The following is a 71,156-nucleotide window of genomic DNA, read 5'->3' as shown; positions in this document are numbered from 1 at the left end:
CTTAGGCAGAGGAATTTTTGTACGTGGTGCAAGAGGCAGGAAAGAAGTTGGGGGTCGAAAAGGGGGTGTGAAGGGAAGGCAGAGATCCTGGAACTCTCAGTGTGGAGACAGGGTAAGAGCTCACCCTTTCAAATGATCTGGTAGGTTACAATCCAATAAACGTTTATTAATATCAATGATAATAATTAGTATTTGCAAACTCTTTTTGCAATTTGGTTGTTATGACAATCCTGGGATAGGGGTGCTATTATTACCACCATTTTACAGATGAAGAAATAAAAAAACAGAACTTGATAATAAAAAAAACCATTTTTTTGAGTAAAGAAATAAACATTAAGTTTTAACTCTTCCATACTGCCAAGATCTGAGGTCACTTTCAGAGTCTCTTAAATAGCCCCTAATGACCCAAAGTAACTTCTTTCCTCAATAACTGCCCCCTCCTCCAACAACAACTGATAGGGAACAAATTGTCGAATAGGGATTATCATTAGAGTTGGAAAGAATCTTAGAGGTCATGGAGTCCAACCCTTTATTTTCTAGAAAAAAGTTGAGAAAGACTAAATGACTTTCAGGGTCACAAGTAAATGCTTAATGGAGGATTCTGACCCAATTCCCAGGGCTAAATTGTTCCCCAAGATGGCATCCTCTCCTGACACCAAGGGAGACGTGGCCAGAGGGGAGAAGATAAGGTGGCCATCGTGGGGTTACCTTTCTAGGCATCCTTTCAGGTTCATTAAGACTCAGAGACATAAGAGAAGAAGGAGACAAAGGGACCGGGCCATAGCTGTCCCAGGATGGTACAAAATGTCCTGAGTCTCTCCTCTCCACCCAGCCCTTCCACCGCCACATCTGTGGACCACAACTCACAATTTTCCAAATTCTTCTGACAATGTTCCAAGGGACATCTGTTTTCACTCTGGCTGCTTTTTAACACCCCACTCTAGGTAACTACAGCTCATTTTCATTCCAGCTCTTCCTCTCTAGTGGTAGGCTACATCCTTTTAACAAAGAGGAGAGTGTGGCAGCAGGATCCTTTGGTTACCATTTGTGTTTTTAGTCTCATTGATCTATTTTTAGACTATGATTGGTATTCCTGGAGATCCACACCCTTCAGCTTGCCCATTACAACCTCTCCGTGGCAAAAAGAGATTCACCAAAACCAGCAGGCTTTTTTTCCCCCTGCTACTTGGGATCCAGCTTTTGTGGTCCAAGGATAACAGGAAGACAATACTTGGGATAAGGGATGAGCTCTTAGGCTCTTGATATCTCAATGTCCCTTTAAGGTTGCCCTTAGGCAAAGAGGCAGAGACTCAGAAGGAGAAGAACCCCCTAAGAAGTCCAGACAAAGTCATCTCTGAAAGACCTCTGATTGGGGACCTGAACTTTATAGTGCCTATATTAAATGATCCTGAAATAACTCTAGAAAGATGCAATGAGCCAAAGAGAGATGAATAATCCTTTAAGGGAGGGTTGATCATGAAGATTGAACCCATTTCATGTGAACTGAAGAGTATTAGGAGGACCTTGATCACAGGTGACAAAGGGAAGGTGCATCACAGAAATCAGCCCAGGACACCAGATGCCTAGTTGGGAGTGGGGAGGGGACAAAGTAGAACCTGTAGACCCATCTCCTTTCACTGCCTCCTTTCTCACTGGCACACAGAAGAGGGCATGTAGGGACCCACCATCCTCAAGGCAAGTAGTCATTCAGAAAACATACTCCAAACAGCAGTATCCTTCCTCAGCTTCAGGGGCTCACCTGGGTCACAACCAAATTAAGAACAACCCAGACTGCTTAAAGATTTCTAAACTGGCCAGTCTACTCAAATTCACTAATCTAGTAACAAGTCCTTCTCCTCCTCCAATATTCATAGCAATATCCCTGCTAAGAGCTACAATAATGGCAGCACAATGTAGCCCAGGCACCTCAATAATTAGTCCATCAGCCACTGGCATCTTTGCCAAAGCTAGGTGGTATAGAGGAAAGAGCCAGGAAGATTGAAGTTCAAACACAGCCTCAAACACTCACAAACTGGACCTGTCCGCCTCAGTTTTCTTAGTAGTAAAATGAGGACAATACTAGCACCTACCTCTCTGAGTTGTTGTGAGGATCAAAAGAGATAATATTTAAAAGCTTAACCCAATGCCTGGCATGTAGTAAACACAATAAATATGTATTCTCTCCATCTCTCCACAATCTCTGGCAATGATGGCAACAGTTCCTCTTTAAAAAATTAAATTATTTTTAATTAAAAAAAAACAACAACCTCTTACCAATACTGTATATTGGTTCCAAGGTAGAAGAGTAGTACAGGCTAGGCAATGGGGTTTAAATGACTTGCCAAAGGTCACAGGAGTGACTGAGGTATGTCTGAGGCCAGATCTGAACCCCAAATCTCCCATCTCCAGGTGTGGCTCTCTCCACTGACCCCCCTCTACAGCTTCTCATAAATCAGTCTTATTGATATTCCTTTCCCCTCTTCCCATCATTTTTACTCCACTGGATGGGAGAGTACCACCTTCTCATATGTATTTGTGGAGAAACTTTCTCATATTGGGAAAGGTATGGACTTTCTTCTTCTGTTGGAGGTCCACTTGGTTCCCAATGTTTCTCCAGCAGGATGTGGTTGCTTGGCTAGCTTCCCACTCATTGGCTGTTCCACAAAACTAAAAGGCTTCCTTATATCTTAGTGTCCCCCTGCCCCATGTCTCTTCTCTCTATCCTTCCTTTTTGCCTCTCTCTCTTGAATGAGAGGTTGGTGCTAATGAGCACTCCAACTGGACCCTCTGTCCCTTTTGTACATTCAGGATTCTGCCAGAAGTGATTCACTCCTAGCACCCTCCTTTTGTAAACTATGACCATGGTCCTCCTAAGACTGAATTCACATGAAACGGGTTCAGTCCTAGTGATCAATTCTCCATTAAAGGATTATTCATCTCTTTGGCTCATTGAACTCACCTGGAGTTGCTTCAGGATCATTTAATTCAGGCACAATAAAGTTCGTGTCCAAATTTCCTCCAAGGATCCTCTAAAAGCACTCCAGGCAACAATATGAGCATCTCTTATTATTTTATTTTTTAAAATTTAGTCTCTCTTTCCCAACTTACCATTAAGAAAAACAAAATTCTTGCAACAAATATTCAGTCAAGAGAAACAAATTCCTATATTGTCCATGCCCATCTTATAATAGTTTCTGCTTGGAGAGAAGTACAGATGAACAGAATTCCTTCTGCTAATCAGAATTCTCTCTGACTTAATTAGTTTTCATTTAACAGTTTAGAGTAGTTGTGAAACAAAGACAAAATTCTATAGCAAAGTAAAACAAGTATATGCTTTAAGTTTGGGATTTTTGTTTTATTTAAATAGAACAATAGTAAAGTTAATTAAGAGTCTTGGAGAAAATATTCCTGAAATCAATTACCCTTAGTTAAATACGTGCCCTTTTCATATGAACAGGTAGTTTGCTAAAGCTATCAATAGCCATATTAAAAATGCTTCAAATTACTAATAATTAAAGAAATGCAAAATAAAAACAACTCTGAGGGGCAGCTAGGTAGCACTGTGGATAAAATGCCAGGTCTGGATTAGGGAGGAACTTGTTTCAAATCTGACCCCAGACTCTTCTTAAGAGTTATGTGACCTTGGGCAAGTCACTTAATCCTAAATGCCTAGCCCTTACTGCTCTCCTTCTTCTGCTTTGGAAGCGACATTTCATATTCATTCTAAGACAGAAGGGAAGTCTAAAAACAACCACCACCACCAACTCGGAGCTTCTGTTTTACATTCCTCAGATTGCAAAAAATGGTCAAAAAGAAAAATGACAAGTGTTTGATGGGCTGAGAGAAAATAGGCACATCAATGTAGTATTGGTGCAACTGTGAATTGGTCCAGACATTCTGGAAAATAATTTGAAATTATGTTCCAAAAGTCACTAAACTGTGTTTCCCCTTTGATCCAGCAATTCCATCACTACGTTATACTCCAAGAGATCAAAAAAAGAGGAAAAGGACCCACAAAGGACAAAAGCATTTTGAGAGCTCTTTCTGTGGTAGAAAGACTTGGTAGAAAGACTTGGAAATTAAGAGAGCTCATCAATTGGGGAAAAGGCTAAATAAATTATCCTATCTAGATGTGATGGACTACTATTGTGTTGTAAGAAATGAAGGAGATGGTTTCAGAGAAACCTGGGAAGATTTGAATAAACTGATACAGATTGAAGTGAGCAGAACCAGGGGAGCAATTTATACAATAACAACATTATAAAGAAAACCAATTTTAAAGACTTAAGAACTCTGATCAACACATTGACCAACCATGATTTAAGAGGAACAATGATGAAACCTGCTACCTACTTCTTTACAGAGAGGTAATGGAATCAGGAAGCAGAATGAGACATATTTTTTAGAAATGTAGGAATTTGTTTTGTTTGACTATGCACATTTGGTAGAAGGGTTTTCTTTTTCTTCTTGATGGGAAAGGGAGGTTTAAAGCAGCAAAAAACAATTTTTTATAATTAAAAAAATAAAAAATATAAACAATTTCCTTTTGAATCTGATGAAAGTTAAACAAACCTTTCCTAATTGGATTAAACAAAAGGTATTTCTACTCTTAGTTTGACTGAACTCTTTTAGGTTCAGGAAATCAAGATCCTTCCCCGGAGTTGATTCATTTTTCCATTCAAGTTAGACTGATTAGGTCTTTGATGCAAATGAGACTATGGACTTTAGACGAGGACCCTATAATATCATTTCTTAATATTTTAAACTATAACTGAAGCCTTAGTGTGCCACATGCTTCTGCAGAACCAGCTTCCTATCAGACTTATGCCATCCTAGCAATGTTTGGAAATGGTGAGTTTATTTTATTGAAAATTTTTAATAAATTAATTTAGAATATTTTTCCATGGTTACATGATTCATGTTCTTTTCCTCCCCTATGGTAAGGAGTTTAAAGATCCAAATCTTCTTCATTTCCCACCTCCCCATGGTATGACTCCAGTCTTTTAGTTGCATGAACCACAACACCATTCTTCTTCCCTTTCCAAAATACCATTGAAAAAATGCTCTCCTTTTGGAAGACTGGTCAGGAACTCATCTAGAACCTGGAGTTACTGATGGAGCAACTCCCAAGACCACGATTCCTTTCTTGGGCCAAGTGGACACACATATGTCCACCTGTACCATCTGTCTCTGAAGGGGATCCCTTAATGCTCCAGTTGCCACCCTCTCCTCAGCCAGAAAAAGTAAATTCCTTGCATCTCTCCTCCCAGATTGCACACAAGCATATGTAGCCCCCATGCATCTTTGCCCCAAAGAGTCACCTCTAGCACTGAAAGGAAGTGGGGCTGGGATATTATACAGTAACACAAGTTTCTACTAACCCAGAACACATGTCCATTCCACTTTGTGCCAGTATGTCACATGAATAGGTGACAAAATCTGATCAATTTTGTCTTAAAATGAAGACCTTGTCTTCCATGCTTATTCTTTGTTTCTTTTGAAAGAAAGTCCAAAAAGCCCAGCTAGACCTGTCAGCTTACTTTTATAGGCCACAGAGCAGGACAGCTTTTCTAAAAGTCCATCAACTTAAGACCCAGCTGGTCAATTATCTTGGAAGCAGCCCCAATCACTTAGAATTAATCATTAAGGTGCCAGTGGATATGGCAATGCTTTCCATGAAAAGGGGCCCCTCAGATGCCTCTACCCAAAGCTTCATGTTGTTCAGTCTCATAAATTTAGTTGGTGAGCTCCCATCAATCAGAGAAGGGCACACGGGATACAATAATAAGGCTGTCTAGATCTGGGTTCAATGTGGAGAACCCTCCCCAACCAGGGATCCAAGGCTCCAGAATGGGAGCTGGAATGCTGAATAGAGAGTGGAGGAAGTTGGAGCTAGGCCTTTGTGGATGCATATGCCCCCATTTACTGCATCAAAATCAGATGCCATAGCAGTCCTGAAAAAGCTACCTCTCAGGGCTGAGTCCCAACCTCTGAGCTGAGTGAGCTTAGAATTCTCTTGCTACCATAATGGCTCAAATTATTCACTCATCCTCCAACCCTTCCCTCATTCCTGCTTCTAAACTCTAAGTGTCAGAAGGGATGTCAGAAGCCCTCTAGTCTAACCTATACCTAGCCAATTAAACCCTCTACACTTCCCAGACAAATAATCATCTAGTCTTTACTTGAAGTTCTCAATAAAATGGAAATTCTCCACTTCCCTAGGCAGCCCATTGCACTTTTAGAGAATTCTATCTATGGGATATTTTCCATCATATCCCTTCTACCCACTGGCCTTTGTTCTGCCCTACAGGGACCAAAGAGGACATGTAAAAGACTGCCAAATTTCCAGGCATAGGATGCTGCCCTAAATCCTTGCTAATGCCATTCTAAAAGCATTTCATTAGTGTTGCTTCCTTCCAGGCCAGGATGGCTCTGAACAAGCAGATATTATTAACTGAAGCTAGCAATGGGTATCCTCCACCACAATCCCACAATGGCTATAGTTGCATCCTACTTGTGATGCAGTTGGCCCCCAAAAGGTAGGAGTGCTGCCTTGAATTGCTTATAATTCTCCAACCAGGGAATCCTCTCTCCCTCATGAGAACTGCCCTTTCCAGGGCATATCCTCCTCATTTTCTTATCAAAAAAACTATCCTCTCTTGATTTGCCACCTGTCCATAAAACTAGATCACAGTGACCAAGAAAGGCTTGTGCTTGTTCTCACCCTCTAGAAAGATGGACAATGATACTTGAGTCAGCCCTGGTGGAGGGTGGCTACTACTGCAACTTTGGACCCTTAAATGGCTGAGACATTTAGATCATAGCTTTAGATCTGAAAGTATAGTAGAGGTCATCGAGTCCAACCCCTTGATTTTACAGATGAGGAAGCTAAGGCGTGGCCAGAGAGGTTAAGTGGCTTTTTTTCAAGGTTACATGGGTGATAGAGATAAGATTTCAACCCAGGACTTAAACTCTATGCACTGTGCTCTTTCCACTATACTACCTTATTTGCATTCTCTGTCTGTTTTTCCTGAACTTGTTACATGGTTCCATGGTGACGAGTATGAGGGGCAATTGCTATGACATACCAGCAGAACTGGGTGGTAGGACTTTTTTAGGGAGGGGAGGGATTAAGGTTCTCAGAAAATGTGGGTGATGACATTTATTTTCAAATAATCTCCTTAGAAAATACCCTTTGGCCAGAGGATTTAATTTGAAAGAAGACAATCAAATATGAAGAACCAGAAATCCACCAGAAACTCACTCCACAGTCACCTTAACCTCTGACTATTGTGTCTTTCCCAAGCCTTTATGAAATCTAGAGACCCAATTATTGATCCCTCCCCCTTTTCAATAGACTAATCACCCTTTTTTGTAGTTCAGTGGAAGTCCCATACTACTGGTTCTATGTAGCTTCCCTGGTGATAATATATCTAACTCAATTAATAACCCTTATTATAACTACAATGGTAGTTCTGTATTTTTAGGTAGATAAAGGTAAGGGAGTGGAGTCTCATAATGAGTACTGTATCACAAATATGGCCAAAGCTGTCTCTGAAAGATCCTTCAGTATTTGATGATAGTGTCAAATACTGCTCCAGGAAATCAGAAATCCAGGGGAGAGACACCTAGAAATACAGTCTCTCCTACTAGCTTCCCTTCTGATTATTTAAGAGACACTGAGACTCATCCACATCAAAGAACTTCCTAAGGAAATACTGACAATGCTAGAGCACACTTCTCACATCTTATAGGCTCACCTGGTTATTAATACTCTTGTTCTGTGATCACTACACACAACCTAGAGGCACCAGTGTAGGTTGGTTTAGTTAATTCCACTGACAGCAGTCACTACCTTTCTTCCTCCAATTCTTACTACTATGAGACCTTGGGTAAACACAATCTCCTAAGCTTCTGTTTTCTAATTTATAAAATGAGTGAATTGGATTCTATTGCCTCTGAAGTCCTTTCCACTCCTATATCTATGATCCTAAACATCTTCAGGAATGTCACTACCACTAACCCCCCATTCTCCCTCCCCCTTACTAGGCAGTCACCTGTACTGTGGTGATATGTTGCCTTGGTGTGGAACCAACCAGCTAGTCTGTTTTGCCTCAAGAACTGGCCATGGTGCTGACTTCCAGTAAATAATAGTAATACTACAACGCATAATTACATGTCATTAAAACCAGCTACATGGTGAAGGGTCCCATGGAACTTATGTATTCTCCAATTCCCCATGGAAATGTTATTATCAATATTCCCATCCACTCCTCAGGTGATACTTACACTTATAAGAATGAAAAGTAGCTCCTCTTTCTAGGAAGTTTTGAACCTATATTTAAAAGGATTTTCCCTAGAAATATAACTCATGATTTGACTTCATTACATCTTACTTGGAGCCTCTTAAAAGATCTTTTGTTCTGAATTTAAATACCAAAGAAGAACATTTCTATACACACAACAGAATGCAAAAAGAAGCTTCTGCACAAAACCACAAATATCTATTTCACACTGCTTGATTTAAAAAAAAAGTATATTATTACTTGTATATATGACTTTAAAAACTATTTGTCTGTGCTTCTTTCTAAACTTCCTTCTGTTCTCTTCTGAACATTTAAAAATATTAGACAAGTCCTCTTTTTAAAAATTTCCATCAATAATCTCTGACCCCCTCCTGATGCTCCATACCCTATTAATGGAGAGAAAAAAAAGATGGGGGAACCTTATATTAAATAAACATATTCAAGCAGAAATTAATCCATATAGTGGACATGACCAAAATTGTATAACTCTAGACTTGTGTGTGTCCATTACTTCTCCTGGAAACATGATTGTTCTTTGTGTTAGTTAAATTTCTTGCATTATTTTTCATGTTTTTTCCTTTTTTTTTTGTTTGGATGAATTGTTCTCCTGGATCTATTTACTGAACTCTTTGTCAGTCAGTTAATTCTACCCGGGATTCCCTGAAATCATCTCTTTTATCATTGCAATAATATGTCATTCTATTAGTATATCATAATTTGTCCAGCTATTTCTATATTGTCTAAGAAGAGATCTAAGGTATCTCTTAAATTCCAGTTCTTTTCCCCCATCCTTTGAATCTCTGCTTCTAGAAATTTGTTTTGTTTGGGACTACTCCTTCTCTGGTATTATCCTTCCCCTTAACTGACTCCCCTGACTCCATTCAGACCCCCAACTTTTTTTGTGTTTAATACTTCATCTAATAGCTACAGGTCTTCTAGTTATTTAATATTTCAAGGATACAAATATAATGCAAGGGCTATTCATCTATTATCTTTCTCAGCATTATACCTCTTTTTTTTGATATACAAGTTTGATGTTATCATTTTTAGCACTTCTCAAATACAAGTTATTAATGGCAATATACTTTAGTTTGCTTATCTGTTTATGCCTAATCTGAATTATCCATAATTTTTATTCTTTTGAAATTGTGGCATTAAATGATTCCCAGTCTATACCTCTGGAAAGATGCTGATGCCAAAAGAATAGATTTGTGGTAGCAAAAATCATATGATTGTTGAAAGACTGTCTTTTGCCTCTATTTTTATTCCTAATCCTTAGCACAGAGCCTGGTACATAGTAGGTCCTTAACAAATGTTTATTGATTAACTGAAAGTACTGTACAGTTTACTAAATTCAATCTGGCCCAATCTCTTTCATCAACTTCAATCTGAGCTTAGCTTATTATTAACTTGTATTGCCCATCTAAGGTATAGATAGATACTAACTCAATGAGATACAAACCAGCTACCTGCCATAATTTGGGTAATATGTTTCATCCACTTAGAATTTTAAGTATGGATAGTTGAGTCAACCTCTTGAATTATTATGGAGTCAATTTAAGAGGTTTGATATGATCTGGGACTCAAGACAACTGACATAAGGTCATCCAGAGATACTAGCCTCTAGAGAATCTTGACATTTAAAAGGATGCTTTCATTTGTTTAGGCTGGGAAAGATATTTTCCATTTGACTAGTAATACGTCTTCCTCTTTTGTGCCTCTCTTCTTGACTATGATTGCTGAGTCATTAAACAAAATCAACTCCATTATATTATCTGTCATAAAATTTTATGTAATATTACCATATGCATGGGAGAGCCTTTAAGATTGTCTAAAAATTGTTCTCCTGATTCAAGTTCTTTCAAATAATCAGAATGGAATAGACACAAATTATAGACAAAACCCTGGACCATAGACTAAAAATAGTAGCCACACTGTAAGTTCTTTGATGGAAGGACTGTTTTTGTTTTAGTCTTCCCAGGATCTAGCAGTGTATCTTGTATAGAATAGATATTTTTCTTTTTTAAATTTAAATCCTTACCTTCTGCCTTAGAATTGATACTGTGTATTAGTTCCAAGTCAGAAGAGTAATAAGGGTTGGCAATTGGAATTAAGTGAGTTTCCCAGGTCAATTAGGAAGTATTTGAGATCAGATTTGAACCTAGGATCTCTCATCTCTAAGCCTGTCTCTGTATCCACTGAGTCACCTAGATACATAATAGACCCCTTGGCATAATAGACATTTAATAAATGTTTTTGGAATTGAATTAATGATATGTAGAACAGCAAATATAAATATCATCAAAAGACTGTCTTTTGCCTCTATTTTTCATCTTAACCCTTAATACAGAGCCTGGTACATAGTAAGTACTTAATAAAGGTTTAAATTTTTTTTTAATTTAAAAAACTTTTAAAATGTTAGTTTGACCCTTTAAAAGATAAAAGAGAAAATCAGGGGAACTCCTTTTTGATGTCTAATCCTTATTATCAAGATTGCTGAAAAAGAAATGATAACTTCCAAGAAAAATGACTCCAATGCCTTAGAATCTGAGATATTGAAAATGAAAAATCCAGGTATAGTTTGAAATGTGCTAGAGATTTGGGAAGGATAGATTTCAACGTGTTTGAGAAAAGGATAGGTATAATCTCATGGACTAGCCCCTTTTGAAGGGGCAGCTAGGTGGCTCAGTGGATTGAGAGCTAGACCTAGAGACTAGAGGTTGTAGGTTCAAATCTGGCCTCAGACACTTAGCTAAAGCTGTCTAACAGTGGATAAGACATTTAACCCCCATTGCCTAGCCCCTACCACTCTTCTGCCTTGGAATAAATATTCAGTATTGAATCTATGACAGAAGGTAAGGACTTTTAAAAGTAAACTTAAAATCCCATTGAAATTAGACTGAGAGAATGGAAGTGCCCAAGAATCAAGCTTGGAAGGCACAAAGAGAAATCCAATCAATTCAATTAGTATTTATTAAACACTTATTATGTGCAAGGAATCAAGGAAGTTCTTGCCCTCAGGTGTTTATATTCTACTGGAGAGGATACAAGATAAATATAATCAAATATGGTTGAAAGAAAATTTAGGAAGAAGAGAGCAGCAGCAATGTGAGGAGAGATTAAGAAGAACTTCATGTTCTCCACCTTCAGAGAAGGAACTGATGCAGATTGAAGCATACAAATTTTCACTTTGTTTTCTTTTGTTTTTTTTTTATGTCTTTCCTTCCACACCATGACCAATATGGAAATATGTACTGTATGATAGTACTTATAGAACCAATATGAAATTGTTTGCCATCTCAGGGAGTGGGGAGAGAAAAAAGGGGAGAATTTGCAACTCAGAATTTTAGAAAATGAATGTTAAAGATTGTTTTACATGTAACCAGGAAAAAATAAAAGATTTTTTATTTGGAAAATTTTATTTAATTAATTTGGAATATTTTTCCATGTTTCCATGATTCATGTTCTTTCCCTCCCCTCCCTTCACCCCTCTCCTATAGCCCATGCACAATTCCACTGAGTTTTACAGGTGTCATTGAGGAAAACCTATTTCCATATTATTGATAAAAAATAAAATATTTTGTTGAAAACATGTAGATTTTTTACATTAAAATTGAGTCACTAATAAAAATTTTATTAAAATAAATTTTTCCTATAAAAGAAGAACTTCATGGAGGAAATCACCTACATTTATACATATTCACTTGTATATCTCATATATTCCTCTTCACACATACATGCACATATAAGTATTCATATACGAATTGATTCAAGGTGATGGGGGGGGTAGAGAAATCACTAAAACTAAAATTTTGCATAGGTTTCATGTAGAAAATGACCTTTAAACTGAACTCTGAAGGAAATTAGGGGGTTGAGGAGGAAGAGGTAAGAAGAGAGTACATGGGGCACAGGTTGTGCAAAGGCATGAAAAGTGGAGATGAAAGATGAAGAGCTGTATTAGGACCACTAAGAAGGCCAGCTTGATTTAACAGCAATCTACGTGAAAGGGAATAACATGTAATAAGACCATACAACTCTACATACAACCAGGAAAAACTCTATAAGTGGTCCCTACAAATTCATGTCACAGTCTGTGCAATAGACATTTTTCATTCACTTGGTCTTGCCTACGTTGATGATTAGACCAAAGTCATTGCAGTGATTATGAATCTCTTTAGGAAGTTTGGCAGTATTCTGGAAAATTACAATGTTGTCCACATTCATTGAAATCCCCAAGGATCAAAGTATATGTTGATTTAATTAGGAAGGTTTTATCTAGCACTTCTTAAGAATTCTTTATCTCTTTCTCCTCTGTGACAGAGTGGTGTGTAAGCTGCAATTATTTTCAAAAAGACTGTTTTTCAAATATTTATCATGAGTACTACAATACGCGATGACCAAATATCCAAAGGAAAAAATGTTTCTTGTTGCCTTTGGGTATATACTAAAACCAAATCTACCAACTTTTTTCTTTGCCTTTCCAAGGGAGACCTGTAAATCCTTCTTTCTTTTAGCTACCACTTCTTTACTTCTCATTTCATTTAAAGCTCAAATATCAAGATGGATGTGATTCAGGTCCTCCAGCAGTTAAGTCCACTCATGGTTCACTGGGTATGTATTTCATCATAGCCAGGTCAAGTTTGTAGATAATCTAAAAAATAGATTCTTAGTATCTTCTGATCCATTTTCTTCCATTCTGCCACCATCATTACAGAAGCAGAAATGGGCTGTCTGGCGCAGAGGGCTATTTTATATTTTTCTTTGCTTCATGGGCTGCCATGGCCAAAAAATTTGTTGCCAATTGGCCAACCCACTTGTGTATATACATATATACACTCATATATTTTATGTATATATGCATGTCTATAAATGTAGATATGCATATATAAATACACATACATCTAGATTTTTGCCAAGAAATTTTATATCTAATAGATTCTATATTCTATGAGTTCAAAAAGGCAATGAGCTTACATTAGGTTATTAGAGTTTAATTATATATGAGGTCTTCTCACCTTCAAATCCACTCTTTCAAATACAATCATATTTATTTAATGAAGATATATTGCAGATACACCAATTTTATCACTCACTTTTCTTCTAAACCTTTTCTTGGGAAGACTATAGAGAAATACTTAAACCCTTAAAAAAACATCCTTACACATTCATCCAGCTGGGGACCCTTCAGGAGGCTTCTGAGAAGAATCTGGAAGTTCTCAGATTTTTTTTTTTTTGCTTGTGGTTCAATACAAAATTGGTCAAAGTTCTAAGTGAACAGCTGCTTCACTGGCAGGAAAGGGAAGAAATTTAATAGAGGCTATAGTCTTCAGAGAAAACTGGTCAGGCCCAGGACCCCATTTGGGGAGGGTCAGGGATGAGAGGTTAGTAACCATTTGGGAGCAGAGACCATGCTGACTTGGAGCCCCAAAACAACAGGTGAAAAGGAATCAGATAAAGAGGAAGAGTGATAACCAATTGATTGCCATAGCCCTTCCTCTGGGAGCAGCCTGCCTGGGACTGGACCCTGCATTCTCCTAAGAAAAGGTGATGTGGCGTGAGATTTATAAGACCAAGGTAGCGACTTTTCTTTAAAAATTGTTATTAATTTAATATTTCTATGAAATTCTAATAGGCAAAGCACCAGACCAAATACTGAGTTAATTTTAAAAAATAAAATAAAACCCTACCTCAAATATAAACCATTTATATTTTGATTAAGCAGGAACAATCACAGTCATGGATGTTTTAACAAAATACAAACAAATTGGAAAATTAAGAAGTACTTTCAATGATCACAAGCTGTTCCCTGCCATAAAAGACTATCTTATTAACACCAACAATCTCCCAGGGATGTTGTTTGATTGTAAATCAGGGAACATTATGATCTCAAAAGAATCCAAACAGTAGGTGATCCAAAGGACAATGTAAAGAAACATGGTGGATTGGAGAGCATATTAACCAGTGATGACTTGGGCATGTAAAATGGTGTAAAAGACATCATATGTATGAAGCTGCTCTTAGCAAGGGATACAATAGAATGAACATTGGACTGAGTTCAAATTCTACTTAATTGTGTGACCTAGGGCAAGTCGTCTCTTGGCTTTTCCCCTCATTTATAAAATGGAGATAATGAGAATATCTACCTCTCAGGGTTGTTCTAAGAGTCAAGTGAGATAATGTATGAACAGCACTTTGTAAACTTTCAAATGTTATATGAGTGCTGGTTATTATTATTATTATATCAGGAAAGGGGATAAACCAGACTTATAAACTAATGACAAATCCAAATCTTGTATTGATATCCATAGAACATTAAATGATCTAGAGGAAGCCCTCCCTCTAGTCCCCTGGTGAAATCTACAGAACATTTATAGACACATGGATGAGATTCACACAGGATTAGAAGGCAGAGATGGATTTCCATCCTCCCCAGTGAAGGAAGAGACCACACTAATAATATCACAGAACAGTTGAAATTTCAAAAATGAAAGCAACACTTCATTTGCTCTGTCCTCTTACTATACTTATAAAGAATTGTTGTCCTGCTTTTTTACATGTAATTATAGTTATATATGAATATATTGTTCTACTTAGTTTTACAAAAGATAGTTTTAAGAAAAAAATTTTAAGACAAATGAATGGAATATTTAAAGATTTTCTCTATTTTTATATATATATTTAAACTCTTACCTTCTGTTTTAGAATCAATACTGTATATTGGTTCCAAGGCAGAAGAATGCTAAGGGCTAGACAATAGGGATTAAGTGATTTACTTAGGGTCCCACAATTAGGAAATGTCTAAAAACATATTTGAACCCAGGACCTCCCATCTCTAGACCTGGCTCTCAATCCACTAAGCCACCATGTTGCTGCCTCCAAAATGATATTTAAATGTAGTTTTATTTTTTCTTTTTGATATGGTTTATCCTAGCCCAATGCCATTTATAAATAGATGTATAGGAAGGACCTCAGTAGCTACTTTGACTTGGGCTCTGCTCAGTGTCCTCCATCACAGAGGTGAGCATATATCTCCCTATTGTGTTTCATTTGATATGAATGAACAGAGGCTTATTGAATATGGTTATGTTATTATAACTTCCAAGGAATCTTGAATGATTTTGATGTATGGACAGGAGATACCTTCTTGTAAAATACTTGACATACTTCTATTTCAGTAACATCAAGGTCCTATATTTTGATGGTAAAGAAACTCCCTCTACTCATATAGATTATAATTTATAACTCTAGAAAGATGCCTGAGGCTCAGAAAAGGTAATTGACTTAATTATGGTCAAAAGGCAAGATTCGAACCCAGAATTTTTATTTCCAAGGGTATTTCTCCTTTCATTGCAACATATTGTTGTTATGCCTCTCACTTCTTTTAAATTCTCTAATTAAGGGGGGCAGTTAGGTGGCTCAGTGGATTGATAGTCAGGTCTAGAGACAGGAGGTCCTAGGTTCAAATCTGGCCTCAGACACTTCCCAGCTGTGTGACACTAGGCAAATTATTTAACCCCTATTGCCTAGCCCTTACCACTCTTCTGCCTTGGAACCAATACTGTATTGGCTCCAAGACGTAAGGTAAGGGTTTAAAAAAAATAAATGCTCTAATTAAGTTGCATAAACATTTATATGGTTGTCTCCATACTTTCCATGATCTCTTTTTATACTTATCACAATTTTCCCTTTTTTTGTTTCTCATTTTGATAGTCTGAGTTTTCTCTCTCATTTTGTATTCCATTGGGAAATTGTTTATCCAATTGGTAAATCTCTTGCCTTCAGTTAACACAGTTGTATAGATAGGTGACATAGTGGGTAGAATACTGGACTTGGAGTTAGGAAATTATGCCATCATATCCTGTCATAGACACTTCTTAGCTGTGTGACCCTCTCTCAGTCTCAGTTCCCTCATCTGCAAAGTGAAAATAAAAATAGAACCTGCCACAGAATTGTCTCAAACCTCAAATGAGATTACATTTGTAAAGGTCTTTGCAAATGTTAAAGGAACACATGAATGTTAGCTATTATTATTAGAAGAGTTTAGATCTGTGAGCCTTGCTTTTTAATTTTGCATATGGCATATTTTAATTTCTCCAGGAGTCGATGGTCTAACTGGGAGATTCTTCAATGATCCTAATTGATGTCACTGGCTATATCGTACTTGCCTTTCTTCTTTCAGTTCATAGGATTCCTTCCTTGTTATTGATTGGTCTAGGGGATTTTATATTATGTTTCTCAGAGGCTTGAATTTCAAGCTTTTCCTTGTTAGTAGCTGTGAATTTTTCCCATTTGTAATTTATAGCCACCTTTTTAATGATCTGGAAAGGTTTTCTTGACTGATTTCCTGAAGTATCTGCTCACATTATTTTCTTCTAAATTTCCAGGATGTCAGTACTGTGAAGGTGTCGTGACCTAACTTCTAAATTTGTCATTTGTATCTGCATGATTTCCAAGTTTATTAACAGCTGAGATATTTTCCGAGCTTGTTTTCCCACTTCTATTGTCAGCAGTTTTGTTTCAGCTGTAATAAGTCTATTTTTGGTTGCTTTTCTTGATGTCCTCAGGTTTTCTATTATATTCTCCATATTGGCCTTTTTTTTTCATTATTTCCTCCTGATCTTTTTGTGTGTGGCATCTTTTAGTTCTTGCCTGAGTTCCTCCCAGGGTCTTTTAACTGCTATAAGTTCCTCATTTATATCCTCCCCTGATTTTCTTTCCAGTGTTAATTCTTCCCATAAATTCTTTAAATGTGTCATTTATCCATTTAAAGACATCTCTAGGGATATCTTGCTTTGTCTCTTTTTCCATCAGCATTATTTCTACTGCTTCAGCCTTTGTTTCACTTGCTCATGGAATTTTAAAAATTATATTTGAACCTCTTCTTTACTTCATTCATGGTCTTTTTTTTTTGGTAAGTAATTTGATTATGTGGATTTTTAAGTTATTTGTTTTCTTTTCAGTGTTTCAGTTGCTATGGGGGATTTAAGGGAACCCAGATCCCCTGCAACCCCTCCTTCCATCCACCTTTCCAATAAGACCCTGTGTTCAGGCTTTCCATACTTTAAAAATAAGCATCCCAGATTCTCACACTTTGTAATTGTGTCCAAGGTTACAGAGATAATTGCAATGGCCTCAGGTCAGGTCCATCTTTTTCCTTACAGGGAATAAGGATGCTCAAGTTAAAGCATCAAATTATCAGAGGAGTCTGATGTCCCACCTGGGTTAGGGAAGGTTGGTTCCTCACCATAATCAGAAAATCTTAGAACTAGTGATGATGACGATAATGACGATAGAGGTAGTGTTGGGTAATGGATAGAGACATAGCCTCTGTCAAGAAGACCTGGCCTTCAAAGAGATCAAAGAAAGAGGAAAAAGACTCATATGTAAAAAATTTTTATAGTGACTCTTTTTCTTTCTTTCTTTTTAAACCCTTACCTTCCGTCTTGGAATCAATACTGTGTAAGGCAGAAGAGCGGTAAGGGCTAGGCAATGAGGGTTAAGTGACTTGCCCAGGGTCACACAGCTGGGAAGTATCTGAGGTCAGATTTGAACCCAGGACGTCCTGTCTCTAGGCCTGGCTCTCAATTCACTGAGCTACCCAGCTGTCCCCTTATAGCCACTCTTTTTCATTGAAACCCCAAATTGGAAACCAAGGGGGTTCCCACTGATTGGGGAATGGCTAAACAAATACAGCACATCTATGTAATGGAGTTGAGGCTCCTTTTGACATTTTTTAATGTCAACATAATATTCCATTATATTGTCCCGAGGACCCATAAATTACAATCCCCATGTCTTGTCAGAGGAGTGATAAATGTAACATCTAGAATGAGACATATACTTTTGGACATGGCCAATGTAGAAATTTGTTTTGCTGAACTAGGGGTGTTTGGTGTAAGGAATTAAAGAAAATCTTTGAAAAATCAATGAAGGGGACACAGTTAGGTGACTCAGTGGATAGAGAGCCAGCCCTGGAAATGGGAGGTCTTGGGTTCATATGTGGTCTCAAATACTTCCTAGCTAAGTGATCCTGGGCAAGTCACTTCATCACCATTGCCTCTAGCCCATACCACCCTTTTGCCTTAGAAGCAAGACATAGTATTGGTTCTAAGATGGAAAGTATTGCCTACCCCTTGCTGCTCTTCCGCTTTGGAACTGATGCTTAGGCAGAAGGTAAGGGTTTTAAAAAATCAGGGAAGGGGTGGCAGAAACAAAACTGGCTTCATTTGCCTTCTGCCCTGACCTTTTCTGGCGAAGTACTGATAATAACTAAAAATGACACAGACAGACACAGCACTTTCAAGTTTGTCCAGTGCTCTCAGGGAGCTGACTCATTTGATCCCCACAATAATTCTGTATTATATTATCTCCATTAGCCTGAGGCTCAGAGAAATTAAATGAGTTGCTGCCTGTGGCCAGGGAGCTAATGAGAGTCAAAGCGGGCACTTGAACTCCAAGTCTAGGGTTCTTTCCATTACACTGAACCATCTCTCTGAATGCAGCTGCTGTTTCAATGGAACTGGTCCAAAAGGAGGGTCAGAGCTAAAGTATCTGTCAAAGTGTGAACTGGCTAATGTTCGCCAGTGGTCAGTCAGCAAAGTACTAGACTGGGACTGTGCTAGCACTTCGGTTCTAAGCCTCACCACAGTGGACCCATTTCCCTGATGGCTGCTCTCCTCATCAGGGACTCGGCTTTTCCAGAGTGTATTGGGAGGAAGAATCAACCCAAACCCTCCTGATCCCTTTCAGCACACCCAATCAACGTCTTTTGGATATCCTAATAGCCTGCCCTCCTTTGAAACTGGAGGAAGGAGAATTAACTTAGTTAGTTAGGTATTTGTATAATTAATAAAAAGTAACCATTAGTTAGTCAAATGAACCATTTGGTTCTGGGGTCCGAAGATGTGTCGCAGCTGCATGTTGGCCATTCTTGGACATTATCTGGCTTATGGAGTTCAGCTGATCCGAGCACGCCAAGACCAGGGCAGAGCTAGCCCCAAAGATCACTTTGGATCACGCTGGACAATAACTCATCCTTGTGGGGAGAGGGCAGAGGCGCCCGGTCTAAGGAGAGGAGGCACAGGCCAACCCCCTTGATCCAAATATCTCTGGGGGTTGAAATAAAGTCCTGAGCAGCAATTTTTGACAGGAGAGAGATAGCAGGTGCTCCAATTGTTTTGACAGCCGGGGAGATAAACAGAGATATCTATTTCACTGTAACATCCAAAGCACTCAAGATTTCACTCCAAATACTTTGTCATCACATCGATCAGACATTCCCACAGCCTCCACTCTTTTGTTACCTATTATAAAAACATCTACTGAAGCATACAATAAATGTGCCAGAGTGCTCTCCACCCCCTCTGCCTTTTTGTGGAATCCAGGTCCCTGGGAATGGTATGTGGGAGCTAAATGACCAGTCTCTCCCCATATCCAGAGGAAGAGAGGGAATGGACCAGATGAAAGAGGAGCCAGAATACAGCCACGCACAAGGACCTGGCCACTGCCTCATTCTACCTACCAGGCTTAAAAATAAAAACTTTTTTAAACCCTTACCTTCTGTCTTGGAGTCAATACTGTGTATTGACTCCAAGGCAGAAGAATGGTAAGGGCTAGGCAATGGGGGTCAAGTGACTTGCCCAGGGTCACACAGCTGGGAAGTGTCTGAGGTCAGATTTAAACCCAGGACCTCCCATCTCTAGGCCTGACTCTCAATCCACTGAGCCACCCAGCTGCCCCCCCAAATTTTTTTAAAAAAGAATTTCTCCTATTTTATGAGACAATTCCCATTCTGCTTTCTAACTCATGGCTCTTCCAATCCACCATATTATTTCACAGAGGCAGTGGCTATTGAGTCGGTCCTGGGCTAGCAGCTTGGGTGCTTTATACCTGGACACATCCCATCTTTTTTGGAAATTTGGTGTATCCTGTCCAAAGACATGGGGTCAGGAAGGGGGGAAAGAGGGGCAGAAATTTGAAAATGAAGATGATTCTCTTGGAATGGATATCTGCTTTGGCCAGCTTCCTGCTGGGGCCTGAACCTCCACAACTACCCAGGCCTTCTTTGGTGCAAGTGAGAGACTCAGAATAAATAAAGCAGCCAAGTGGCAAAGAGCCACTTGCCTAGTTTAGATGAGTTATGGTCCAGACCAGGTGAGAAGAGAGGAATGCTGGCCTTTACTCATAGGCACTAGGGAAAGTTGAGACAAAGAATAGCAAATGTCCCTACTTAAAAATAGAGATAGATCATTAGAAAGATAGATAGTTGCATGTATTTTTTTTACATCAGCTATTTACAGATACTCCTTTCCCTACCTCAGAGACTTCCTTGTAAGGTTAAGCAATAAGCATTTTTAAGTCCTTACCAGGAGCCAGGCACATGTTAGTGATTATTAGTAAATTTAGTGATTATTAGTTAATGTTAATGATGATTATAGATAGAGACAAGAAGTGACTTATCCAAAGTCTTACAGATGGGAAGTAGAAAAACCATAATTTTTATTATATGTTCTTATAAGGAAAAGGAGAGTACTCATTTCCCTGTTGATAAGTAAATAGGATAAAGGTTTGCTGTCCCTTCCAGCCAATCTGTCTTCTTAGGTAAAACTTACAGTGTGACTTGCATCGAACAGAGAGGCATAATGGAAGTTAAAAAGGATTTTCCAAGACAGCTTCAATATCATAATCTAAAGAAAAGAGGAAAAGGATAAGGAAGAAAATAAACACGTATTAAATTCTTACTGTGTGCCAGGCACTGTGCTTATAATGCTTAAAGCATTATTTCATTTGATTCTCACAATAACCTTTTGAGATAGGTGCTATTATTATTTTTCCCATTTTATAGTTGAAGAAACTGAGGCAAATGAAGATTAAGTGACTAGCCTGAGTGCTTCCCTGTTGACTGCAAAAAGTCTGAAGTTTTAGACCTGAGATGGCTGCTGAGATGATGAACTAAAAAAAGTAGAATCTCCTAACCTAAAAGCTACAATTCAATGGAGAACCAACCTGTGGCGGCGAGACTTAATGTACATCAGCACAGTGGAGAGAATGGACCAGTGGAAAAAGCAGTTTGCAACCCAATGGTATCAACAGACTGCTAGATGACACCGGCAGCTTTGCAGGGAAGGAAGCAGCAGTGCTGGAGGTAAGGGAGAATTCTAGAGGGGATGCAGCCCTAGGATGAAATGTATGTTCCTATACATGCGACTTCTTCTGTGCTTATTTCTCACACATATATCTTGAAAATATGTGCTTCTTGGATCAGCATGATTTTATGTGTGTTTTCTGTTCCACAGTGAGATGGGGTTCTGTGGGAGAACATAACCTCATATAGATTGGAGGTAAAATTCCTTGTCATTTATTCTGTTATATTCAAATGCTTTGATGTCTTTGTGATCTCATCATTTTGAAAATTCCTTCCAACAATGGAGTTTTCAACATATCCATATCCTGCCCATCTTGTGTGATTTTTGTACATATCCTCCCCTGAGGTCCCCACAGGGAAGCTAGCCAATGCCCCGGAGGACTTCACTTACTCATATTTGCATGAGAGGACCAGTGGGCACTCTGTCTCTCCTTCTACCTGTTGTCCTTTGGTTTTGCTACATAATTAGCCCACCTTCTTTTAAACATATAAAATAATGTTATATATTACAATATTATTTCTATTATGTATTATTAAATATTTTATTCTTGTTCCTCAGAGTTTTTCATTGGTTATATTGTTGCCTGTTCACAGCTACCATGTGCCTCTCTCTGTTGCCCTCTTTGTGATATTTATTGTTAATTCTTCAGAAACTGTTGTGTTCTATGATCCTCTATCATGGCACAGCATTGGTAGAATGGTGACATTAAAAAAGAAAGATTTTTGCTTTTCTGGAAAGTTTGGGGTCATTAAAGGAGCTTTGTAATTTCCCAAAACTAACTGTTCCTTCTGGCCATCTGTACTTTTTTTTTTTGGTAGATACACATTGTTCATCCAAATAAAGGTTATAATCCTCTCCATAGAGATTCTTCATCCACTTGGATTTTGCTGTGTGAATGGTCAGACCAAACTCTTGTATGATTATACAGATCTGTCAGTAGAATCCATAGTATTTTGAGATTTGATACACTTGACACAATGTCATCCACAAGTTGGAGCATCCAGAAGACCTCATCATCCAAACTTCTGGTTGACTTGGTAAAATAATTGTCACCATAATCGCGTTAACTATGTTGGTTTGAGAGCTTGCTGACCCAAAATGTACCTCGAACCTTGGGTAGATCTGAGGGGTCCATAACTGCAGAGAGCTGGGGCTACCATATTCCAGTGTATCTGTGATCTTATTGATTTAGGAGTTATCTACAACAGTAAAGATCATTAACTATCCATCCTAAATGACTATTGTCCATTTTCTCCCAGTAGTTCTCTACAAGGATCTGCCCAATCTATGGGTTGGGGGGCCTTTCTGTTTTCTACCAAAGGAATACTAAAATGCCTTTGAAAAAAATCAGTCATTCAGAGGTTTTGCTGGCTTGTTTTCTTCATTCTTTTAGATAGGTCTCTCTCTTTCTGATCGCAGCAGGGGGTTGAATTGTCTCTCAAAGTCCTTATGGTCTTCATTGCTATGGGCCCAGGGCAGCAGTCCCAAGTGGAAGGAACAGTAATGGCAGTGGACCACTGTAAAATGCTCAGAAGAACTGAGTCTGCTGGATTGGCTGGAGGCAGCTGTAGGAGGTGGTGAGGTCAGAGAGAGATGCTGCTCTGGCCATGTGCTCAGCATGACCAGGAGCAGCACTAGTTAAGGACAAGAAGGAAGCCAAAGGGCAGAAGAGGCAGAAGGAGGGAATGGTGGGCTAGTGGCTTCTAATGAGAATGTCAGACTAGGCAGACTGGCAGCGGCAGGGCTGAGGCAGCAGTAATATGGCTCTGTATATCTGAGAAGGTCAGCCTGTGCAGAATGCTGCCACCCAAAGACTTCAGAACTGGGATCTGGGGAGGCTGGCAAGAAGGGAGTGATGGCAGTGGCAAGGGAAGAGACGGGAGGGCACTGTATGAGGGAGGTGACCACCCCCAGAGTCATATGGACAGGCTTTCCCTCCATCACTTCTCTTAGCTCATCTCTCACAACTCATGCTTTTAATCTCTCTAGACAAAGTGTTACATGAGTTGGGCATGTCTTCTGTACAGGGACTATATGAATCTCTTGTGAGAGGGCTTATTTTTTAAACTAGAAAGGATCACGGAAACACAAATGAGTAAGATAATACAAGAAGAATTAATTAAACACCTACTATATACAAGTCTCTTCCTTACTCCTGAACATATAATGCTAATAGCAAAACAAAACAAAACAAAAATAGCCACTAAAGGGCAGCTAGGTGGTTCAGGGGATAGAGTACCAGGCTTTGAGATGGGAGGCTCTGGTCTCTGATACTTCCTAACTGTGTGACCCTGGGCAAGTCACTTAACCTCCATTGCTTAGCCCTTACTGTTTTAGAACTAATACTTAGTATTAACTCTATGATAGATGGGAAGGGTTTGGGAGTGGGGGACCCAACCTTAAGGAATTCTGTTAAAAGAATTGGAAAACCCTTTCTTCACAACTGCCCTGGAAGGAGGTATTATAATCCCATTTTTTTTAAATGAGAAAAAGACAATTGAGAAGCCTCAGTGACTTAATCCATGATCACACATTCTGAGATAGGATTTGAACTAGTCTCTTGATGTTGGACCCAGTGTTTTACCCACTCTACCAGGCTGATCCGTCAGACCTGAACCCCAAATCAGCTCTTCATGGAGTGGTGATTTGATATATAGAAGACACAAATAAGCTCTTAACCTTTTTTTTTCTTTTCAATTTAAAATTTTTATTTAATTAATTAATTTAGAACATTTTTCAATGGTTACATGATTCGTGTTCTTTCCCTCCCCTCCTCTCAGCCAACACACAATTCCATTGGGTTTAACATGTGTCATTGATCAAGACCTATTTCCATATTATTGACATTTGCACTAGGGTGATCTTTTAGAGTCTACATCCCCAATCATATCTCCATTGACCCTTGTGATCAAGCAGTTGCTTTTCTTCTGTGTCTTAGCCTTTTTTAACGATAAGTTTTATTTTATTTTCACATCTATATTCTTTCCCTCTCACTTCTTCCCTCATCACCTTCCATCTCCCACCAACTTGAGAAAATAAGAAAAATAAAATCCCCTGTTATACCACAAATAATAAAGTAGAACAAATCCCTGCCCTGGCCAGAGTAAAGCTTCTTCCAAAGGGTGCCCTGATTGTTGGCATTTGCCATCCCAAAAGAAAGTGGATTTTTTCCCCAATAGGCTCGAGCAGGTCCAATATGTAACATTGACAATTGAGAATTTCAATTTTGAGGTTGAGTCTAAGCTCAGATTTTGTGTTATCTTTTTCTACAGGAGGTGTAGTCCACCCCCTCCCCCAAGATGAGGGAAAACGAGACAAAGAAAATCTACCTGTTTTCCCTTAACCCAGGGGATGGAGCTCCCCCTCCCTTAGGGAGACATTACAAGCCAAGGCTGAGCCAGAAGAGTTTCAATTCTTTGCTCCAGGTGTAACTTTCCCTCATTGTGGCTTTGTCTTCCTTAGGCTCAGAACTTCAAATGCATATGTATGACCCAGAGTAATTGCTTGTTAGCTCTTGGAGAGGGAAGGGAAGAGAGGAGGGAGTCACCATGAATCCTGTAACCATGGAAAACTTATGTATAAATTTGTCACTGGAATAGAATGAAGGGGGAAAAGAACTTAAAATGTATACCAGAGATGCAACTCGGGATTTCAACCCAAATACCACAGACCCCAACATCAAACATATTGAGGTAGAGAGGTGCTTGCCTCTACTTTCTTCCTGTTTAACTAGTTATTCTTGCTAGCTGCGAAACACTCAATTATTCCTACACTGCTGAAGGGCTGCAAGTCTCATCAGTGCCTTTACAGCTCAGGGACCTGGGAAAAGTCCCAGCTGTCCTTGTCGAGTTAGAGCTCTTGTGTGTGACCTCTCTGGCAGCCTTCACCCACCCAACGATGCAGCCAGAAGCCCCTCAGAAACTTGGCCTCTCCTCAAAATCAAATGGTAACATCAGAGATTTTAGAGCTAAAAGAAAGGAAACGAACATTTATTAAGCACCTATTATATGCGAGGACTGAGCTAAATGCTTTACAAATATATCATCTGATCCTTATAACAACCCTGAGGTAGAGGCAATGATTATTGTTTCCATTTTATAATTGAGGAAAATGAGGCAGAAGTTTAGTGACTTATCTGGAATCAGAAAGCTGAGATAGGATTTGAACCTGGGTCTTCCGACTCCAAATCGGTGCTTTTCCCACTAATTGTTCTGCCTTTCAGGAGGAGTCTCTTCATCCCCTCCGAAGATGAGAACCAGCTTGGCACCGTTGTCTCTTTGCTGCTCCCTAAAGTGGCCCAGGAGCACCAGCTTACCTGACTCGCTTGACTCTAAGGTTTCAGGTGGCGTCTGGGAATAGTTTCCCCAACAGATGCAAAGCGGGCTCCTCCTGGGCTGGGCAGCACACTTGGTCAGAGTCAGCAAATCCGCCCCTAAAAATAGGCTCTGGTTTCCAAGCTGGTAAGGTCGCCTGTGGGGCTCTGGGACATGCAACTGGGATACCTGCTCCCTCCGGCGCTCCTGGTGCTCACAGGTAAGCCAATCCAGGAGGGAAAGCTTGGCACCCCTTGTGTGTTTCCCTAGGGTGCTGGGAGGTGAAGGAAAGGGACTGACGTCGTCTTCACTAAGGGAGTTTAGAGGCAAAGTATGTAGGCATCCCCTCCCCCAACAGCCATGGACCAGACATGAAGACTAGGGGTTCAAAACTGGAGGTGTGCAAGGCTAGATTGGAGCTAAAACTCGTGCTCAAAGAGGCTCTCCGTTAAACAGGAGGAAATTGTCCCCGGAAGCCAGAAGTTTCAGGTCCCCTTGGACAGAGTCAGCCTGAGCCTGCTCCTTCTTTTCAGTGGCTTTGTCCTAAACGAAGAGACTTCCTTTTGGTCTGAAGATTTGTCTTCTTCCCCTCTCCCCTCCAGTCGGATCCCTTGAGTCCAATCACCCTTTCTCCAGGAGGAGACTGTAGTGGAAAGTTCTATGGGTCCTAGTGAGGCATGGGAGGTAATATGTGGCATACATATCAAATTCTGGGGCTTTCCACTTTAAATTCACTGGTTTGGCCAAGAAACCTTTTAAGGGAATGGATTCAAGGAATCCTGGACACGAGTGCTGCGGAATTCCAAATGAGGCTATAAAGTAAATGAGAGCTGAAATTTTATTAATAATTAGATTTGGTAGAACTATTCTACCATCTTATATGTGTTTGATAGAGTGGAAAGAACCCAGAGGACTTGGGTTCAAATTCCACATCTGGTATTTACTATGTATGTCTTTAAACAAGTTATTTAATTCTTCTCATCCATGCCTCAGCTTCCTTATTTGTAAAATGAATGGCTCCAGACTTTGGTGGCTTCTGGAGTGCTTTCCAGCTGTAATTCTAATCCTTTGTACCATGCTTTTACCTTAAAGTAGTTTTCTTCTTCTTCTTAACCCTTACCTTCTATCTTAGTAACAACTCAAAGACAGAGGGGCAACTTCTAGACAAACAGAGTTAAGAGACTTGGCCACAGTCTAGGAACTATGTCTGATGTCACTAGAGCATTATTCAAATGATGACCTTATTTTAATTTTGTCTGAGCCTTGTGAGGTGAGAAGGGAGAGTCTAAGACTAGAGGAGAATTGACTTGCTTGAGGTCACACCATAGGTCACTGGCAGCAAAGTAGGATGACTATCATCTAACCAGTTTGTTGTTTGATTGTCTCAGTTGTGCCTGACTCTTTGGGACACTATTTGGAATTTTCTTGGCAGAGATACTGGAGTGGTTTACCATTTCCTTCTCCAGTTCATTTTAGAAATGAGGAAATTGAGGCAAACAGGGTTAAGTGACTTGCCCAGGGTCACACAATATCTGAGGCTAGATTTGAACTCATGAAGATGAGTCTTCTCCAACTTTAAGTCTGGCACTGCTGACTGCCTCACCTAGCTTCCCTTTAACCAGGTGGTCACACTGTAATTTACCATCCAAATTCCAGAAATAATTAATTAAATGGAAAACTGCCAGAATAGCTCTTCCCAATCTCTGCCATCTCCTTCCTTCCTTCCTTCCTTCCTTCCTTCCTTCCTTCCTTCCTTCCTTCCTTCCTTCCTTCCTTCCTTCCTTCCTTCCTTCCTTCCTTCCTTCCTTCCTTCCTTCCTTCCTTCCTTCCTTCCTTCCTTTCTTTCCCATGATCCCTCAAACAATATCCTTGTGGTGGTCCTCTTCTCTTGGGAGATGGGTGTCCTGAAATCTCTGTTTCCCCATCAGGCAGCATTATTATCCTGAAGGTTTTCCCTCACAGGACCTTCTGTCCCCAGAGTCTTTGCCCACATTCATTCATTTGTCTTAAAATGATGATCTGAGGACTCTTTCCTGTTCCTTCCCCCAGACTTCAAACCTGCCATTTAATCTCCTTGCCAAATCTTGAGAGCTCTATCCAGGACAGTGTCCTGTTCCCAGCCCAGGGTTCTTCCTATTAGATCATGGTGTCCCTTCTGAAAGCACTCCTGTGCCTGGAACCCAATAGTGTCATAGCTTGTGAATGGAATGATGTTTAGAAGTGGGAGGTGTGCATTCAAGAAGAGGACAGCAAGTCCTTTTATTTAAAACAATTGTGAGCAGATACCAGACATTGGATGGTTGGGTTTTTTTTTTTCCCTTCAGCAGAATTTAATTAGAACTGGATTCTGTTCTTCCCTGAAGAAAATCACTCTGTTCCCTCTAAAATATCATTGGTCTCAGATGACAGGGGCATAAATTTTGGAAAATTTGGAAACGTCACCACTTCCTCTAGGGATGGTGATAGAGAGAATGGACTTAAATATGGGCATTAGATTGGCATGAAGATGAGTGGGGAATAAAGTGCACAGAGGATTCAGTGTTAGAAGAGATCTCGGGGGTCATCTAGCATAGAACTTCTTAACCCTTTTTGGTTTGAGTCATGGACCCTCTTGGAAGTTTAGGGAAGCCTATGACCCTTTTCTCAGAATAATTTTTTAAATGTACAAAATAAAATATTTTGGATTATAAAGGAAAACAATCTATATCAAAATATCATTATTTCCCCCCATCCAGTTCATTGCACTCTCTGAAATCTACCTAGGAATCACTGTGATCTGGGTGAAGAATCTTTAATCTAGTTGAATCCCCTCAATTTTACCAATGAGGAATGAAGAAATTAAATATTTTGCCCAAAGACACATAGGTGGTAAGCGGCGGTGGAATTAGGATTGAGACTTTAGTCCTCTTCTCATTTCAAAGCCAATGCTATGGACCTCTTTGATGAAGGCAGCCCCTTGGCTGACCACAGGGAGCCAGTCTCATTTGCCTGGGCCTGCAGGGGCAAACTGGCCCAGACAGACTCCCTGTGGCTGCTTTGTCATCTCTCTAGACCTCACTAAGTCTCCTTTGGGGAATAAAGTCCCAGAAAATAACAGAGCTGGGGAAGAAACCCTCTGCAGAGAAGGCCTCCCACATGGAGGATCAGAGCTCATTGTTGTTGGGGGGGTTTTCTGCTAGGCACCCCCTCATGAGTCCCAGGGGCCTGACTCATGATTAACCAGGAGGTAATAGCTAGGATTCTACAAAGAAATGCAGTTTCTGAAGCCCCTATGGGAGGGCGCTGAGGCACTGGTAAATAAGTCCAGAGGGTGAATTGAGGTAGAATTTCTATCATCAGTGAGAAGTTCACTATGTTCTCACCCAGGCTGGGCTGACCCCAATGAGGCACATTTCTCCAGAGTAGCTACAGAGAGACTGCTTAGAGGAAGGATGAACTTGTCTCGTCAGGCTAGTAGGAAAATTACGTGGTTCCATTGCTCAGGCACTGAGTCAAGTTTCATCAAATAAATGGACTAGATCGTTTATGGAAACCATTTCTATAGACACCCTGGCTCTCTGTTTGCTTCTAGTCACTCAGGTTTGCAGGTTCGAGGTTAGCCTTACTTTTCTCTCTCCCCTTATCCCCCATATTTCATCAGTTGCCACATCTTGATAGGTCTCTAATGATTTGAGTCCTTTTGAGTATTTTGTACTAAATTATGATCTTTATTGCCATCTGTGTTGTCACAGTCTTTAAATCATCTGTTAGTTAGGAAACCAACCTTCTTCCATGAGGGTTCAGACCTACCATGGCTGGGGACAATTCTTATCCCCAAATTCATGGTTATAAACATGACCAGGGGCTCAATGCCCAATTGCATAGGACTGTTCTCATTGGTGAGGCATCGAGGTGGCACAGTGGATAGAATATGCAAAATTGGAATCAGAAAGACCCAAGACCCTAGACCTTGTGTGGCACTAGGCAAGTCATTTAGCCCTATTTGACTCATTTTCTTCACCTGTAAAATAAGCAGGAGAAAGAAATGGCAAATCACTCCAGTCTTTGCCAAGAAAACACCAAAAGGGATCACAAAGAGTTGGACACTACTACAATGACTCAACAACAACAACCACAATTACTCAATGCCTCTGTGAGGTTGGTGAGAGCTTGAAAGAGGAGAGACCCTGATCTTCCAGCTTTAAGAGACAAGACTTGGGGATCCAGATTCTCTTCAGGAGGATGTGCCCGACAAGATAAAGAGTCTTGTGTAGTAAGCTGAAGTTAGAAAGGCTTCTGTACCTGTTGACTCCTTCCATTAGGTACCTCTTTTTGAAGAGAATCTAGAACCCCAGATCTTCTCTCTCAAAGTTGGAGGTCAGAAAACCAAGATCTCTCTCAAGCTTTCTTAGGTAGACATTGAATAATTGACCTCCATCAATAAGTTTTAAACAAATAGAGCCTAAGCCTCTGGTTACATATTAAAAAAATATCATTTTATGAAATTGTCATGAGTCAACAACTGGTAAACTTGGAGACCCTGAAATGTGGAGAACACACACTTAGAATCCCCAACGTCTATCAGGGGTGACAAGATTTTTAAGAAATTTGTTAAAAGCTTTTTTTTTAATAATACAGAGAATTTTTTTTTACAATTTTGCAATCCAGATTGTCTCCCTCCTTCGTTGAGATGGTAAATAGTTTGATATAGGTTATACCAATGCTGTCATGCAATGCATATTTCCATATAACTCATGCCTTGAAAGAAGACACATCACATACCAGAAAAAATTCATGAAGGAAATAAAGTGGAAAATGCTTTGATCTATAGTCAGGCTCTGACTGTTTCTTCTATGGCTATGGAGAGCATTTTTTTTCATTATGTGTCCCTTGGGGTTCTCTTGTATCCTTCCTTGCATTACTGATTTGCTCATGTAGCTATTTACTTTCTATTACTGTATACAATGTTGTCCTGGTTCTACTCACTTCACTTTGCATCAGTGCATGTAAGTCTTTCCAGGTTGTTCTGAAACCAACTCGTTCATCATTTATTATGTCACAACAGTATTCCATTACAACCATATACCACAACCTGACAGGCTTTTTGAAAAAGAGCCACCAGTAGGCAGACAATGGCAAGCTGCCCCTCTGATTCCATCAGAGAAACTTCTTTGCACTCAGTAAAGGGATATAACTTTGCACGTCTCTTAACACATTAACACCTCATCATTTCCTGCTCCCTTCTGTGATTCCAACAACTGTCTGGGGGGCAGGTGGGGAGTGGAACCTATTAGTTGGGGTTGGAGAATCAACTGGATAGGAACCAACCCTCATCCTCCTACTAAAAAAGAAGTTAAGGACTCTAGGAAGTGAACAAAATGTGAGAGAGCCTTCCAGCTAAAACACAGAGGGCATGAGATGGCATAGCTATGTACTAGATAGTCCAGTCTCACAGGATGGGGATGTGTGGGAGGGAAAGTAAGGTAAAATATCTGGAAGGAAAGCTTATGAAGGACTTTAAATGTAAACAGAGAAGTTGTATTTTGTTCTAAAGGCAATGAGGAGGTACTAAGGTTTCTTGAGGCAGAATAACTTGGGCAGCCCTGTGATTTATGAATTTCAGTTTTGTGGCTTTTTATTTTTCAGTAAGGAATCTCTAACTACTTCTGCTTATCTTTTCTCTCTGATCCTTACAGGATTGTCTCTCACTCGATGGTGCTTGTGAACCCACATCCATCCATCCATCCATCCATCCATCCATCCATCTATCCATCTATTCATTTATCCATCTTCCTTCCTTCCTTCCTTCCTTCCTTCCTTCCTTCCTTCCTTCCTTCCTTCCTTCCTTCCTTCCTTCCTTCCTTCCTTCCTTCCTTCCTTCCTTCCTTCCTTCCTTCCTTCCTTCCTTCCTTCCTTCCTTCTTTCATCTCTTCCCTTTCACCCTTTTTCTTTTTCATAAAGAGTTTCATATGAAAATGTTCAGGGGTCCTTCTTACTTTTCTTTTCCATGACACATTTTCTACTCTTCAGTCTTCTGACCTAAGTTAAAAAAAAAACTTTGCTCCTTCCGGTCCTTTTCCTTTTTGTCTTCACATTGAAGCCTTTCTCATTTTAAAGGAACACTTAATTCTCTCTGTTAATTTACAGGTTGGAAAGGAATTCTTCAAGCTTCTTTATTGTCTGTTCTAAGAGGGAGATCAACCTAACTGTGGAGCACAATGATGATTCCTTATCTATGGCAGAAAGAAAAATAAACAGCACATTGGAAATTTATCAACGAAAATTTTTCTTGCTTTCCATATTCCCAGGAATGAACATCCTTAGTCCTTTGTAGTTCTTGCTAGTAGCCCTTGTGAATTTCTTTAGAGAATTATCTCAACCTCATTAGTGCCTTCTCAGCTTCTTAGCACCCAGGTGCCATATTTAACTTTATTTCCCTCACTTTACCAATTTTCTTGTCTTTTTCTTTCTCCCTTACCTCAAGTCCTTCTCTTTCAATTCCTCAAGTACTCCCAAATTTCCCTCCTCAGACTACCATCAAATCTTCTTGTTTACAATTCCTTCTCCTCTATTTCAAATCCTTCTCTTTATCCTGCTCTCTTTATCGCTTTTCTCTCACACACAACTGTGTGAACTGAAATCTAGCCAAGCTTAGATTTATATTGATTTTTTAGATCAAAGGAAAGACTTTATACTTATCTCTATTACATTTTGCCTGTATTCTGCCCTTTCTTTTCAGGTCTAGACTTGTTAACTAAAAATGCTTATCAATCATGAGAACTCAATGTTTCAGCCACTGTTAGTGCTATTGCTGCTAGATTTATTGTTGTTTTGAGCACTGAAACCTAAATGATCATGATTAAGCAACAGTTAAATTGGATTAGGAAATACATGGTAAAGTCAAGAAAAGCATTAGCTATTTGCACTTTAAAATGTGACATTCCAAACATTTTCCAGCTCTAGCCTTCCTTGGAAATCCCATATCTCAGATTGGTGTCCATTTTAACCTCTTGCAAGGGAAGTAGGTGACTAGCTGCCATCTAGGGGCTGATCAAAGATGTTTCCATAGTGCAGCAAGTACTAATGCCACTTGCTTCCACAGATGCTGCAGGGTCAGTCAGGTCCTCCTTGGGTTCTGTCATGCCCTGTCTAGCCTCAGCAGGGCAGGAACAAACAGTTTCCCCTCTGCTTTGGCTTGAATCTTCCTCCTGGCTTCAGAACTGTTGTGATGACACACACAATAGGGAAGAATTTTAAGGCTTCCTGGGTAAGAAGGAGCTACAGGAGATAGAACTACCAGCACTGCCAATGAATTCTTCTGCCTAACTCTATCTTGGTTCCTCTCCCCTATTTTTCTCTCCTTTTCTGTTCCTCTCCCTAATGGAATCGGTGTCACCACTGGTCATCATCACCTATTGTCACTCTATTCATTGATCAGCTGCACCCCAGAAGCTGGGCATTCCAAGAAGAAAAGAGGCCAATGAACCTATGTCAGAGTGTCAGCCTTCTGGCAGGGGACTTGGATACCCCTCTTAGATGTGGTTCAACATTCTAGCATGTCAGTCTTTTTGGAGCCTGGATTTGTCATCTTCATTGCCCTAATAACAAAAAGCTGCTAAAAATTAGACCCAGCTTTTAAATGAATCTGAATGTGTTTTATTTATTACAATAGCATCTGATGGCACAGTGGATAGAGTCTAGAGTCAAGAAGGCTCATCTTCCTGAGTTCAAATCTGGCCTCAAACACTTAATCGCTATATGACCCTGAGCAAGTCATTTAACCTTGTTTGCCTCAGTTCTTCATCTGTAAAATGAGCTGGAGAAGGAAATGGCAAAGTATTCCAGTATTTTTGCCAAGAAAAGTGCAAATGGGGTCAGACATGACTGAAATGATTGAAAAATACATTTGAAAAACATTAATAGGTATTTGCATGTGAGTTACTTAATTGGTTTACACAAGAGTGTCTGCTTATTTATTATGCTGAGTAATATTACATACTTATTAAAGCTGTCAATATGACCTAATGGTTAGAGAGCTGGATTTGGGGTCTGAAAAACTGGGTTCAATTCCCACCTCTGACACCATTTACTAATGGGATGACCCTGGGCAACTCACATTACTGCTCTGAGTCACAGTATTCTCATCTGTAAAATGGGGACAATAATACTTCATAATGTTGTTGTGAGAACCAAATGAGAGAGTATATATAAAGGACTTTGCAAAGCCACAAAGTGCTGTGTAAATGTTATTTGCACAGATAACATTTATATTATTTTCTATAAACCATTATCATCAATTACAATACTTATTGTACAAATGGATTTACTTATAATAATTTTCCAACTCCACATTACATCTTCTCCCCACCCCCCAAATATGGATTCTTGGCTCATAGACAGGGAATCTCTGCTCCACTGCATGCCTATCAGCTGAAAAAGATTTGGTCTGGGGAGAAACAAAAATCAGCCAGAACAAAGGAAAGATTTGGAGAAGTGCAAGCAACTGTTCAGTCAACTGAAGAGCTAGCTGGTGGGAAAGTCAGTCAAAACAATCAACTAGTATTTTTTTGCCCTTAATGTTAGATGCTATACTAAGCTTGCGGGATACAAAGAAATGTAAAACCTTTCTCGGTCTTCCAGTAACTCATATTTTAATGGGAAAACTCAAGCAAAAGGATGTCTTTCTCAAGCCTAACAGCTAAGCACCCATTCCCAAGCTATTCCAATTCTCTACAATAGCTGGGCTTCAAAGCTGGTTTTTCTCCCTTTTGTGTTTTATAACATGGGACCTTTGAAATACTTAAAACTCCCTGGGTGCTTGATGGCAGTGTGCATCTTGAAGTGGTACTCTAATGAGAAGAGGACTAATTGGCCATTATTTCTGAATTACTACTTTGTGAAGCCTACCAGCAACATTTTCATAAATCCCAAGGAAAGAAATCTTCCAGCCACTTGAGCATTAAGAAAAACAAAGGACCCTCATCAGCTGCTTCTGGGTTCTTTGCAGCATGCAGAATCCTCTTTGCAAGGGAATCACCAGAAACTATACTTTTATCCTAATCACAGCCAAAAAGGAAATGTAATTAGAGTTCTCGGATGTCATTTTCAGGCACGTACTGACTTCTAGAAGTCCTGGACCTGCCCCAAAAACTGGGATGGAGGAAAATCAATTAGACTCATAACTAATCATTTTGAAACTCTTGAACACTGTTCGAAGAGTTAATCAAATAAGTTAATGCCGTCAACAGATTTTATACGAAATTGGAGCTTCCTAAGGCAATATTCAATTCTTACCACTCTAAATGAAGAGCTTTAAAAAAAAGATTTGAAATTAATTCATGTAATTTTCTTCTGTGAACAATCTGCAAGGACCCTTGATCTAAAAGGAAAAAAAATCTGTCACACTTGGATGACAGCCTACATCTCATGAATTAAATTACATGTAATTTTAAAATTCCTGGGTTAAAAACTAAAAAAGAAAAAACCACAGAGCAACTTTTATTTCACATTTGAAATAATCTTTACAGATTTAAGATGTATGAAGGAAAGTATTGACTTAGTGAATTTTTTTTTAAAAATGAATGCACGGGTATTTTACACCACTACCTTCATTCACTCAATTCACTCACTTTTCAAGAAGTATTGTCTCCAGCAAAGGAATTTACCTAACCATAATGACATTTTCATTTTTCCCATCCTTTCAAAGAATGTTCCAGGCCCAACTTGGGTGGTGGTAAGAGCTTGGCAAAGAAAAGCAGCTCCAAGTAGCTTATATGCACAAACCAACATCCTCTGGCTCCAGGAACTCCAGCTCTCAGTGCCAAATAACTACAGTAAAAAATATGATTCATATAACAGATCCACAATGGATTGTTAAGGGAAACAAGAATAACTGTCTCTGACTCTTGTCCTGTACAAATAAGGATGATTATATCTGATCGACATAACTTTTGAGAGCAAAGTCAAGGAGGATAATTATATCTGCTCACTTATCAATCAATTGGTACCCTGACGGGGAAAAAAATAATTGAACCTTTGGAAAGAACAATAGATTTTTAGTCAGATCCTGGGTTTCAATCTCATTTCTGATTTTTACTACCAATGGGACCTTGGACAAATTATTTAACTTCTCCTGGTTCCAACTTCCTCATTTGAGATGGTGGGACTTGATGGCCTCTAAAGTTCCTTTTGACTCTAAATCTAATCTACTTATGATATATGTCTGAATTCAAGTAAGAGAAATAGCGTAGGCTTAGAATCGAGAAGACCCAGATTTAAATCTTGCCTGAGATACTTATTAGTTGAATATCCCTGGAAAAGTCATTCACTTTCTCTGTGACTTAGCTGTCTCATCTTTAAAATGACAGATTAGACTCAATAACATCTAAGGTTTCTTCCAGATCTAAATCTAGAACTCTCTGATCAGCTTATACGGATTTATTTATTGTGTCTATGCTGATGACCCCAAAATCTATATACCTACTGTTAGTCTTCTTTCCAAAGTCCAGACCTACATTTTCAATTGACCCTCTGTTTATATCCTTAACACTTCTAGTTGGAACTATTATAGTAGCTTTCTAACTGGTCTTCCTTCTTCACGGTTCTTCCCTCTCCAATCTCTCCTTCACATAGTTGCCAAAAAAGTCTGAGAAAGCCTTGAGGACAAGGTAGGACCCAAATTGGATCAAGAAGGATGGGGAAGTAAAGTCAGCCAGAAGGACAACATGAGCAAGATTGGGTGTGGTGTAGACAGGGGACAATGATTGGTAGGTCCTGGTTGTCATAGAGGGTACATCAATAGGTTCTAGAGCTAGAAGAAATGTTCACAATCATCAATTTCTAAGTTCTCACTTTTCAGATGGAGAAATGGACTAAAGATTGTCCAAGGTTTTACAGATAATAGTAAATAAAAGGATAATGGATTGAGAGTTAGAAGGAACCTTAGAGGTCATCAGATTTAATTCTCTCCTTTTACAGATTGAGGCTCAGAGAGGTCAGTGGTTTGCCAAGCTCCAGGTTGGGAGGATCTGAAGTAGGATTCCAATCTAAGTCTTCTGTATCAGCATTCTTTCCACTTGACCACACTGTATTATGGAGTAGTGGGAGGTAAAGATAAATAGGTCATGATTAGCACCTGAAGCCTTGAATTATAAACCAAAGAGCTGAGTTTGCCATAGTTAACAAAGAACTTTTTAAGTCTTTTGAACAGGGACTTAACATGGGGAAATTCTAATTTTTGGGAGACTAGTCTGGTCATATTGTATTGGGTAAAATGAAAGGAGGCAGGACTAAAGGCAGAGAGAATGGAAAAGGAGGCTGTTGTAATGTTGAGTCCCTGGGAGTACCTGAGGATGGGGAGGGAGGAGAGTGGGACCAAGGATATTATGACAAAATTTGGCTATAGACTGGATAGGGGATGTGAAGGAGAGTTCAAGAAAATGCTAGTTTTGAACTGACTGGGAGAAAGGTGGTACCATTGACAAAGTAAGGAAATCAGAACAGGGACCCAATCACATCCCCAAGAGGTGGGCCAATGCATACACTGAGTCAATAACAGTCAACTGAGGCCAGCTCTATTTTGTTACTTCTGGTAGGACATTATATACTAGCAGACACTGATCAGAGGCATGCCCAAATTACCTCTTCATCTTTGATGACAACACTCTGACCCCCCCCCCCATCCTCTACAATTAATTTCCTGTGCCTCTGTATTTGAGGAATTAATCCTTAGTAAGAATAACTAGCATTCACATAGTGCTTTGAGATCTACAAAGCCCTTTACATATTGTTATCATCTCATTTGCTGTGACTCCCACAACAATCCTTTGAAATATATTATTATCCTTATTTTACAGATGAGGAAATGGGAGCAGAGAGGAGATTTTTCTTAGCCCTTCCCTTTCCCTCTCCTCTTCTTCCCCATCTCATTACCAGACTTGGGCAACCAGATCCCCTTTCCCTCATTTGCTTTGTCTTATTTAGTACATAGGCAGATCTTGTTCTCCTGACAGTAGTTTTAAGTTGAAATATTTTTGCATGAAATGGTGGTTTTCAGTCAAGTTGGTACATTGGACTTACTTATTTGATTGATGATGCATAGCTTTTTTTTTAAATTCAAAGATATTTTATTTTCCATTTTACATTCAATAATAATTTTCAACATGTGTTTTTCTAACTTATAAGATCCAAACCATCTTCCTCCATTTCTTCCCTCCCCCCACTCAGAGATGGTAAACAATTTGACCTGGGTCATACATGCATTATCATACAAAACATAGTTCCATATTGGTCACTGTTGTAAGAAGTACACTCAGACCAATTCAGACCCCTCAAAATAAAACCATAAATACGCTGATGTGCAAGATAGTATGCTTTGATCCACATTCATCCAAATCCAATAGTTCTTTCTCTGGAAGTGGATAGCATTGCCTGGCATAAGTTAATCATCATACAGTATAGCTGTTACTAGGTATGATGTTTTTCCAGTTCCGCTTATTTTTCTCTGCATCAGTTCATGCATATATTTCAAGTTTTTCTTAAATCATCATACTTATCATTTCTTTTTTTTAATATATTTTATTTGATCATTTCCAAGCATTATTCATTAAAGACATAGATCATTTTCTTTTCCTCCACCCCACCCCCCATAGCCGACGCGTAAATCCACTGGGCATTACATGTTTTCTTGATTTGAACCCATTGCTATGTTGATAATATTTGCATTAGAGTGTTCGTTTAGAGTCTCTCCTCTGTCATGTCCCCTCAACCACTGTATTCAGGCAGTTGCTTTTCCTCGGTGTTTCCACTCCCATACTTTATCCTTTGCTTATGAATAGTGTTTTTTTCTCCTAGATCCCTGCAAATTGTTCAGGGACATTACACCGCCATTAATGGAGAAGTCCATTACGTTCGATTATACCACAGTGTATTAGTCTCTGTGTACAATGTTCTCCTGGTTCTGCTCCTCTCGCTCTGCATTACTTCCTGGAGGTTGTTCCAGTCTCCATGGAACTCCTCCACTTTATTATTCCTTTTAGCACAATAGTATTCCATCACCAACATATACCACAATTTGCTCAGCCATTCCCCAATTGATGGGCATCCCCTCGTTTTCCAGTTTTTGGCCACCACAAAGAGCGCAGCTATGAATATTTTTGTACATTACTTATCATTTCTTATAGCACAATAGTATTCTCTAACCAACATATACCACAACTTGTTTAGTCATTCCCTCCGGACATCCCCATAATTTCTATTTCCTTGCCACCAAAAAAAAAAAAAAACAGCTGCTATAAATATTTTTACACAAGTAGGTTCTTTCCCTTTTTTTATTATCCCTTTTGGAGACAGACCCAGTAATGGTATTTTACAAGATCAAAGAGGATGCTCCATTTTATGGCTCTTTGGACAAAGTTCCAAATTGCCCTCCAGAATGGTTGGATCAGTTCACAACTCTACCAACAATGCATTAGTGTCCTAAAGTACAGCTTTTATAGTTTTCAAGGTAATTTAGATCTAATTTGAGTCTCAGAACAACCTAAAAACCTCAGAACAAGATAATTCAAATATTATTATCCTCATTTTACAGATGAAGAAACTGAAGCTCAGAGATGTGACTGGCCAATCAATAAGGATTTATTAACTTGCCCATGTTACTCTCTGAGGATACAAGGATAAAATGTTACAGTGTCCTCATGGAAATTATATTCTATTAGAGAGAGGTATCTTCATAAATAAACATGAACAAAATATACATAAGGCAAATTTGGAGTGGGGCACTTAGCTGCTGATGGAATTGGGAAAAGCTTCATGTAGAAGAGTGCACTTGGATGGAGATTTGAAGGAAATGAGTGATTTTAGAAGCAGAGGGGAAGTAGAAGGGCAACCTGGGCATGGGGGATAGACAACCAGTACAGAGTTTGAGGAGATTGTGTTGTATATGTGGCCAGCAGGAATGCCACTTTGGTTGGACTGGGGAGTGTAGGAAGGAGGAATAACATATAATAAAATTGGAAAGGTTGGTTGGGGCTAAGTTGTAACATAAATACCTTGCCCATGATTAGAGAGTAAGAGTGAGGGGTAGAATTGGCAGCCGCCTCAGTGTGCCATCCACTATGGCACCTTGCTTCCTGCAGTGACATTTCCTTTGATTTGACAAAAAATTTTAAAAAAGAAACAAGTATCCAATGAGTCTCTGTAATCCTAGTCTTATCCTGACAAGCAAAGGCTCTGTTTGGTACATGCTGACTTTGAAGTCAGGGAAAAACATTTTTGTGGAGAGGAGCTAAAGACAAATGGATATCTGTGATCTTAGGTGGGAAGTGAGGACTAGAAAAAAGGGACTGGCGAGGTATCAGCATAAAGTCATATCAGCAAAAACTCTGAGAGATGAGTTAACTTCACTGAGGCAGTGAGCAAAGGGACAAAGACTGGAATTCTGGGGAATGCATAGGTAGGAAGTGGGAATGGGGAAGAAGGGAAGCCACAAAGGAGGAAGAGAAGGATTGGTCCAAAAGGCAGGAGCAGAACCAGAAAGAGGATGATGCCAAGGAGAGGAGAAATTCCAAGAAGGGGAAAGCATGGCCACAGAAGTCAATGAGAAAACAGACTGATTCTAAATAGTCACAGAGCAGCCCTAAAGCTGCAGTGTGATTTCTTAAGACTAAACCCTACTGTGTGGAGAGATAACAGCAACTTTGAGGCTTTTTCCAGACTTCTGTCTTTCTCTTATGATCCTTGTCCATTGCTATGTAAGACCAAGTTCTGTGGACCATTTTTGGAGTATAGGCCCAATCTATGGAAACCAAACAAAACCAATGGATTTCCTTTCTAACTTTTGCCATGTTTCAGGAAAGAAACCTTCACTTGACTCTTTGGAAGTCAGAGTTTTTGGAGCTGCTTGGTAGGATTCAAAAAGAGCAGCTTTTAAGCTGGAATTGTAGGTCTGCGGTTTCTGGATGGCTACAAGATTTGCTCCCCTCCCCCTCAGATCCCCACACTTGATGGTAATGAGTTCCAGAGCTCCAATCGCATGCCATCCTGTTTTGGTTAAACCACATTACTTCCTATTCTGTCTGGAAATTAAGCTGAGTATTTCAGTCACTGGGATGGGGAAATTTCTCTTCTCTCCATTCCCCTGACTCCCCCTTTCCCCCCGTCTTTTCTTGCAGAGTGAAGAGTGGGAGACATGACCCCATAGAGCGTCATGTTGGCAAGGGAAAGAGACTGAGGTTTGGGGGAAATGACATTTAATCCATCCTCCCCAGACCCTCCTTGCCTCGATAATATGTACCTCAGAAGTCTCCTTTGGTAGTCAGTAGGGGGTTGGAAAGGATGGCAGACACTCCCAACGTAGTTCCAGACATGCTACCCAAAGAAATGGAAATAGTACTGAAGAGAACCAAGATGGAAGAAGTAGCTGAACTCAATAGAATAAACACAGCAGAAGTCTCAGCTAAAGGCAGCATGATTCTGTCTACTGAGACATCCATTCCCAAGACATCTACAAAAGGGAAGATACCAAAAGCACTGGGAAAAAATATCCTGGATGTTCTAATCACGCTAAAAAGAGTGACTGAGAGAATGTCAATAACAGTCAACTCATATGTCTACTTTTCAACTGATAGGGATAAGGATTGGACCTGTGATTTCATCTAAGAGGGTGTTCCAAAAGCCTTAGTACAATTTAAAAGCTATTAAAGCTTAAACATTTTGGAATACTCCTACTTTTGTGATATCTTGTTTATAAACAATTCCCAAATGAAGAAACTCCCCATCAATTTAATTTATAGTTTTAGGGAAGTGCTAAGGACCCTGAGAGATTGTGACTGACAGCATAATATAGTTTGAGTGAGGTTCATTGTTCCAAGGTCCAGTGCAAGGCAAGATGGCAATCTCCCTTGCATGCCAAGTGTTTTGCCAAGGGAAAGAGCCTGAGGAATCTTGTTGGGGAAGGACCCAAATGATAATCTTGGTGGAAGGAGAAAAGGTAGAGAAGTCCTCTTGGGACATGGGTTCCAGGTTCAGGAACCTGGAAGTAGGAGAACTTCCGAGGCCATTTAATGCCAGCCCTGGAGGCTGGTGGATGCTTTAAAGGTATAAATTGGCAAGGTCAGGAGGAGAAGAACAAAACACAACACAGCATGATAGGAGTCTGAAGAGAGAAAATAAAGCAAGACAGTTTTATCGAAGGAAAATACTCATGATGAGAAGGGGGCATGCCATCCATTAAATTCCCCCAGGTTTCTTCATATGAATTTTCACTGGGCTCCCATTCTCTTATCCTGGACTTGTAAAGTTGATTTTTCTTTTTTCTTTTTCTTTTCTTAAAAAAGATTTCTTTTTTTTCTTTTCTTTGTTTAAAATATTTTTCCATGGTTACATGATTCATGATCACTGCCCCCCTCCAGGAGCTGAACATTGTTCAAAACCCATTTCCCTGTTATTCATATTTGCATTAGAGTGATTAAAGTTGATTTTTCTTAATATAAGTATACAACCTTAACAAGACAGCCCAAACTTACTCCCCCACCCCAGTCTTATTTCCTAGCATTTTCCTTTAATTATGCCTTTTCAGTGCCTGGTATATAATACTGATGCTCAACAAACGATAGACCCTCAACTGAACTTTTCTTTCCCAAAGGTTTATGGCTGAAGGAAGGGCTCCTTACTCATCTAGAGCTTAACTCTTGCACCGCAAAGGACCCTAATTTCCAGAGGCCAAGCACTCTTCCTGAGGGACTGACCTGCTATCCCACCAGGGTAAGGGTTCATGGATTAACTGGGGAAACAACTCTCTGGTAATGTTATTGACAGTATACGATAGTACACTTAGAATTTCAAGCTGAAAAGAACCTTAGACGTTGTCTAATCCAACACCCTCATTTTGGCGGTTAAATCTTTTAAGATCCATAAAAGTTAAGTGATTCGAGGTCACAGAATCCATACTCTTGTCAAGGACATTTAAATAGGTTTTGATGTTTGAAAACAGGTTTTGTTCCCTTGGAACACAGGAACTGAGAAGATGACTTACAAATATCTCAGAGAGAAAACACACCAAAAATCAGAATGGACTGTCATTAAAAAAGATTGTGCCATTTAATTTCCTTTCATCCCTGGAACTAGGAGTTTGTGCTAATTTGCATGACTTAGACAACTCCAAGCAGTACTTCTTAGGTGAATTGTCCTGGGTGGGGGAAATAGACTTTTGAGTTGATGACTAATACACAGAAGATACTTAATAAATGTCTTTTGCACAAATGAGTCACATTTCCCTTCCATTCTGCTCTTTTTGTAGACTCATAGCAGGTACTTTGGGGATAAGCAATAGTTTCCTCCAATCTGAAGAAGTAGCAAAAATAAAGATAAAAGTTGCAGAGAGATGGTACCTTCCAAGATTTCTTGGATTTGGGCCTCTCTAGTTTTTGGTATAAATTTCAGCCTGTGTTCTATTATGTAAATGAGATTTCTAATGCCCTTGTACCTAGAGGGAACATGGAATGTTTAGAAAATCCTGCTCAACTGCCATCAATATCCTTCCTTGTTTACTTAGACCCAAACCTAAATGATTTCAGTGGATTGAGAAACAGGACCCATCAGGTTGGGGTTGAGCCTTTTCTACTTTTAAATTCAGCTCTCCCCACCCAAATCTGTCCCTTATTTTTTCTGAAAGACTGTTTTCCCAGCAGTGGGTGCTCTGTTAGTACCATTCCTGTCTTTTTCTCTCCATAGCCTGAGAAGAGAATCAATAAATCTCCAAGTCAAAAGATGACTTCGAGGCAGTCAAAGACCAATCTGAAAAACACCTATGGGTCTGGCAAAGGAGAACCAGAGGAAGATTACATCACGCCAGGGCCCTTTGAGCTGGAGCGCCTCTTTTGGAAGGGAAGTCCCCAATACACTCATGTCAATGAGGTCTGGCCCAAACTCTACATTGGAGATGAGTAAGTGTTAAGACTAACCCAAATTCCAACCATCGCCAGGCCTCTGGGAGAAAGCAAACTCATCCATCTTAAGTGGTTCTGAGAACAAGACTTGCAGGCAGAAAAATTTTATTTTGGTTGTTTGATTGTAAAACCCATTCTTTGGAGAGGCAGATTAGCTTGCATGTTAGTAAAACATGGTGGAGGTCTTTTTCTTTTTTTAACTCTTATTTAGTAACAACTCTAAGACAGAAGGGCAATGGCTAGGCAAATAGGATTAAGTGGCTTGCCCAGGATTACCCAGCTAGGAAAAGTCTGAGATCAGATTTGAACCCAGGTCTTCCCCACTAGATCTGGAGTTCTAGCCACTATGCCACCTACCTGCCCTTTTAGAGGTCTATTAACCCTGGGTACAACTTCCATCATCCAAGGATTCTGCACTCCAGTCTCTACTTTCCCAAACAAAAGTTACCATCTCTCTTGCCTGGGGACTCTTAGCTTTTTAAGGGAGACTAGTATTCTTTGAAAGTAACTTTTTGGTGTGTATTTTTGTCCTTATTGGAGACTGGAAAGATTTTATGTTAACTTCATCGCTTCTGGTTTATAGACTTTGATTATATATTTTAGACAAATTAGTACAAATAATGATATATTTCATACAAAAGGTCTTTGTGGACCTGAAGGAGTCCTCTTTCTCCCTGAGATATTGCCATTAGCATGCCATATACACGAGCTAATTTTCATTTTAGAAAGCAGGGAGGGTCTGGTCTAAATGGGGATGAGGGAAGAGCAAAGCTTAGCTTCATCAGGCCCTGGCGGCCAAGTGGTCAAAAGAGGAAGGAATTGTTCATAGGCAATATTGATTTTAATTATAATATTTAATATATAATCATATAAATTAATAGTTAAGTGCATGAACAAGTCACCTAACCACTTGAAGGTGCATTATCCTCATTGGCCAAACAGAGATAATGATATCTGCAGAACTTACCTGACCTGGTCAATGTGTAGCTTAAATGAGATCATGTATATAAAGATTCTCTAAGCATCCTGAGGGAAATGAGGCTTTGTCTCAGGGTACGAGTATGATATTGGGGTAAGGGGGAAAGGAAGGATGCTTTCTCCCTGCTCGGGGTGGGTAGCAGCATCTCCATGACTTATCAACTAGCCTTTGATCCCTTCTCCCTTACCACCCAGGGCTTACCTTTCCCCATAACCCCAAGTGGGATTGGGGAGAAATAAGAATCAACCTTCCACCCAACATGATGATAGCAGCTTTGGTCATCCATGTCCCCTGGGCTGTTTCTATGTTGCTCCAAATTGGTTTTAAGCACAGTCACTTTCAGACCCTGAAACTTTGCAAACTTTAAAATGTGACAGATATGTCTATTGCAATTATTCTTATTTTTACCAGGACGAAGAGAAAGTCCATGTAGAACATTCAAGTAAGGGCTTCTATATCTTGGAGACTGTGGGTATGATGAGTAAAGAGCTCCAAGCTTCAACTCTACCTCCAAAAGGGTAGAATGATATATTCTTTTATTTTTAAACCATTAGCTTCCAATTTAGAATAAATACTATGTATTGGTTGTAAGGCAAAAGAGTGATAAGGGAAAGGCAATGGAGATTAAGGGACTTGCCCAGGGTCACTCAATTAGGAAGTGTCTGAGGACAGATTTGAACCCAGGACTTCCCATCTGTAGGACTGTCTATCTACTGTGCTATCTAGCTGCCCTCTAGAAAGACATATTCTTATAGAATCATGGCTGGTTGAGACTTGCATGCATCTCCCATTGCCATAACTCCACCTTGGTCTTTCCCACAAGAATTTAGGTGTACACGAGTAAGACATATTTAATGAATTTATCATTTGTTACCAAATAATGGGGCAGCTTAAGAGCAACGGTCCATCTAGAGTCAATTTTATTTAGAGATATGAAAAACTGATAGTGAATACAATACCTAGCACAATGCTCAGCACTTACAAGTATCTCTTCCACATTGCAACTTTCCCCATTGCTGTGTCGATATATTGCAATGGACATAAGAAGTTAAGTGGAAATTTGGGGGAGTTTTGCAAAAGCTGCAGATGATACAGAAAAGCTTAGAAACTCAGAAATGCACAACATATATGCATAATATTCTACAATATCAACATATTTTATTTTTTAATACCATAAATATACATGATATTTTTAAAAGTTAAAATAAGTCAAAAGTTAAAGTTTGCCAAAAGAAGAAAAAAAGGTGAAGCAGATGACACAAAATAGAAATGTAGAGCTATCTCAATATCTATCGATCTGCACAAAACCTCTGACCAAAAAGCTAACCCAAAATTCACAATAAAGTACTATAAACACCCTATAAGAGAATAAGAAAAAAAAATACAGACTTCTTCTCTGGTGCAAAGAGAGAGCCAAAAATTTTTCTGTGGATTTTTCAGAGAGCCCCTTAGCCCCATGATGTGGAAGGGGTACCCATAGTAGGTGTTCAGTAAATGTTTATTGATTGATTTAGATCTATAACTAGGGTAGAGCAGTGAGAGCTTTGCTCCAGGGTGCTAAAATCCAGAGGGTATGTCTAGGCTTCAGCAACTAAAAATATCAGGCATTTGCCAATAATAACTAAATAATAGTTTGTAACTACCTCCACATCCCAGGTGAGTTTCTCCCTAATCCAGCTTTACTCTGCTTATTCCTACGCCAATGATGTCCTGGGATCACTGTTCATAGAGGCTGGTCTTCCTTCCCTGGGACACCATCTTTGTTGTCTTGTTCATGGGGCCATACTACTCAAGGTTTTCCCTCTACCCCTTTCCCCTCAACTGAATTTGCTCCAGATATTGGAACTGCTAAGTTTGGTTGGCTCTGAGTGGAGATCATTTTTCTTCCTAAAAACATTTCAAGATCTTGGATGTTAACAGAAAATTGGACAAGTTAGGAAACCATTCTGACTTTCTGAGTTTGACATTCAAAAAGGCAGCCCTTTCACAAACTGGGGTTGGTTGTATTCCCAATCTGACTCAGGATGGCAATCCTTATGTTCTTAAATAGCAAAAACAGAGATGTGCCCTGTGTGGCTAAGTTCCTGAATTGGATTTTCCTAAAGGTTAATCAAATTGGTTCTCAGCTCTGGGTCTTCAAGTCTCTTTCTGGTGATTTTCAGCAAAGATTTAAATCAGTTTTGGAGAAAATATGGAAAAGTACTGGGTGAAGGAGTCAGGAGGCTTAGTGATTAACCTTGACTCCTCCATGAGCTAGTTAGGTCAGAGACAGAGAATTGCAAGAGGTGTCAGAGATCACCAAATCCAATCCCTTCATTTTATGGATGAGGAAATGGTGGCCTCAAGAAGTTGAAACCTGCCTAAGAGTGAGTAGCAAAGCTGGAATTTGAACCCATGTCCTTTAAAACGAAATGTAGTGTTCTTTCAGATAATTTGGCCCTCTGTTTCCACATTGATAAAACAGGGGATAATATTGGCCTTACCTCATAGATGGGAAACTAGATGGTACAGTGGATAGAGGACTAGAGCTGAAATCAGGAAGACCCCAGTTCAAATCTGGCTTTAGAACCAATTAACTGTGTGACCCTGGGCAAGTCATTTAGCCTTGTTAGCCTCGGTTTCCTCATCTGTAAAACAGCTGGAGAAGTAAGTGGCAAACCATTCTAGTATCAGAAAACCCCAGATCATGGGTTCATGAATGAGTCAGACACAACTGAACAACAACAAAACCCCATAGATATTCTGGTGTATACATAAAGGTAAAAGATTTAGGAGAAAATAAAATATTTTGAAGTCTTTTTTTTTTAATTGAGAGCCAAAGACTACACAAAACCTTTGACTCTGACAAAAAACATTTCTCTAGTTTCTGAATGTGGAGGCTAAGTGTCAGTAAGATGAGGATTTAAGATCTGTGGAGGGTTTTCTCAGGGTGGAATTTTATTATCCATTGACATTCCACTCAGTTTATAATCTTGCATGATGGATCATCCATCAAACCATCATGAAGACACCAGGGATTATTATAGATTGGATCTACAGTGATCTACAGACATAACAGATAGTAGAAAGTTCCTGTCCGTCAGAATTAGAACAAACGATTTTTGAGGTTGCTGGAGGGAGCACGTAGTGAAGAGGGGATAGGACAGAAAGGATCTTGCCTGGGCATGAGCTGCTAGAATGGGGCTCAGATTAGAGTCGCTAAATGGCAGATGGATCAGCTCCATCCTTTCTACTCTTTTGAAAGTCTTTGGCAAGTACCGTTAGCACCCTCTAAATTTTTACGCTCTGGAGAAAAATCTCCGCTTACTCTGCCCCAGTTACAGCTCTGACACCACTATCATACCATGGTACAGAGTCGGGTGTAATGAGCTGCCCCTTTCTTAGAGTCAACCTGGGAAACTTCATGTCGTCTTTTCAGTTCATTACAGTTTTCCTGGCTGTATCCGATAGAAAGAAACACACACATTATTGAGTTATGGAGAACTGCCAAGGCGAAGGCTACAGATGTCAGGTGGGTTTTATATCTTTGCCATGATACATGCAGAAAGAACTTAAAAACATGGCTTCTCTGAGCTGGACATAAATTCACTGGGCCTCTCCATTTGTTCCCTATCTCTGGAAATGCGCTCAGGTTTCACTCCTCCTCCAAACACTTAATAAGGTTAACAGGATTTGCAAATGTTTATTGAAATGGCAATTAATTATGTTGCCTATGAAACTCTACATACGGTGGTCATAATGCAGCAGAGGCTGCCAACAAGCCTGCCTCGGCTCCTCCATCCTTTTGTTTCCTGGTTTTAACTGCAGATGTTGCCCAGAGGCAAAGAAAGCTCTGCTTTGGCTCTGTCAGGTCCTGATTAATGAAAGCTTCGAGTTTAATGTGTTTTTTTTTTTCCAGCTCAGATAGGAATTTTTTCTTTCACTAAAAGCCCCAAAGACTTTAAAAGTGCTGGGCCCCCAGAAGTCAGCAAGGCAGCCAAGAGGAGCCATGGGGAAAACCAGAATCACGAGATCCCAGATTTCAAGCTCGAAGTCCAATCCTCTCATTTTACAGATGAGGAAACTGAGGTCCAGAAAGTTTAAGGGGATTTGCCTAAGGTTATATGGGAGTAAATGGAGAGAATGGGATTTGAACTTGGCACTCGAACACTAAAACTGTACTTTTATCGCTCTCCTGTAGCTCTTCCCTCAATGAACAGGGACACCATGAAGATGTAAGTCATTCCTGGTCCCTGGAGCCAATGCCAGTGGCCTCTGGGAACATCTTGGTAGCTCTGCTGACCCCTAGGACATAACTTTATCAATCTACATTTTGTTGGCTCTACCAAGAGTGTTTTCTATGATGTTTGAGATTTTGTTACTGCTCAGGGATGTGATAAACCTTAGATCAAAGCAGAGGACCTCCCTGAATTCTAGCTTTTCACTTCCTCCCTTAGATGACCTTAGGTGAGACACTTCTCTGCTTCCCATGAAGAGTTGGGATTACATCAATCAAACATCTTTTCTTAAGTACCTACTATTTGCCGGGCACTGAGTAAGGTCCTGAGGATACAAAGACAAAAATGAAACAGTCCCTGCCCTTAGAGAATTTGCATCCTAGCAGGCTCATGTCAATATATATATATATATATATATATTTATTTATATTTATATAATTTTATGTTAATATAGCATATAATATATTAAATATATATTTAAAGTACCTTAAGAATATATAAAATATATACCAAAAAAAAGGTAATTTGGAGGGGGATAGCATTTATAGTGAGGGTATCACAATCTTTGTGGAGAAGGTTGTGCTTGTAGAACTTGGGTGGAAATGAGGCATTCTTGTTGGAGAATATGAAGAGGGAGTATATTTCCAGGCACTGGAGTTGACCTGTACAAGGTTGGGAGATGGAAGAACATTTGTGAGAAATAGAAAGAAAGCCAATTTTGCTAAACTGAGTCATAGGGTGGCTCAATGGATTGCAGACCTAGAGATAGGAGGTCCTGGGTTCAAATATGGCCTTAGTTATGTGATCCTGGGCCAGTCAATGAACTCCCACTGCCTAGTTCTTACCACTCTTTTGGCTAAGATGGAAGGTAAAAAAATAAAATAAATTGAGTAGTGCATGAACTGGAGTAGGAAATACTAGGCCTGGGGAAGTCCATTGGAGATAGGTTGTGAAGGGCTTTATTATTTTTTTTAAACCCTTATCTTCCATCTTGGAATCAGTACTGTATATTGGTTCCAAAGCAGAAGAGTGGTAAGGGCTAGGCAATGGGGGTCAAGTGACTTGCCCAGGGTTACACAGCTAGGAAGTTGGCTGAGACCTGATTTGAACCCTGTCTCTAGGCCCGGCTCTCAATCCACTGAGCCACCTAGCTGCCCCTGTTTTATTTATTTTTAATTTTAATTTTTTATTAAAATTTTTAACAATTACATATAATAAATTTCCCCATAAGTTTTCCAAAGTTATATAATCAAACTTGTCTCCTTCCCTCCCTTTCTGAAGGGCTTTAAATGCTAAATCTAGAAATTACTTTGCATTTGATCCCAAACATTGAGCCTTAGAGCATATAGACAAGGGAAGACCTGTTGAGGCATCATGGTGCAATGGGAAGGGTACTGAAGACCCTTCAAATCTTGGCTCTGCCTTTCCTCCCTATATAACCCTGAGTGAGTCACTTACCATTTATTTATGGGTCTTGGTTTCAACAATAATAAAATGAGGATTGGATGATCTCTGTGGTCCCTTTAGGCTCTAAATGCGTGATTCCAGCATCCTATGACTTTGGGAAAATTACTTTGATGATGCTTTATAGTGGATGAACTGGAGAGGGAAGAACCTTGAGATAGGGAGTCCACATGAGAAGCCACTGCAAGAGCCCATTCGAAGGCTGATGATGTCTTGGCCTAGAGTGGCATGGAGGGGCTAAAGAGTAAAGAAGAGCAGCAGATGGATGTAAAAAATATGATGGTGACACAATTGTCAGCTGTTTGGATGTGGATGTGGGGAGGGAGAGTGAGGAGTTAAGGGTGACTCGATTGTGAAACCAGGCAATTGAAAGGATGCTGGTGGTTTTTTGGAGGGAAGAAATGTCCTTGGTAGACATAGATGAACTAAGACAAAGTGAAGTAAGGAGTGCCAGGATAACAAGGTACATAATGACTATGATGTAAATGGAAAGAACAGATAGCGAGGCCATTTGTAGGTGGTCTGGACATGCATCAAACCCTGATTAGCTATGTAAAGGGATAACTTAAAAGCACTATGTAAATTTGAGCTATTGACCAAAAAAATAAATAAAAATAAAAGTCATAAAATTATAAAGAACAAGAACAAAAGAAGACAAGAGATACATAAAGTTATAAAGAACAAGAACAAAAGAAGACAAGAGATACATAAAGTTATAAAGAACAAGAACAAAAGAAGACAAAAGATACATAAAGTTATAAAGAACAAGAACAAAAGAAGAGACAAGAGACACATAAAGTTATAAAGAACAAGAACAAAAGAAGACAAGAGATACATAAAGTTATAAAGAACAAGAACAAAAGAAGACAAGACATAGTTATAAAGAACAAGAACAAGAGACAAGAGACACATAAAGTTATAAAGAACAAGAACAAAAGAAGAGACAAGAGACACATAAAGTTATAAAGAACAAGAACAAAAGAAGAGACAAGAGACACATTAAGTTATAAAGAACAAGAACAAAAGAAGAGACAAGAGACACATAAAGTTATAAAGAACAAGAACAAAAGAAGAGACAAGAGATACATAAAGTTATAAAGAAGAACAAAAGAAGAGATACAAGAAAACATTTTCCTCCTCTCCTTTGCAGAGGTGGAGCAGTCCATGGGTGTGAAGGTGTTGAAATTTTTTTTTGTATGTATTGATTAATTTGCTGATATATTCCCTTTCTCTTCTCTCTCTTTTTAAAAAAATTCTTTGCTATAAGAGATGGTGAGTGGAGGAGGGAGAAGTTTGGAAGAGGGCTGAGTTCTGGAAGAGAAGATAATGAGTTCTGTTTCAGACATATGGAACTTGAGATTTTTCAGAGGCATTTGATGATGAGGGGCAGGGATCTGGCATCATCTGCAAAGAGAGGATAACTAATCCCTTAGAAACTGATGAGGTCACCAAGAGACAGAGAGAGTGTCCAGAAGGGAGCCTCGAGGTCATACCTGGAGTTAGTGGGTGAGGTATGAAAGAGAAGCCAGTGATCTTTCAGTCTCTTCCAGCTTTAAATCTTGGATGCTAGAATTTCTCATAAGTTATGAAGGTGAAATTCAAAATGCATCTGTAGTGTTATTTCATCTCGAAGGTGTGAAGGTATTATTCATGAAGAGCAACAGCCACATTTTCTTTTCTGTGGGTTTTTTTTTTCCCCCAAGCTCTTACCTTCTGTCTTAGAATTGGCACTAAGTATCTATTCCAAGACAGAAGGGTGGTAAGGACTAGGCAATTGGGGTTAAGTGACAGGGTCCCACAGCTAGGAAGTTTGAACCCAGAGCTTCCCAACTCCATGTCTGGCTCTCTATCCTAGCTCCCCCTAAAAACTATACTTTCTCACAAAACCTTCTCTTAGTAGAATGTTCAGAAGTTGAATATTCAGAGGGAAAGATCCAGCAAAGAAATTGATTTGGGGGTTAATGGCTCCTTTGGGAGCCCAAAGAAGCTTCTAAAGATTTGGTTTTTGTACATTTTAATATATAAATTTATATTTTTGTTTGCATGTTGTTCCCCCCCTCCCCATTTAACTCAAGTTCCTTCAGGGCAAGGACTGTCTTTTGTCTCTTTTTTTGTACTTTCAGCACCTGGCATGGTGCCTGGCACATAAAAAGTGCTTAATAGATGTTTATTGAATAAATGAATAAATAAAGGCTAGAGTGCTGGGCTTGGAGTCAGAGATATCAAAGTTCAAATCCAACCTCAGACCTTTACCAACTGTGTGATTCTGAGCAAGTCATTTAACCACTCTCTGTCTCCCTTTCCTTACCTGTAAAATGGAGATCATTATACCATCTGCTTCCCAGGGCTGTTGTGAGGATAAAATGAGAGAATATTTGTAAAGGGCTTATTTAGCCTAGTTTCTAGCACAGAGTAGGAATTTACTAAATGATTAATCCCGTCCTTCCCCAACCCACCTCCTCCACTGACAAATTTGTTCAACCCAGAGTAAAGTAACAGAAAATTCTCTTTCCAAACTTGCTCCAATCTATATCCCTTCCCTTTCCCAGATACTTTCTGACCCGAGCCTTCCAAAGAAACCCCTGGAGAAGCAGGAATTGGTCTCACATTTTGATGTCAATTATAGAATTGCTTCCTCATGCTTCAGCAAAGGTGCCAGGTATTTTGAGGCAAGACAGCTGTAGTTCCTGTCACCCCTTCCCTGCTCCTGCCTGTTGATTTCAAGTTCATTCACTTATTCACAGGAAGGAAGGAGTACTAGGCATCCTTCATAAAAGGACAAAGAATCTGGAATCCCTTTTTTCAAGCATTTATTGAACAGTAGGTGCTTGGTGACTCACATCCCTAATCTCCTAGGGAGGACTGGGCTTGCCAATTCCAGTTTCAATCAAGGGGGATCAGTCCTTCCCAGCCCCGGCTTCCCCCCGAAAAAAGCTGCTCTTAAGATATTTTTTAAATCCATCTCAGAATTACAGGATGGGTGTCCATGGCAGATAATCAAGCCAATATTTGTTCATTACTCAGTTAACTGAATTAATAAAAAGAGCTCATTCAGATTGGCCTGTCTTTATGGTGATTCAATTTGATGATCAATTTATAGCCAAAGCACATTAATTAAGAATATTTAGTGAGGCCAGTCTGAAATTAGTCAAAAGATTGAATTTCAGACCCTACTCTCAGAGAAATCAAGTTTAATTACTTTCCAGAAACTCAGATTAGAGCAACAAAGAGTTGCCTTCTGAAGGTCCAGGGCTTGACTTTAATAATAATTAGCTAAGAATGATTTGTAATTAGCCCATCAATTTGTGCTTTCAGAAGTGTTTGAAAACTGTTTTTTTTAGTTAATTTAAACAGTTTCCCTCCAGTCTTGTTCATTCAGCTTAGCGAGACTTTTTGTTTATTGGTAATACTTAAATGGAATTATTGGCCCAGCCTGGATTTTGTGAATTTTTTTCCCCCACAAATTCCAAAGCCCCCATTAATGAGGTTTGACTGAATGCTGATCATTGCTAAATTTCCTCTTCTATGCATTATGGATATTTCCAAAGTGAGAATGCCTCTCAGGATCAGGGAGTCAGCATAGAGTAGTGAAGAGAGCACTGGATCTGGAATCCAAGGCCTGGGTTCAAATCCCAGCTCTGCTACTTTCTGTCTTGGGCAAGTCATTCCATCTCTTGGACCTCATTTTGCTCATCTGTAAAATGAGAAGTTGGAACAAGTGACCTCTATGGTACCTTCCAGCAATGAATGAATGAGTGAAAGATAAATATTTATCAAACACTTGCGTTGTACCAGAACTACATTAAACACATTATCTACAAATATGAAAGTGAGATAATCTCTGCTCTTAATGAGTTTATATTCCAATAAAGAGAGACAACTCAAATAATAGCCTGGTGGCCAAGGGAAGGTATTTGGCTCTGAAAATACCAGAGATGGTGAGTGGACCTGGAGGGGGAGTCAACTGGCATATTCTTTCCAGAAATCAGTGGTGCACTGATTTGATTATAGCTCTCAGAGTGAGAGGAGCAGCAGGGAAATGGCTAACATTGAGAAGATTGTTGGGCTGAAATCTGAGGTATGTCTGATCCGGGGCTGGCTAGATATAGCAGGCTAGGTGAGTTTATAGTCACTGATTCACCAACCAGGACAGTATGGTCCCCAGGAGAGAGTTACAAAGCTGTGTTCCCAGAATAGAGATGGTTATTTGTTTGCTTGTTTTTGGTTTTTTCTCCAATTCTGACTCTTCCCAAGCCCTGGCTTTTTGGCTCATGGAAGGACTGCGATGCACTCAGAGAAATTAGCCACATCTCTTACCCTGACGACTGTCTCTCTGTCCACCTACCTTTTAGGAAAACTTCTGTCTCTTTCCTCTGTCTTCCCTTCTCATCTAGACAAGATGTCCAAATCATAATTCCTTAGCCATATGCAGAGAAGAATTGTGCAGATCAACCAGAAATAGGAAATTTAAGTGTGACAGAGACAACAGGAATAAAGAGAGCCCATTTGGAGAGAGGAAGAGACATCAAAGTTCTTGGATCCACCAGGATACCACTTGCCCTTTCAGTCCTATGGTACTCTTTGTGACCCCCTTGTGGGGTTCTCTTGGCAAAGATGCTAGAGTGGTTTGCCTTTCCTTCTCTAACTCATTTTATAGATGAGGAAACTGAGAGAAACAGGGTAAAGCATCTAGCCCAGAGTCACACAGCTAGTGTCTAAGGCTGGATTTGAACTCAGGACGTCCTTATTCCAGTTTTGGCACTTCTAGCTGCCCTGGTTTACTCATTACCAGAGAAACAAAAACTATCTATTTTTTAAAAACTAATGAGAATAGCAAAAGGAGATGAATTTCTTCTCAAACTACCAAACCAAGCCAAAAAAAATCATCCCTTACTTTGGGATGGTGCTTGAATGTACTCCATTTTAAGGGAGCAAATATATGTGCCCATGTGTGTAAGCACATGTGCATGTGCAAAAAATGCCCTGATGTATAATTTAGTAGGAAGTCAAAAGCTTGAATTACAGAGACTTTGGTGATTGATATGGCTCTACCTTAGTTATACTTATATGGTGCAATCAGCATGTCCAAGAATGCCTGAGGATATCAGCAGACTTGTCTCCCTTCTAACTGACTTTCGTACTCCTCCTTTCACCACCACTGGTGCCAAGGCTCATATTGTACCTCAAAACTTCCTTTTTCCACAAGAGGAAGTCCTGAGAATCCTAACAACAACACAATGGTCAGTATTACTCCTTGTGGATGGAAGTCACTGAGGACAAAGCCTTTTTCCTTGTTTCCCTTCACAGGACTCAAAACGTGAGTTTACTATTTTCTAAATGATCATTCTTAAAGCCCAGTTCTTCTGAGTGTTCCTTCTTTCCTCTCTTGGACCTATTAGGACATATTGGACCTATGATGCACCAGCAGGAGTGTTGATGGAGCATGAGAGGAGGGAAAGGGTATCGTGGATATCGGTTGTCTTCTAGACCATCACTCCAGAGGCTCTTGACAGCATAATCTCAAAGGATGAGAATTGCGAGCTTCTCTCTTCAGGATAAAGGCAGAGGATTATCCTTGTTATTATAACAAAACCAGTGCTGATTCTGAGCAGTCCTACAGAGCTTTTTCAACTGAAAGACCTTGCTCATCTCCTATTTCATTCCCACTCAGTCAGGAGGTCAATGAGATTAATCAACCAGGGAGCACTGAATCCAGCTGATGTGAGGAAGATGAAGTTTGGGAACTGTCCTGATGCCACATACCATGTCAGAGGTGCCACTGAACCTCGATGACACAATTTCCACTCCTGGACTTTTAGAGAATACCCTCAAATCAGATGATCACTAACAGAATAAGTACAATAAGTACCATTGGCTTAGGAGAGGGAGAGGAAGTGTGGTACCATGGAAAGTATGCTGGGTTTTGGCGTCAGAGGACCTGGTCTTGAATCTCAGCCTCATTCTTTACAAGCCTATTTAATCTCACACAAGTTATTTAGCTTTTGGGGACTCAATTCTCATTTATAAAAGGAGCAGGGAGTGGACTGGATGGTCTTTCTAAGTTCTCTTGTCAGTCAAAATCTATGATCCCATCAATGTCATTTCCATGTCAAGGCAAAACTTGACCCAAGTCAAAAGCTACAGAATCAGTGGCTACCTTTAAATTTCAAAATTAATCTCTTTTCCTCTTCCTCCTTCTTCTCCTGTAGATAATGCAATGTTAAAGAACAGATTAGTATTTAATAAAGAACAATTTGTATAGGAAACAGAATCTCAGAACACATAAAAATTTAGGAGAGAAAATAGTTTTCCAGAAAACTGGTAGAGCTTAATATCTAAAATAGAGACTAGTTGGAAAGGTGGGGAGCTAGGAATCTAAATTTTTTCCCCTTAAAGAAAGGAATAACATCTTTATGGCCAGTTCCATTTTACAGAGGAGTCACTTTGGGAAATGAGAAGATGATTTGAATAATCAGAATCCAAAAAGTTACAGGAGGTCTTTAAAAAAGAAAATGAGGGGATATGTGTGAAGATTGGATTGAGAGCCAGGCCTAGAGATGGGAGGTCCTGAGTTCAAATATGGCCTCAGACACTTCCAAGCTGTGTGACCCTGGGCAAGTCACTTAACCCCCATTGACTAGCCCTTACCAGCAAAGAAGTGGGAAGGAGCAGACAAATAAGTAGGAGGAAAACTAGGAGAAAACAACATATTTCAGCACTCTGAGACAAATTCGTCATTGCTTTGCTATTGTTATAGCTGACTTGAAGACTGTCAGAGCAGGAATAGCAGGAGGATGAGAGTCAGAAGAGTCAAAGGTGTTGGACAATAAAACACTAAACTGGCCAACAACCACTGGGATTCTGAAGAGTAGAGAGCAAGGCCAAACCATGAGTGATGGACTGGGAGACAATGGATGGTCTACAATTTGTGGAGATAAAGGATGAATCTGAAAAGAACGGAACAGAAAGAGGGATGGAAGGAGAGAAAATTATTAATAGAAAAGGGAATTTCAGACTTCAAAAACATGGTGGTAGCTCATGATAATAGGAGATAATAGTGAAGTCATAGGTTATGGGAATTTAGAGAGAGGAAGAATTAGTTGATTCAATGCAGATATTTCCTTTCTCTCAATGAGTCCACTGAATTAGGAAAATATAACAGAACCCACATACCATCCTGAGAGTTAATTTGGGTCAGAGAGAGAGGACAGAGAATTAGCCTTGGAGCCAGGAAGACCCAATCACAGTATGGGCTCCTTGCCAAAGCTTAGGAAGGACGCATCAGCTCCAGAGCATCATTGGAGGAAGATACACAAGGAGTGGCATGAAAAGAAGAGGAAGTCTCTTGGCCAGATGACCAAGATTACTCTTCTCTGGTCCCTGTTCTCTTTTTACCCTCTTGCAGTTCTATGTATGAGCTCCTCCCATCCTCTGTGTCTAGCATGGACTCTGACCATCTCTCATGGCCTCCTCATTATAGCTTACAATTGTTTACATAGAACTTTTTTAAGATTATGAGGTCTTTTAGCCTCATTTATTTCTCACAACAGACCTGTGAGGATGGCAGTACAGGCAATGCAGGATGATAATCCCCATTCTAGATGAGGAAAATGAGGTTAGAGGTTATGTTATTTGGCTATGTCCACACTGTCAAGTATTGGAAGAGATTTGGATCCAACTCTCCTAATTACATGTCTATCATTTGAGTTTATTGAATCATACATCAACAGAATTAAAAGGAACCTTCTTATTCACTTTGGCTCCTTTCATTTTACAGATGAGGAAACTGAGGCAGGAAACAGTGATGTGACTTGCTCAGGGTCACATACCTAGTAAATATCTGAGATCTATCTGCACACAGGTCTTCTTGCCTTCAGGTCTAGCCCCAGGCTGCCAAGTTACCTTGCCCAAGTGGTAGGTAGCTGATCTGAATTTTGACTCCAATTTTATTTGCCTTCCTACTGGACTACCTCCTAAATCTGTTGAAATATCTCCCTTCCTTTCAGAACCAACACAAATGCTTGTGCCCTCACCGAGCTTTGTCTGGCACCCCCCTAGGGGAGAGTGACCTCCCCTTCTTCAGAGGTGTGAAGGCATGTTCCGTAGCAATCTCCTTTTTATCTGTTATTTTTGTGAATGTCTTTCCTCTGTTAGAATGAATTTTCTCGGAGAGCAGGGCCTGCTCCACGTCTGCCTTCCTTCTCCCCAGTGCTTTGGGCATAGTAGGCACATAATAAATATTTGTAAAAAAATGAATGACCGAGGCACAGCTAGGTGACTCAGTGGATGGAAAACCAAGCTTAGGGATGGGAAGTCTTGGCTTCTAATATGGCCCCAGGCCCTTCCAAGCTGGCTGACCCTGGGCAAATCATTCACTCTCAGTCACCTAGCCCTTGCTGCATTTCTGCCCGGAACTGATACCTTGTAGATTCTAAGACCGAAGGACTGAAATGTGGCCACATGAAACGTTGACATTTGTCATTTCGGTGACCCAATCTTTGACATTGACCAAACTGCCATTTATTAGGTTGAAATGCAGATTTAAGACTTTATGGTTTATTGAATGATCTTCCCTTTCATGGATAGCTTAGTCTCATTTTTCCACTGAGTTCCACTACAAAGTGGCCCATGGCCTGCTCAGCGAGTTGGACAATATTAGCAGGAGTTTTAATTAAGCACAGATCTATGACCTGAAAACAAAATCATTTTATTGTGTGTTGTATTTACTCTTAGGGACAAATCTAAACAATGAAAACCAGGTTTCTTAAGAAGAAAAATTAAAAGCAGAAGAGCAAGCCAGAGACAATCTGGCACAGTCCCTCTTCTCCTTGGGCCACTGTTTTAATCAAGTGTTTGCAAATATCTTTAAATGCTCAGCTCATGGGAAACATGCTGGAACCATCTCTGATGGAACAGGGAGAAGAAAGTCTCAGGCAAGGGAGCCTTGGACGAAAATGGACCCAAGAGAGGAGATGTGAGCTTTCTGGGTGGCTGGGCCACACTGGGCTAGAAAAGAGCCTATACCTCCAGGTCTCTTCCACTATTGACCCCAAGGGTAGACATTGTGTTGACTGTACACCCCCCCTCCCCACCACCACCAAACTACCTGAAGTTGCCTCCAATTCCTGGTCTAGAGTTGTGTTTTTGTTTTGGGGAAAAAATTTTTAAATTAATTAATTTAGAATATTTTTCCATGGTTACATGAATCATGTTCTTTCCCTTCACCCTCCCACCCCCTCCCATAGCCAATGAGCTTCCATTGGGTTTTACATGCGTCATTGATCAAGACCTATTTCCATATTATTGATATTTGCATTGGGGTGATCCTTTAGAGTCTCCATCCCCATTCCTATCCCCATCAACCATGTGATCAAGCAGTTGTTTTTCTTCTGTGTTTCTGTTCCCACAGTTCTTTCTCTGGGTGTGGATAGTGTTCTTTCTCATAAGTCCCTCAGAATTGTCCCAGATCATTGCATTGCCACTAATGGAGAAGTCCATTACATTCAATAGTACCACAGTGTATCAGTCTCTATGTACAATGTTCTCCTGGTTCTGGTTCTGCTCCTTTTGCTCTGCATCCATTCCTGGAGGTCGTTCCAGTTCCCATGGAATTCCTCCAGTTCATTATTCCTTTGAGCACAGTAGTATTCCATCACCAACATATACCACAATTTGTTCAGCCATTCCCCAACTGGAGGGCATCCCCTCATTTTCCAATTTTTTCAGGCCTAGAGTTTTGTAAGATTTATTTCACTGAATTGATAAAATTGTTATGCATATCAAAAATTCTGTATTTTGGAGGAAAGTATTGCACTGAAAAGACTTGAAATCACAAGAAGAATTTTCCAGGGATTATTAGATGAAAGCATTTAAAATGGAAACACTAATCAGTACCTGGATACTGTAGTTAAAAATAGAAATCAAAACCAAACCAAACCAAACCGAACCCCCCCCCCCAAAAAAACCCCACATTGATGAGGTTCAGAGTGGCCAGGGAAGGGCAATTAGGATGCTGAAGGAACTGGAGTCTGTGTCCTATGAGGATTTTTTTAAAACCTGGGGATGTTTTTCTAAGGAAAATTTGGTTAGGGAACACTTGAAGTATCTGGAGGGTTGTGTTATGGAAGGAGGACTTCAGTTTGTTCTATCTAGTACCAGAAGGGGAGCTAAGAACAGCACATGAAAGAGGCTAAGAAGCAAAGGATTCCCTTAGAGTCAGCCAGCAAGCATTTATTAAGCATTTCATTAAGTAGGTGCCAAACCCTGTGCTTAGAAAACCAGAATCCTTGCCCTTAAGGAGCTCACATTCTACTGGAGGAGATCTCAGACCGGATGGACACTCATTAAAGTGGGGATCCCTTTCCAGTATGGGCTAGGCTGCTGAGGGCCCTTCCAAAGTAAATTCCATGGTTCTGTGAAAATCCCTCACTGCTCCCTGAGCTTGATGCTTCATTTATGATGCCTGTAGGAGTAGCTGCTCTGATTTGAAGAAAGTGGATCACAATACCTTTTACTGTGCTTAACAGGGCTACAGCACTGGATCGATACAGTTTAGAGAAATCTGGCTTCACCCACGTCCTAAATGCTGCCCACGGCCGATGGAACGTAAACACAGGTCCAGAGTACTACAGAGACATGGCCATTGAATACCATGGAGTGGAAGCCGATGACCTCCCCACCTTCAACCTCAGCGAGTTCTTTTACTCGGCCGCCGAGTTCATCGACTCTGCTCTCCAGAGCGATAGGAGTAAGGAGAAGGGCCAGGGGCTCCTAAAAACCATTGGCTCCCAAGCCATTGGCTCTCCAAGAGCAATGGGCATCATAATGGGAAAACACCAGAGGCAGGGAAGGCTGAGGTTGCTGGATGGCCAATACACATGGGAGGGTGTCTGTAAACAAGGGATAGCTGAGGAGGGTGGGTGGTGATGTTTCAAAATGGCAGCCACTGTAGGGGGAACTTTGGAATAGTGGAAGAGATGCTGTTTATCTGTATCTGAAAAACAGCAGATTTAAGTTGGAATACAAGCCATCTCCAAGACAGCAGGGGCTTATGAGCACTGACAGAAAATAGCTGGAAACATTAATATCCTTTTAAGTTCCCAACCCGATGACTGAAATTTGTTATTCACTGACCTCCTAGCAGGAGGGCTTCTCTCCAGAGTTTTAAGAGCACTTGTATAATTGACAAAATCTGGACCCCAAGGCAGACTGGCAGGCGATTACTTCTGATGCAGGGGACACTGATAGTTGGTTGAAGAAGGAACTAAAGGAGAAACTTCAAGTTTTTCTGCTGACTTTTTAAATCTTTTGTTTCTTTGGGGATCCCTTCCCAAGTTCTAGTCACCTTCTCTATTCCTGGCCAGTTCAAACTGTGGAAGGCAGCCAGCACCCTTGCCTTCTTCTAAGACAGACTACATGTGAGAGCCTTTTTTTTTTAAGTTTTGTGCTTTGAGTTGCTAGTGTTCAAGTTCCCAAATCAATCAACTGATCAGACAGCATTTATTAAGCATTTACTATATGTTAACCACTGTGCTAAGTGCAAAGAAAATGCAAAAATTATCCTCACTTGGGAGCAACAAGGTGATTTAATGGATAGAGAGCCAGGCTTAGAGATGGGGATTGGAGGGGGTTCTAGGTTCAAATTTGACCTGAGACACTTCCCAACTGTGTGACCCTAGACAAGTTACTTAACCCCCGTTGCCTAGTCCTTACAACTCTTCTGCCCTGGAACCAAAACAAAGTTTTGATTATAAGATGGAAGGTAAGGATTTTTTAAAAATCCTTATTCTCAAAGAGTTTTATGTTCTAATGGGGAATCACAGTAGGTATATCAATTGGTGCATCCATGACATATACAAAGAGGAGAGAGGTGGAAAGGACCAGGAGCTGAGTTGTCTTAAAGGAAGCCGGGGAGTCTACGAGAAAGAAGTTGGGCAAAAGAACATTCCAGGCATATGGAGGGAATAGGAAAAGCAAAGGTAGAGAAGTGGGAGATGAAGCATTATGTATGACACAAATGGAACATTCTGATGGGACTATCGAGTTGGTAGAGGGGAGTGATATAGTATTAAACAACCAAAAATTCAGGAAAGGACCAGGTTGTCAAAATCACAGGAGTTCAGATTTGATCCTAGAAGGCACTGTGAGCCATTGGAGGTTATTGAGTGTGGGCGAGGAGGTGTATTCGATCAGACTTGTGTTTCAGAAAAATCATTTAGTAGCTCCTTGGAGGAAGGGTTGGAGAGAAGAGGGACTAGAGGCATGGAGACCAAATAGGAGGCTACTGTAATTATCCAGGTGGGAGTTGATAAGAGCCCAAACCAGCATGATGGCTGTGTGAGTGGAAAGAAGGGGTATATGTATATACTTATATACATAATTTTCAACATACATTTCCAAAATTATAAGATCCAAATTGTTTTTCACTCTCCCCCTTCCAGCAATCTGATCTGGGTTGTACAAGTATGATCGTGTGAAACATTTCCATCTTGGCCAGTGTTATAAGAGAATACTCATATGAAATCCAAAATCCCCAAATAAAAACACAAAGTGAAAAGTTGTCTGCTTTCATCTGCATTCTGACTCCAACAGTTCTTTCTCTGGCGGTGGAAAGCAGTCTTTGGCATAAGTGGGGAGGGGATATTTTTGAGAAATGTCATGGAAAAAGAAATCATGAGATTTGGCAAATGGCTGGATGTGTGGGGTGAGTGAGAATCAGTGGTGAAAGAGGACATTGAGATTGCAAACTCTGGTGAGATCTGGAAGGAGGAGCAGGTTTGGGGGTAAAGATGTGTTCTAGTTTGGATGTGGTGACTTTGAGATGCTTACACAATATTGTTGAAATGGTTAGTGTGATGTGGGACTGAAGCTCAGGAGAGGCATGCAGGATGGATAAATGGATATTGGGGAATCATCTACATAGAGAGAACCCAAGTGGTTCCGACCTAAGTGCTGGGCAAAAGCACATACAATTCCCCATTTTTTCAGTAGCACCATGAAAATACCATAGTACAACTGAAATGTCAGTTTAACTCTAGCCAGTCCTAAATATAGACTAGTTCCTTTAATTAAGCGTGAGAACTTTGGAGACTAGGCAGAAATAAAAAAGCTTTGGAGGGTGAGAAATTTAAGTAAAACAGGAATTCTTGGCCTTATTAGACTCTTAGTGTGTGTCCTAGACCCCTTTGGCAGTGTCTGGTGAAGCCTGTGGACTCCTTTGTATAGTCAGAGTACTAGGTATGGAGTCTGAAAGACCCAAGTTCAAATCCCACTTCAGATATTTACTCTATCTATCTATCTATCTATCTATCTATCTATCTATCTATCTCTCTCTCTCTCTCTCTCTCTCTCTCTCTCTCTCTCTCTCTCTATCTATCTATCTATCTATGTGACTGTCTATCCACCTGTTTATCCATTTATTCATCCATTCATCTCTCTCTGCCTGTCTATCTATATCTATCTGTATGTCTATCTCTATCTATCTGTCTGTCTGTCTGTCTATCCATCTATCTAATCATTCATCCATCCATCCATCCATCTGTCCATCCATCCATCCATCCATCCATCCATCCATCCATCCATCCATCTCTCTCTGTCTGCCTGTCTATATCTGTCTGTATGTCTATCTATATCTGTCTGTCTGTCTATCTATCCATCTATCTAGCCATCCATCCATCCATCCATCCATCTAACTACACACATGTATATGTATAAGATATATGTATTGGAACACACATGTGTTTAATGGTGTGCTATATGTGTTGTATGCTCCCCATTGTCATCCCCTGACTTGGAGGAACCCTGGCTTGGGGTAAAATTGCTGCTGATAGCCACATAATGGAAGAGGGAAAGTTGGGAGGATGCTTGCAGCTCAGATAAGGCACAGGGTCCAGAACAGAGGAGGCCTGATGATGTTGCTGCATCAAGCTCAGCAGGATTTCCTGGCTCTTGGGAGCCTGCCAATGAGCGCCCTCGGTGGGTACCTCTTTTGTATTTACTCCTCAGTCCTGTGCTAAATATACTCTCATGATGTGGTTGGGGTCATAAGAAGATCCTGATCACCAGCTCAGGTTGGGTTACAGGGAGGCCCTATCCCAGCTCTCCTGGCCCCAATTCACCATTTATTAATATTCTCTTGATGTAATTGGTGTTGATGGACGACATGACCCAAAGGCAAAACATTTTTCCTCCCTCCTAGCCTTTCGTGCCCTTTGCTGCTGCCCATTTTCCTTCAAGCCTCTGTATTGTTCCTCATCTGCCTGACTTGCCCACGCTCTCTTTGAAATGTATGTGTGATCATGCTAACTTATTTTTGGAATCCTCATAAGCATGCACAGAATGCTGTGTCACTTCAGCCCAGCGACACATGGATTTGGAATGCCCTGATTGACTTGATGGCCCAGCCACACTGCTCTAAACCTAGTCGTTCCTAGATTCAGAACACCCAGACGGAGGAGTCCAAGTCCCATGACAGCCATTGTGACAGCACACAAATTTAGCCAATCCAGAACCAGCCAACCAAACTAGATAATGAAAAAATCATTTAGGAGAGTCATGGATTGTTAGAACCACAAAGGAACAGGAAACGGATCTATTTCAACACTCTTCATCTGAGAAACTAGGAACTGAAGCCCAAGGATAGAGTGACTTGATTTAGGTCACAAAGAGAGTGAGATGCACAGGCTTGGCTAGAACCCAGGATCCTAGTGCTGATATCTTCCCCCCACCATCCCCTGATGGAAATGGGAATCCTCTTAGATTGAGTCCCATGTTTTTAACTTTTCAAGATTTTTAAAAATCCTAACTCTGTCATCTAATATGCTAGCTCTCCCTCCTTAGTTCTGGGTCACCTGCAAATCTGATAAAAATACCATCCATAGCTTTATCCGTCACTGATCAAAAATGTTCAGTAGCCAAACATGGATTCTTGGAGCAATTCAATGGAGACCTCCTAACTAGTTGGTTTTTCTCTACATTTCTGTTTATGTTGGTTGATGGCATATAGAAATGAAGGCAGGGATTTTTCATTTTATCAAAGTGAAGAAATTTACCACAGGTCTTAATTATGTCTATTCTAACAGGTTTGGTATCTTATCTGGCAACTGAATGCTGCAGGATTTAAGAACTCTGATCAGTCAGAAGAGGGAGAGACAGAGAGACAGAAGAGACAGAGAGAAGTGGAGACAGAGACAGAGACAGAGACAGAGGCAAAGAGGGAGAGATAGACAGAGACATGGGCAGAAGCAGAGGAGTGACAGAGAAAGAGCTAGAGAGACACACACAAAGGCAGCGACAGTGAGAGGGAGAGAGGCACACAGAGAGAGAACATAGAAAGAGAGAGAACAGAGAGAGAGATGGAGAGAGAGACACAGAGGAGAGAGAGAGAACACAGAGGGGGGAGAGAGGGGGGGAACAGAAAGAGAAAGAGAGGAAGGGGGACAGAGAGAGAGACAGAGAGAGACAGAGAGACAGAGAGAGAGAGAGAGAGAGAGAGAGAGAGAGAGAGAGAGAGAGAGAGAGAGAGAGAGAGAGAGAGAGAGAGAGAGAGAGAGAGAGAGAGAGAGAGAGAGAGAGAGAGAGAGAGAGAGAGAGAGAGAGAGAGAGAGAGAAGAGAGAGAGAAGAGGGGGGGGAGGGGGGAGGGAGTTGACACATGGAAAAAGAGATCATCACCCCAACCTAATTCTAGGATGAATCCACTGGAAAGGGCCTTGGAGATCAGGGACATTTGTATAGTGCTTGTCAGTTTGCAAAGTGCTTTCCATACATGATTATCTCTTTGGATTCTTACAACCAACAGCTCAGTAAAGAAAAGGTCACAATTCCCGGCTGGCGCAGAGCCCTCTGACCCTCTGGTTCTGTTGCTCTTGTCATGCTGCCTCCAACAGATTGTTTCTGTGACCAATAAACTGTGGGGTGGGGAGGGCAGTGAAAGAGAAATCCAGCAGGCCTAACCCAAAGAAGTCCTTGGGCCAACCCCCCACGTATGTGCCTCGGAGGAGCGGGGCCCCTCATCCCAGCAAACAGCAGAGCGCAGCATCCATCCCCCTCCCTCAAAACCAAAGCTCAGCTCCCAGATCTAGTGGTGAAGTTCTTCTTTCTCTCCTCCCTGAAGACCCGCCTGCCCCCCTTCCCATTCTAAGAGCCCTTATGAGCCGAGCGGCCTGCCAAATGAACTGCAGTTTTCATCTGTTTCAAATACTGGGTCATGACAAAACGAGTTAGCTCTTTTTTTTTTTTCTGAGAGGAAGAGGCGCTGCAGCTATCGGGGGCCCCTGGAACAGTCTGGGGGATTAAGAAGGAAACTGAAGCCACCAGTTAGGCAGCTGTAGGGCCCAAAGCCAGAGCGAGCCCCTCCATTCTGCCCCCTGAATCAAGGCGTTCCAGGAGAGGCATCATGTTGCCTCTAGTCTGAGCAAGGAAACGTCCAGAACAAAAGCAGAAAACAGACTTGGCTGGGATAAGAAACTGACCACATTGACGTGTTTTCTTTTGGCAGAAGCTGGTTGGCTCGAGGGGCTCATGTAATGCACGTGAAGGGGGCAGCCTAAGAAAGAGAATTAGATGGTTCTGGGCTGGGTTCAGGAAGGTTCTGTTCAATGGCTTCCAAATACACACCCTGAAACATTTCTATTTCTTTGGTCCTATCGCCTTACCTCTAGAGGTCTGTGCACATAATGTGTGCTCGAGTATTTATTGAGGGAAGGCTGAGATATGGAACAATTAACCTAATGACCCGCCGTTACTTTTTTTTAAACCTTTACCTAACCATAATCAGGTTGAAGTGACTTGCCTAGAATCACACAGATAGGAAGTGTGTGAGGCCAGATTGGAACCCAGATTCTCCCGAGTCCAGGCCTGGATCTACTATTTCTATATTCCTAACAGGGGACTATGAGCAGGGGTATGAGGAGTATGGTGGCAAATGTTTAATAAATTGGTTCTTCCAAAAAAACATATATATATATATATATGTACATATATATATATATTTGTCCTCCATCACTTTCTCATAAGTAGACAATCAACAAAACCATAAATCCAACTCTTATTTGTAGTGTTTGCCAGTTTCTGAGGTATAAATACAATGAAAATTCAACAATCTCTTCTTGGGAACTGGTCAGAGCTGGCTCCTGCACACCACTGAATAGGTCCAAAGCAGCGAGAGCCACTCAGAATTCATCTTGTCTGCTCCCCATTTTGTAAATGAAAGAAATGGAGGCCCCAAGATTAAATGACTCTCCCAAAGGCCTCATTGGATGAATTGGAAGTGGGATTTGAATTCAAGTCTTCTGACTCTGAATCAGTGTTTTCTCCATGTGCCCTCCCAGTGCCTGGTACATTGTTAGTTGGTGGTTAATATTGATTGATGGGTTGATTTAGATTTCCTAGCACAGTGGTTTGGAAAACCTTATTTAGAAGTTGTTGGGGAGAAAGGAGAAAGGGATTGTTTGCAAGGCTTCTTTTTTTTTTCTCCCTCATTTTTTGATACTTGTGGCTTTTTTCTTCTCTTCTCTCCTCTTTCTACAGATAAAATTCTAGTTCACTGTGCTATGGGCCGTAGTCGCTCAGCTACCTTGGTCTTGGCATACCTGATGATTTATAGGAACATGACGGTGGTGGATGCCATTGAACAAGTCGCCAAAAATCGCTGCGTTCTGCCCAATCGTGGATTTCTCAAACAGCTCCGGGAACTGGACAAACAGCTGCTCCTTCAAAGGCGTAATGCTCAGTCTAATGAAGAAGAGAACTTGGAAGAGAAAGAGATCTAAGACTCAAGGACCCCTTCACATGCAGTTGCCCCCAAATACTTTGAGCTGGAGAAAAACATTTAAAAAAAAAGTCCCTTAAAATTCTTTGGCATGAAGAAGGAAAACATGGAAGTTAGCCATTATTTCTTCAGAGTAGCTTTTAAGCATCACAGGGAGGGCTGTGGAGCATATTAGGGGATCATCTAAAACCCATACTCCCTCGGCTGCCCCCCTTTAGGGTTTAATACTTTTGTTTCACAGCAAGAGGAAAAGGGGAAAAAAAGTATTTTACAGTGGAATTGGTTACAGATGAGCATGTAGAACTTCAGTGAAACCTAAGTCTGTAATGAGGAGGTGAGAATGCCTGGAAAACATGTAGAAACTGTGATCCATCCTCTGCAAAAGGCACCTTTTTCCCATGGACCGTTATTTTATGACAGATTTTAAAGCAACCCAAGGGAAGGATTTTGGCAAGGAGGGCTGTGTCAGAAGAGTGTAATGTTAACTAACAACACATCACTCCCTCTGGGTCATAATTTATTTTCTTTCCATAATCCTTTTCATGGTATCAAGCACCATCTTTTCTCACCTGGGCCACCCAGGAACTCTCCTAGGCTTACCTTGGCATTCACCGATGCCAGCCTTTGGAAGCAGCATCCAACATGCCCTTGTGGGGGAGTGCTTACTTGCATTGGTGGATGCATGTACAAAATGGGGCCGTTTCCAGAATTGACAACCTAGCTTCCTGATGAGTCGGATGGACATAACCCAGACTCACTCAAACTCTTTGAGGTTACAGAAGAACTGAGGAGTCTGAAAGGGTTGGGGCAGGGAGGGAGGGGAAAGCAAAAACAGGGACCATCTGTCAATTCTTTGCTTTTTTTTGAAAGCTCTTTTCTTAAACCTTTGCATGAAGTCGTAAAATATTAGAGTTGGAATGGATCTTGAAGTACATCTTCTTCCTCCACGGTTGAGGAAACTTGAAGTACAGAGTATGAAGGGGTTTGCACAAGAGCTAAATTGATGGCAGATCTCTCTATCCTTTTCCCATTTTGCCACACTCTTTCTCTTAAAATGTGTTGTTTTAAAATGGCAACATTAAAATAAGGGTCAAAAGGAGTGCTCTAGATAAGAGTGCTGTGCCCATATCAAATCTGGCCTCAAACACTAGCTTTGTGACTTGACCCCATTTGCCTCAGTTTCCCCATCTGAAAAATGAGTTGGGGAAGGAAATGGCAAACTACTCCATTCTTTTTGCCAAGAAAGCCTCACACAGGGTCCTGAAGTCAGACACAACTGAAAAAACAAAACGAGTTCTAGTCCTGAGCTGTACTTCCCTTGATTTTTTCTCTGAGATAGGTCAATTCCCATCTTTAACTATTCAGTCCTCTGGCAAGAATATCTTTTGTAGAAGTTCTCTGCCTCAACTATGAGCTTGAGATAATACTTACACTGCCTATCTCACAGGGTTGTTGTGAGGGAAAGTACTTTGAAAACCTAAAGTAATATATAAATGTGAATTGTTACTCATTTTACCAATTATGACTTGCTTGAAGGACAGGATTGATACCGGAGTGGTAAAACTTCATTTTTAATGATGTCCTTTCTTACTGTCTATAAGATCACTCTCATCTACAATGGTTGATGCTCCCTATTTTACTAAGAGTTCTGGGAAAAGCTGCACTATGGAGGAATTCTCTATATTGGAAGAAATGAGCAAAATCTAAATGGATTTGAGGGAGGTCTAGACCCACCTGGATAAAGGTTTCCCTGCCAGGCACTCAAAAAGCTTTATCCAATGAAGTACAACTAGATTTAGAATTAAAATATTTAGTTGCTGGTATATAGACTTTCACCGAGAATTACCACCTTAATTAAAATTGGGAAATGAATTAAACTTTGGATCTACAAATTTAGAGAAACCAGGAAGCAGGAAGAGTTTTTGCTTTCCCATTTGAAAACAAACTAGAACTGCAATGAAAAAGAGCTGGCTTGTCCTTTGTAAGAAATGAAACTACAAATTATATCTTTGCTAATTAAGCAACAAAATCAAAATGGCGGTGCTCATTTTCCCCAAAAGTTAAGTGAATGGACTAAGAATATTTCAAGTGCCAGTCAATTTTCTTTCTGGAGGGAAATGTGGGAATAGTGACATTGTAGCTGAAAATAGATACCAGCGTGTCAACCCAGGTGGAACACAATGAGAGATACTATCTGGGAGGAGAAGAGAAGCAGAAGTGGGGGGAAAAACCAACCCTCCAAAAAAAATCACTTGGAAAAACCTTGAAATGGGGAAGAGAATGGGACCTTTTCTGAAACGGGGACAACGTAGTCAAGCACAAAATGAGTTTCTGATGCTGGGGTTCAGATTGAACTTGTATATAATCAAGCACATCCTTGAGACTGGTGCAGATTTTTTTTTTTTAATGTTTGGGAGGTTCTCAGAAGGGAAAAAAAACGAAGATTTGAGTCCAGGGGTAATTTGATCTGTTGTCTGTTCTCCTAGGAAAGGGCCTGACCTGAGGTGGGAAAATTATCTCACTGTAGAGGAAGGCAGACAGGGTGCATCTCAATGTTAATTGTTAATATCTACCATGATTCCATGAGAACACTGGTTGAAAAGTAATTTTTAAAATGGAAATGACTCTGCAAAATCCCGAACATCACTGTGTAATGAAAACTGGAATTTGTGCAGTAAAGCCCATAACTTCTACATGAATCCAAAAGGGGAAATGCTGACGGAAGCTTATTAAATGTTGGTGGGCACAGGAATGTGACTGATGGATCTGTTATTGGCTAACACATGATAACCTTATCGGGATATCTATAAAGAAAAAAGAAACTTTTTAACTAACGATGAAGCATCCAACGTGTTAAATGTATGCGGTCAGGGCAAGTTAAAACAGACAACGCTCCACAAACCCCAAACACTTTTAGCATAACAGATTTAAGAGCAAATGCAGATGTTAGGTAATTGCAATGGACTTCAAGGGGAAAGATTTGAGCCCGAGTCAAGTTTTGCTGTTTACCAGCCAGGTGACCAAGGACGAGACACAGAAC

General features: G+C 40.3%; 1 protein-coding gene across 3 annotated transcripts; it reads left to right on the top strand.

Annotated features, from left to right (window-relative positions):
• The first annotated feature begins 21,431 nt into the window (after window positions 1-21,431).
• On the top strand, window positions 21,432-70,408 carry DUSP29 (dual specificity phosphatase 29). 3 transcript variants are annotated; one of them, XM_056819861.1, is made up of 5 exons: window positions 21,432-21,450; window positions 42,386-42,504; window positions 43,474-43,685; window positions 60,875-61,095; window positions 67,876-70,408. In XM_056819861.1, the coding sequence occupies exons 3-5, from the start codon at window positions 43,510-43,512 to the stop codon at window positions 68,115-68,117; spliced, it is 639 nt and encodes a 212-aa protein (XP_056675839.1). In that variant the 5' UTR covers window positions 21,432-21,450; window positions 42,386-42,504; window positions 43,474-43,509; the 3' UTR covers window positions 68,118-70,408. The 3 variants fall into 3 exon arrangements, with proteins under 3 accessions (XP_056675839.1, XP_007478497.2, XP_007478498.2); XM_007478435.2 differs by lacking the exon at window positions 21,432-21,450 and adding an exon at window positions 25,831-25,984; XM_007478436.3 differs by lacking the exons at window positions 21,432-21,450; window positions 42,386-42,504 and adding an exon at window positions 43,209-43,341.
• Window positions 70,409-71,156: the final 748 nt, after the last annotated feature.

Source organism: Monodelphis domestica, chromosome 1 (assembly GCF_027887165.1).
Source record: "Monodelphis domestica isolate mMonDom1 chromosome 1, mMonDom1.pri, whole genome shotgun sequence".
NCBI classification, from domain to species: domain Eukaryota; kingdom Metazoa; phylum Chordata; class Mammalia; order Didelphimorphia; family Didelphidae; genus Monodelphis; species Monodelphis domestica.
Note: the sequence above shows the minus strand (reverse complement) of the source record. Positions and strands in the feature narration are given on the sequence as shown.

Bases quoted from the DNA above. Each gene is read 5' to 3' on its own strand.
- DUSP29 (XM_007478435.2), top strand. From the start codon at position 25,939: ATGCAACTGGGATACCTGCTCCCTCCGGCGCTCCTGGTGCTCACAG. The intron at 25,985-42,385 runs GTAAGCCAATCC...TCTTTCCCAAAG, and splicing joins GGCGCTCCTGGTGCTCACAG to GTTTATGGCTGAAGGAAGGG. The intron at 61,096-67,875 runs GTAAGGAGAAGG...CTCTTTCTACAG, and splicing joins TGCTCTCCAGAGCGATAGGA to ATAAAATTCTAGTTCACTGT.